Source organism: Mercenaria mercenaria, chromosome 8 (assembly GCF_021730395.1).
Source record: "Mercenaria mercenaria strain notata chromosome 8, MADL_Memer_1, whole genome shotgun sequence".
Taxonomy (NCBI): Eukaryota; Metazoa; Mollusca; class Bivalvia; order Venerida; family Veneridae; genus Mercenaria; species Mercenaria mercenaria.
The window spans coordinates 13,645,038-13,717,126 of NC_069368.1; the positions used below are offsets into that span (position 1 = coordinate 13,645,038).

Here is a 72,089-nt window from a genome sequence, read left to right on the forward strand (position 1 = left end):
TTATGCCACCATAAAGACCAGATCAGTTTCGCGAAAATTGACCAAATTTCATGAAAAATGTCATTTTCGCGAAAACATTTTATTTGCGCGAAAACTTTACCATTTTACATGAAAGTTTGGTCCATTTTCACGAAACTTATCTGGTTTTCTTATGCAGAAGTGGGCACTAACACAAATTTTTCAACTTAATATTTGCAGTTCTTTTCTTGAAAAGTTTCTATATTTACGCGAAATTTTTTCTGTTTTTCGTGAAAACTCGACACATTTTTCGCAAAACTTATCTGGTTATCGTATGCAGAGATATGCCACCATAATTTTGCTATTTTGTTTGAATGCTTTTTCTTATAACAGTAGTTTTGTGAAACTTTATATGCCTAGACACATGATAAAAAGTAATAAACTAAACAGTATGGTTTCTGACATAGATGTTTGCAATTAAACTTTATAAAACACGAGTAGTTAACCAAAATTAATTTAACACGTATTTTAGTAAAAAACACACTGACTGATTAGCAATTTTAACTGGACTTTAATCCTTTCTATTGCCTGATAACTGTAAATTGCAAGGTTGTTTTCTATAAAAATCAATGTTTCTTCATAGAGTAAAGAAGAAAAATTCTAATAAATGAATGTCATAAACCTTTAGAAAATATCATTGACTAATAAAAATAGTTCTGAGTCATTCTGTCTACTTGTTTAAATAATGTGAAAGTTTGACAAAAAAGCAGAAATTGTATGAACGAACAAAACCTTGAAAGAATGTAAGTTGTACTAAGGTCTAGACAATCACGGAAAGCATGCAGCTAAAATATAAATTCTATTGCTTGTCCGTTATTTTTCACAGCTTTGTACAGCTGTGGAGTTTATGTCATATCATGTATCTAAATAAATGTCACATTCCCCTCCCCAACTCAACGATCTTCACTGTTCGCCGAAATTTCAAATAAGGCACATGCACCTTTTTCCAAGTTACTCAACTGTATTTATTATCTTAATCAAACATTTCCAGTTTCAAAGAATTCTATAAGCTGATGACTAAGCTTGCAAACATATCTCGAACATTCTTACTGAAAACAATTTACTTTTACCTATTTCCTAGAGGATAACAACATAAATCTATATGATATGTTCTGGTATTGAGAAATCAATGCATTTTTATTAAAAGGATATTTTGACATTTTTGAACATGTCAATCGTAGTTAATGAAATAATTAGCAAATACTCGAAAAACTGTATTTGGCTATGCATTGCTCAATTTAAGATATGAAAACAATGACTGATATAGAATACTACACACACACGCACGCGCATGCACACGCGCACGCGCACGCATACAGAGAAGAGAATCTACTGTTCAACATTGGTTTTAACGGCTATGATAGAAAAGCTCTTTTCTGTTCTTTGATCTTCTGTTGACACTCAAGACATACTTTGCGTTCCTGTGCACAGACCCCGCAGCAAACTAGGTGTCTGCATGGTAGAAATACTATCTGTACCTCTCTTTCAAAGCATATTTTGCATATGATCTTCTGTGCATTTTCCCTACCGTTTCTAGACTCTTGGATTGAAAGCGAGCCTGTTGGAGCAGATATCTTTGGCCTTGCGCCTGTATTGTAAGGATTGTTGGTATACAACACTGAAAGAAGAAAATGAAAAAGTTCCGCCTGTTTTGTAAAGTATTAGTAATACTATCTCAGGTGCGTGTCAGTACTTTTGTACACGTAATACTGTAAATATGTGCAGTAAAGACCCGTTAGCTGATATGAGGAGTGTTACGGATTTCGTTACATAAAATGAACATACTCATTGAAATCGAGCCCGATTTGTCTTGCTTTTTCGCGTTTTTTTATGCTATCAAATGATCTTTTGACACCCTTCTGGCGAAATTACAGCTAACATTTAAAGTAAGGAATAAAATTCCAAAGTTTCTTCTGTTTTGATGACGTTTAAAACATTAAATGTAAAGTATATTATCCCGAGTATTGTCTATTGGAATCTCTAGAAGCACAAATATTTTTTTCTTCCACTGAAGAACATAGTTTTGCATTGAAAATGTGCATTTGAAGCAATCATCCTACCATCTTTTATCATACTGATATGAGCTTTATATATATTTAAGTCAAATCAGCATTGTATTCTTTCTTATTTTACTAATACGCTAGATTTGGTAAATGTATGGAACAGAGATATCTACCATATTATGCACGCTTACCACAATATTCGGGTATGGAAGTACCAAACCTACTACTCAAGTATCGAAATAACTCAGTAAAGGCAGATAATCCAAACCAGTTGTTCGGGCCTTTCTATCTATCACATGTTTATTTGTTTACTTCGGTGATGAACTTTATTCTGATGGCATTTAAAATATTCCGCTTGTAATTTTCATAATTCGTTTAACATTACACAAACCTAAACGATAACGTTTTAAAACTACTATACATAAGATGAAGGTGATGCAATAACATTGTAGTTCGCTCTATGGACTGTATCTGTATCTGTATCGGATCCATTGTAAACACAAAAACTACAAAAAAAAAATATAACTCAATGATTTCTATTGTTTTTGCTTACTGGTTACATACAAGTTTACGTATGTGAATTCTGAATAATCAATTAAATGTTTGAGCTCACCTGATGATTGTTGATTTGTTTCAGATTTATCATTTGTATTATCTATCATAGGCGTTTGTTCCTCGTCGTCCTGGCAGAAACAGGGCATCTGAAGGGAATTGTAAATTTGCATTTATAGGTACATTTGTTACTAATAACACACCAAGAAGCAATGTGTGAAATGACAATACACACATTAATTCTGTTAAAAAGGGGATGGCTCTAACCATATAGAACTAATTTGATAATTTTTAAACATAATTTGAAATGAACTTTGTAAGAAAGAATCCTAACGATCTTTCGACTTCCTCCTTTCTTTGTAAGCTTCGAAATTATGAATAAGGTAACTTAGCTAACGAGCACTTCGTGAAAATATCAAGTGACCTTCAAAATACTAAATGAGCAAAGATATATGTTTAGCTGTAACAAAATAGTATTCTATGCATTATGATAACATCGCATATTCACTTTTTATTGCATTGTAATAAAAAACATATGACATAATTACAACGAAATGTTTAAACTACTTGTTCAGAATAATTACCCCTGTGTTATCATGATATCTTTCCGATCGATTTATCATTTGACCCTTTGAATGCCTTTCCTGGTTCTCTTTTATAAAAGCAAGGCCTCTCTGTTCTTCCAGATATCGGCAGTTACCATATAAAGCAGCATGTTGCTCGAAAGGGTCCAGCTCAGGACGGTATCTCAAGTCAAATCCACAATAATGACACCTTGCAGAATGTTTAAAACCTATTCGATACAGATGATGCAAAAGATATTACTATATATTGTTGTCTTAAGGCCAGTAAATCCCCGGGCGGGACCTATGTTCACCATGACGATTTGATAAAAAACATAATGTTTGAAATCATTCGTTCTTCACCGCTAATTCATGTGGTGAAGTTGGTTGTTACTTGCAGAGAGCAGGTTTGTACTGGTACAGATTCTATCCCCTAGTTACGATAACTGTCAACTTTTACATAACTGAATCAACTGCTGAAAAACGGTGCTAAACCAAAATCAAACAAACGAACAAATAAATAAGCCTGTAAAGAAACGAAATTTTAGGTAGTCAGTGAATCTTTAAACAAAAACGAAGCCATCAATAATAATTCAGATTCAATACCTGCTTATGATTCTATCTCGAAAAGTGAAGTTGTTTAGGTGCATTCGAAGGAGAAATTATGTTAGGAAATTAGAGCAATACATATAACTGCATAATTCAAACTGGTAATATACTAGTCTTTTGAGGCGAGTCCAATTTCTGTTTAGACCGGGTTCCTCGATGTAGTTTTAGGATGAGTATTTGTATGAAAAACAAAACTGTGACTAAATTTAAGGATTAAAATATGTATTAACTGATGAAAAAATGATGTCGCTGGATTATCAATAAACCCCCCCCAATAAACAGGACTTCACATGTAGACAAGTACGTGAATATTGAATTGCCTATAAAAGAGTGATTAAAAAAAGCTTTATCTTGTATTTTGCTTCTGACTTCTGACATATTATATGGTTATTTGATATAATTTATCACATTGTGTCTGTAATTTAGCTGTTCTTTACATTTTGATATAAAACCTGTTCAGTAGGCCAAAGGTCAAGCTCACATTGACCCAGAACAGTAGACCTTTTTTGTTGCCAAATAACAACAGAATGCTTTGGTCTAAGATCACATTTGATACATAGTTTACTTATGACTGGTAAATGACTCATACTTACTGATTTTAGGGCGGAATGTAAAAACATACAGTGCACAGTGACCACATAATTTCTTTTCCTTCGATAATTTAGGAATATTTTTTCAGCATTTGACTTTGCTCACCTGCATTTTGTTTTGCATTTCACTCTGCAGGACCAGAGTTATGACCCTTGACTTAGTAAAAAGTATACATTGCATTGTATAAAAGTTTGTGTCACATGTATCTAAAAAGTATTTGACCTAGACTCATAAAACGTTAGAAGAATGTTGTACATTTGGTGTTCTGTTTTGGATTTCACTCAGCCAGACCAGAGTCATGTTACTTGACTTAGTAAAAAATACACATGAAGTGCTTGAAAGTTTATATTTTAGTTATCTGAGAATATTTCACCTACAGTCATGAAACCATTTACAGTGACAGGAAAGAGGAATGAGAGAGCACCTCAATAGGGACAACGCAGGTCTACGAAACGCGGGGGTCATGAGTTCGATCCCTGTGCTGGCTGTATGTTCTCCGTGACGATTTGATAAAAGACATTGTGTCAAAAATCATTCGTCCTCCACATTCGATTCATGCGGGGAAGTTTTGACAGTTACTTGCGGAGAACAGGTTTGTACTGGTACAGAAATCAGGAACACAGGTAAGGTTAACTGTGCGCCATTACATAATTGAAACACTGATGCAAAACGCCGATACACCGCCCCCCCCCCCCCCCGTCACACACACATCCTAAAACAACAACAATAAAATATTTAAGCGGTGGTCGAATAAACTTGTTGATATCCTGACAGTAGAGGTTTATTCAGTCTCTGTTGATGTATTTCTACAGGACTTAGTGCCGAAGTTAGTGTGTGTGTGTGTGGTGGGGGGGGGGGGGGGGGGGGGGGGGGGTGTAGAAAAAGGATGAAGCGAATACATGCTTCCTGTCGAGATTGATAAACTTTATCCGGTTTGGCAAGCTTCATTGGATAAGCCATCCGTCTCGGCAGGAACCACATATTCTCAATAGAAAATAGTTTCTTCTGGAATACAATAGATCTGTTGTAAATAATATAATTGATATAAATAAATGAATAAATAAATATAACACCATTAATAATAATAATAATACCACAATTAAAAAATCCGGCTGCTGCAAGTAGTTTGTTGTAACTTCCATCTCCTCCTGTGAACATTTCAAAAGAAGTTACTCGCGACTCATAATTTGCAAAGGCTGGATGTTTTGGACCATCCAGTAAGGAGGCGGCACGGTTGGCGCCCTCATCTCTTTCCATGGCACTGATTATTTCTGGTGGGCCGTTCTGCATTTCTGTTGACTCCTGTGTCGAGTTAATCTCTCGAGCTATTGGTATATTGTTACAACTGGCACCTGTTAAAAGCGGACAGGGCATATTTTCATGTAATGAAGCTGCATTATTGCCATTTTCCCAAGAGCTGTATTTGAAGTTACAAAAGAAGCAGCTCACTTCGTTAGAACGGCCTTTGCAATATATTCCATTCTTTGCTAGTGGTATAGTCCATATAGGAATCTCTTCTGGAAAGTCTTTAAATGTTGATAAACGTTTCCATTCATATTTTAAACACTCAAATTCACAGTTTGTATCATGCAGATACCTTTTAAGAGAAGAAATTTCCGTTACATCACTCATTGTAATGTGAAATTTTCAAATAAAAAGTTTGAAATGTTTCACTCTTTAATTTCAACTGAGTAGTGGGAACCCAGTTAATTGAGAGGTTTCCCAAACCACTAAACATATGTAAAATTGTTTCCGTTATACTAGTCTCCCTTAGATTAGCATATTTTTCAAGTCACCAAAGCCTTCGAGTGGTTTTCTGTCCGATTAATCACCGTTGATATTTGATGATAATTGAAATATTTAATAAAAAAATATAGGACATCATTTTTACAGGTAGTAGTGATTCGGACGACAATTTGACTTCATTATTGACGTCATAATGATCTCTTTCAGGTCTGCGAGTCAAACGTTATTTATCGCATACATATACATATAAATATATATAATATACATAGCTAGACGTTTTTCTTTGTTTAGGGGATCGTTCATTTGCACTTCTGAGGTAATTGGAATTAATCTATAATTTTTGTGCTTCGTATGAAAACCAGAATTTGAAGGCAAGATTGTTTTTTCACAGTATGGTCAGTCGGCCTATATCAAAAAAATTAAAAGAAATTAGGCACAGGTTGATCTTCAACCCGATGGTTTACTTTTTTCAGGAAACTCTCAGTCTGGGCAACATGTTAGTAATTTAAAGATATTAGTATCGAATGAACTCCATTTAGCCTTATATTGGCACACTGTTTAGTAAGATGGTTAAAATGAAAGTTATGTCACATTTCTTATTACAAATCTTTTATAGAATGAAATAAATAATACTTTTTGCTTCGGTTTTGTAAAGTGCTACTTTGTTTATTTCATATCGAATAAAATGTAAAACGGCGTGGTTGATGTACCTCACCGACCACATTAGTACATATATATTTTCGGAAAATTTTGAAATATTATAATCATTTATTATTATTATTATCATTAATATTATTCATATAGCGCCCTTTTCATGATAAACACGTTCAAAGGCGCTTTACATATAGCAAACGTAGCCTTCCAAGGGGCGAAATTCATCCTCTACTTTTACTGACACAGAGCGATCTGACCAGAGGGACAGAGAGAGATAAAGGCCCCAGAACAGACAGAGAGAACAGAGATAGATAAGGCCTGTCCGGCTAACTTAGCCTAGCTCTTTGCGAATAGACAGTCTGGTTCTTTAACGTGCCCGTTGTATAAAACCGATACACGCTAAGCCGTTTTTTACCTGGGAAGAACCAGTACAGGCATCTTAGTCAGGTGGGAGACACTCAAGAGCATCTCGGAAATTTCCAGTTCCTGGACACGGATTCGAACCCCGGACCACTGGATTGGCAGTCAAGCGTGTTTTTACCACTAGACCACTGGCTCCCCCGGTAAAGAATAAAGAAACATTATCCTAGTGTTAGCAATAAAGAAAACAAGATTTTTTTTTTGATTTTTTTTGATTCTCTTCATGTACATCATACAGACAATAATAATAACGTTTACATAATACATATACAATATTACTCACAATGTTTATATATCAAGTATGTGTCTATTGCTATTATTTCACTTTTATAATTTGATGTTCATATACTATCATTTGTTTAATGTACATCAAGAAAACCTCTTTTGAAATTTCGTATCAATCTCACACCAACCTCTCAAATCTACATACGCATACACAATCATACACACACTCACATATATCCGTGTATACCTATGTGATATAAGCAGATATAGTGTTTTATATTTACTATTTGTATCCATCTGCCATAGTCTAATCTACAAGTTTTTAGGAGGAGTTTTATATTATGTAGTTGTATTATTTGTAGAGGGAATCCATTCCATTTGTTGTAATATTCATTTAATTTGTCATGTTGTAACGCTATTAACTTTTCCGTTTCCAATCTTACCTTTAAGTAAAAACAAGATTAATTTATTATTGACTTCTTGGATTACTTCAATTACTGGGTTTTGAGATATTGTAAATACTGACGGTGAGTTTTTTGAGCGAAGCTAGTAGAATTTATATTGAAAATAATATGAGTTTGTAGCGTGAGCGCTGTATAAATTCCAGTCAACACCATGTCCCTTTTATCTTTATTTCTCAATTTTTTCTTTATAGCTCTTCAATTTTCTATAAGATACATTTTCATCTTGTTTTCATTATACATAGTTCGACTTACGGCTTCTGTAACCGGCGTAACGTTCGATCGGAAACCCCTTTGAATTTGTAAAGCTAAGTAACTGGTAGTATTAAAATCTAATTAACATAAGATTGGTTAGAGTAATAATTCTGTCAAATAGATACTATTACATGTACTAGATATTATTTTATATTACTACATTTTGTGATCATAAAAGACACCTGCACTTTCATAAATTATTAGTGAACCAGTATTTCAATCATCCTTCTGAAGATTTTGATTAGTTTCTTTATTACTTTCCTTCATTTTGCGTCTTTTATGGTCTTTTAATAAGTAAACATACAGTTGACAAACTTTTGTCCTAATGAACTTATAAAATTCAGTTTGATTTTGCGTTTTCCATATTATAACTCTCTCTCTCTCTCTCTCTCTCTCTCTCTCTCTCTCTCTCTCTCTATATATATATATATATATATATCGCTTCTCTGGTCCCAATCAGTTAAAAGGACTTAATGTCACAGCTGATTTGTAAGACATGAAAACAGAGATTTGAGTACATAAAAATCTGCCCACAGAATATCATTTGGCGGTTCCTCAATTACAATAAAATAGAGCCATGTTGGAATGAAAAGTAAAAAGGGCCATTAGATTCATTAATTATGTAAGTGGGGATGCTATATACCAAACGTTCATCGCAGCGACATACTAGGGGCGTTCAATAAATAATGTTACTCCGTGTGTACTTCCGTAACCGGTGGTTATTTTTGAATTCGGTTTTGCAGCCCATTATAGAGCAATTTATGGGGAACAAAACGCCATAGGAATGACAAAAATCGGTAGATTGAAAGTAAAAATATAATCATTTGAGTGAGATGTACTCAGGTATACTGGACTATAGCAAACTTAATTATAACTGTGGTTTGTCCTGGGCATCCAGGGTCTCGGAATAATAGAATAACTTGTAAATTCACAAAATTCTATCACTTTTCAACGAGGTGCATTAATTTGTGATGAGTCTGAGTTTGTTTTTGACTACTAATTGTGTTTTTCATTTTACAATACAACTAAAACATTTACACTCGAGGTTGATTCCATCTGGAATGAATCTCGAGAGCGTGTAATCTTAGTTGTAAGAACCTGTATCGCAATCGAGAATTAAGTATTAGCTTAAAATACAAGAATTGTTTTGACGATGAACATCACACCTGACAAATTTGCAGAGGCTTATTGTACTCAACTTATCATTATTTGATTAAAATGTACACACTCAATTTAATACTGTTATCATTTTTCTATTTTAGTTTTCAAATGTTTATGTAAAGATGATGATTTGTTTTAACTGTTTAAACAGAAAATTGAACTACAGTTCTAGCAGTGGAATAGTAGAATCAAGGAATTGCATATTACAATCTCAATATTTTGGACATAAAATGGCACAGTATTCCCGAATACCGGTTATGGAGCTACACACGGAGAAACATTATTTATTGAACGCCCTCGTATTGATAAATTGGAAATAAATACAAATATAATCATACTAAGAACGCATAGAGACTGTGGTTTCTTAAAGATAAAGATTTCACGTCATAGCCACTATCCGACAGGTGTAATTTACCATTGAGTATACACCCTTTGATACAATATTTTAATTATCTGATTTTTTCATAGAGAAATAGTCAAGACATCTGAAGCATTTAAACAACTTGAAAGGTACATTTCTTTGTATAGGTGTATGGAAATTCTAAATGTCCACACAGAACAACCACAACGCATCCATCCAAGGACAAAAAGTGTTTTCTTAACACAAAACGTTTTCTTAATTACAACAAAGTTGAGTTCTTTCACACACAAAAAGGAACTAAAAAGTTGTCTAAGTTGGTTGATCAGATTTTTATAAACTAATGGATTTGTTCGAAAGTGAAACAAATGATCATTTACACTGAGTGCATAATGCATGTCACATTTCGATTTTCGCCAGAAGTATTCTTAAGATTTGATTTTCCTATCCAGTTTGCCAACCGAGATTTCAGTTTAAAATAATTTAAATGTAAATGTGAAAAATAAACTTTGTCCTAGGAATGATATGAACATAAGAACTATTGTATTACATTTGTCAAAGGTTTACAACAAAACATATTTATTTAGCCGAAATAATTAAAACTGCAAGTTTGTAAACTTCTATTACCCACTTTACCTATTTTGGATGTATAATCAGGAGCGATTAAAAATCAATGAAACTGGAAGTTACATACTATTTTATAAATTTTTCTTTTTGTTCAGCTTGTTGCAATGTCTAAGTATCTATCAGAAGCAGAATTTATATGGAAATCAAATAAGATATAATCTATATTGTCTACAGCGGTCGACTGAAGGACTGAATGAAAGTGACCACTATAGACAGGTGAACACTATATCCAGGTTTTCATTTCAGACATTATATATAAGCTAATCGAAAATCAGAACAGAACTGACTTTTATTTTTCTTGTTTGTATCAGGTACACTTTAAAAGTTTCAAAACATTCATAAGTATATTTATACAATTCTAAAAACATTAAATAAACATTTATTAAAAGACAAAAACATAATAAAAGTTTATGTATTATTCACACACATAATTAATATATTTACATAATTCACAAGGCGTGGTATTTGCTGTCCGGCAGTGACCGCTGTATCGCAATTATGGGCCATCTCTGCCTGCGGTTAACACCTTTGGACACGGTCACGCTATACAATAGGGTTATTATCACAGTAGCTTGATCTGGTATGCAGTATTCGGCTCGAGTGGATTTTGCCAGATCGGATCTCACGAGGCGCGCAAGCGCCGAGTGTGATCCGACCTTGCAAACTCCACGAGAGCCGAATACAAAGTCCCAGAACTAGCTACTGTTATAATGACCCTTTTATTATATACCTTTGCCATTTTGATTCTTGTTGTGTTCTTGAACGGAATCTTCAATGTTTATCGATATTCAATGGAACTTAGTGAAGTTTTTATGTCCGCAATTTATAGAAATGTGCCGGGTCATGCATATTAATGGAAATAGTCCGGCAGCATACTATACGGAAGGTACAATACGGAATTAAAAAAGGTACAATACTGATTTTTTGTCTGTCTGTTCATATTTAATTGTGAAATAAAAGCCGATTTTTTACAGAATTTATATAGGTATATAATAAAAAGGTTTATTATACATGGATAATCATCCGTCGGATTTTAGACAGGCAATTACAGACAGGGTCACGCTATATAAAGGTGTCAACTTATACAGGTTAGACTGTAGTCCACTTTAAATTTCTAAATAATTCCGTATAAAAGAAGAGCGGTGGTCTAATGGTCAAGGTGTCGGCCGCTTAGCCCAACTAGGGTCAAGACCACCCATTCTCATTATGACATCCGTATTGGGTTTTCCAGAAAGCGGGCTAGAGAGTGGTTTATATAAGCTTGAAACCTTTATCACAATCGAGCTTAAATGAATTAGACGTACAAACTAAAGGGTGGCAATTACAAAATGTCATATCTTAAATAAGGATCTAGCTCCATATAATAAGTCTTTTTGTTAATTAAATAGATATCAACAAAATGCCGACTAAGTAAATTATCTGAATGTTACAACATTGTAACGTTGAATGTCCAATAGAGCATAGTTATATCATCGTGACGTTGAATGATCCCTCTATCGATGACCGACACACAACACAACAGTGTAACCTGTCTGCACAACTTTCACATGTGGCCAAATGACAGCACGGTAGAAACATAACACACATTTCTTCATCCAAGCAAACTTTGCACAGTGTACGCTTGGCATCCGCCGCTGAAAGCGTTAAAGACAATAACAATAAATATTACATGTATCATAGCTGTTCCAGAAACTTGTGTTATGGCAGTGTCACACAGAGCAAGGCTAATTTAATGAAAGATATCAATCTTGTATGCTTTAATGACCTTTAAACAACAACAGTAACAACAACAACAACACCAGCAGCAGCAGTAACAACAACAACAGCAGCAAACCCCCAGGAAAAATAGACGTCATGTATTTCCTAAGATATATAGGCTACTACCGAACCTCTTCCAAACTGACAGCTAATCATGTGTAATTAGTTTTTATTTACATAAGAAGAAATGCAAAAGACCAAAATGTCAAGTATAGATCAAAAATGAAATGGCTTACATAAATATATGCATGACATTTTAACTGGGAAAAAATGAAAATGTTTTTTTTGCCATCAGACAAGCCCGACCGTTCTGTTTATTTACTACAATATTTTGTTATCTGAGCCTACTACCTATTTTATATCTGGAATGTCTACCAGGAATATATCTTATCAAACTCAGTGTGATGTGCTCATGATTTCAGTTTAACCGAATGTTCAAAGTGATATTTTATTTTGTGCCTTTAGCCTTAGCTTCCAAAGGTTCTGGAGTCTCTCATTTCAATGTTAGAAGATCTCCAGCAAGGTTGCACAAAGTGTATTTCAACTCATTTATAAAGAGTTCGAAGAAGAAATAAGCATACTTACTTGGGGCAACATCTGTAGCGGCAGTCGAGTGTTTTTCTGTACTGCCGTGCTGATTTCGTTTTGCATTGATTCGTGTATCTTTGTGCAACATCAACAATAAAGACTTAAAACGTCGTCTTCCGTTATCTGCGAAATAAAAATATCCGTTTGAAAAGGTCAATTATTACAAAAGCAATGAAAGCATTTACCTGTGAATGACAATATGAGTTAATGTTTTCGACTATATCTTAACAAAAAACTCAAATAGCATGCTTTGACAGAAGTCCATAAATCATGTATGATTTATTCTACAAAATGATTCAGTACACAATGTTTTCTCGTCTATATGCTTCACAAACAAAACAGTCTCCTTTTGGTCAGGAAGCATAGAAAGTCATTCAATCAATAAAATTTACAAAAGTGCTTACTGTTTAGAATTCTCAGCAATCCTTTTGTCACCACACGACACGCCGATATAAATCTCATTATTCGACCTTTTTCACTGCGGCATATCATTGCGATAAACATTGTGAAATCAATGCACACAATACACAACAACATAACAGTTAAACCTGAAATATATTGAAAATTAAAATTATGCTTAGAAAGTCAACATCATCATGTTGATTGTTTGTGCTTTGAAAATGATAACATTTAAATACACAGTACAGCTCATAATTTCTTTCATAAGCTTTGAGAAACATTTGCTATACAAATCTAGAATCAAAAGTTGCAAATGTTCCAATATTTACTAACTCGCAGAGCATGAGAATTTTCTAATTTCTCTGAACGAAATAAAATGACATCAAGGCCACGGAAATAAAATTGATGCATTTAAATACATATAAAATAATATCATGTTCTGATTAAGAAGGCTATTGCAGAATGTAACCCTGGAAGTATGGTTTTGATGTCAAAAAAACGTTATCGTGTGAGTGGATTAAACATGGAAAAAGAATATCCGTATTAACTTTTTTCAAACATTGAGTAAACATTTCTAAACCAATTTTGCCTTTAAAATATAATAGGGTAATTATAACAGTAGTTTCAGCTGTATTCGGCTCAAGTGGATTTTTACCAGATCGGATATCACGATGCGTGCAAGGGCCGAGTGTGATCCGACCTTGCAAAATCCACGAGAGCCGAATACAAAATTCCAGATTAAGGTACTGCTATAATGACACATTTATTACATATTCCTACGTTTTTTATCTGTTGTTTTGTTATTGAACGAAGTATTGAATCTTTATCGATATTAAAATGGAACTAAGTGAAGTTTTTATGTGCACGATTTATAGACCTGTGTCAGATCATGCATTTTAAAAAATGGAGTCCGGCAGCATACAATACGGAATTTAAAAGATACAATACGTTTTTTGTTACCTGTTAATATTTAATCATTAGATAAAAGTTGATTACTTTTACAGAAATTATATAGGCATATAATAAATATAGCAGATAGACAGGTAGTTAAATTTGATTGCCAACTATTCTAACAGTCTGAGAAACTCTTTGAGGAGCAGCAAATATTTTATACAAGTGGCCTCTTTAATTCCAAGAGGAAAATAAGCATATTAAGCCCTAGAGATACTGGTACATGTATGAACAAGATAATGTACTAGTTATTCAATGATAAAGGTCGCTGTCTTCTTCACTTGCCCTTCATCGCTGTGCGTTCGAAACCTCACAAGGGATGTAGAATTCCTTCATTTGAGGAGACCGTCCAGCTGGCCTACATACTGCCTGGATGGAAACTTAGGAGTCGCCATGTGACCGAAACTATATCCGTGTCACGGTACGGACTTGGTCACGTTAGGGAGGAAGATGTATCAGGCAGCTGGTTAGCTCAGTCGGTAGAGCACACGCCCTGTAAGTGAGGGGTCCCGGGTTCGAGCTCCAGCTGACATTTGGTGGTGCCAACATGGAACCGTGGCATGCTTGCTTGGTCAGTAGTACGACGCTTGCAATATATATACCTCCGAAATTCAAGAAGAATTTCCAATTTGTTGGGTTGTATGTCCACGATAGGGGGAAGATGTGCCAGGCAGCCGGTTAGCTCAGTCGGTAGAGCACTCACCCTGTAAGCGAGGCGTCCCGGGTTCGAGCCCCGAACTGACTGCACATTTCTCACCCTGTGACATCCGTAAAAAGTCACAATGGAAGTAGGTCATTGAATGGATACTGTAAGTTTGTGCATATATGACTTTGTCAAGAACAATTACTCTGAAGAAAGATATTAATAGTTTTCAAACTTTTCCCGGATGCTATTGTGAAATATCGTTTAACTTAAAAAAATAATGGTAAAGTAATAATTGTATTGGTATAGCCAACTTGTTCAATTCGATTCATTCAAGAGTCATAACGCAGGAGATACTTTTGCCGACCTGGCTTGTATTTAGAATTAACCAGGGTTTTATAGAGTTGGTTTAGTTCTGAAAAAAATATGATATAGTTGTTCAGCGAACGCAAAAACCTTCGCCTACCAAATTGCCCACACGTTTTGGATAAAAAAATAATACGCATTGACCTCCTTTTTATAAAACAAGCGTATTATAAGTGGCTAAAGAAAATATTAATCTAATAAAATTCAGTAATCATCATATACCGATATCATTTCATTTCGGTACATTATTGTTATTTTTGAAGTATTTATATTGGAACTTACCTGCATCTGCCATACCATATCCAAAGACGTTTTCATGTAGTAATTCCAGTGGCAACAAATTTGTGATATTTTTCCTGGTCAAACTTATCTCAGAATCTAAAAACAAATGATATCTACATGAAATAATAATTTATAATCTATAATTATACTCGATGATGTTTATTAGACTGAACTGTGTTTGGTTTTCGAGTATTAAAATATCTAAAGAAATATTATGTTTCTGTACAGATTCAAAGAACATGGAGTTAAAGAGCATAAAGATTTTATAACTTCAGCCGGCAATTAACGTTGCATTCTGTATTCGAATTTGGTAATGATCGAAGCTTATATAAGGAAGTTAAATACAAGTATGTACTCAAACAGCAAAATCAGTGTAAGGCATTTGAATGGCATCCTAAAACAACAATGCAATTAGATATATTAACATGTAGTTATATATATTCAGGATATTGTATATTTTAATCAGTGCATTTATAGTAATTAAGATCAATGATAGGCAAACCTGATCATATTAGAATCTACTCATGTTTTAAAATACACCTTATCATTTCTATAAAAAATATATTATACGTTTGCCTATGTTAAATTTAAAAATAATACTGATGATAATATACCCACCATATGTTTTTATACGATTCGTTATAATTTAAACATAAAATGTATCTGATATTTTCACTTAAGACAGCCCGAAGTGTGTTAACTTAAGTAGAAATTTGTGTTTGTTTTATCTTAAATATCTTTCACCCTTAAACATTATTTATATACTAAAAATTTTAAACTAGTTTAAAAAGTTATTTCAAATCAAAGATGAATATATTAACAATTTTGTTCGGTATGTTACATATTCACTCGTGACTACGCTTCTGGTGTTCTTTCGTTGAAAGCTATTTAATCTTAAATTAAAACAAAAACATATACTCATTTATTAGTCTATATCGTACGGAGTGGTTATTTATTATGCTCCCTGTCAAAGAAGGAGGGTTGTTTTGCAGATGTCTGTCCGTCGGTCAGCTGGTATGTAGACCAATTGTTTTCTGAATGATAACTCAAGAAGGCTTAAGCCTAGGATCATGAAAGTTAAAAGGGAGGTTAGTCATAACCAGCAGATAACCTATCATTGATTTTGGGATCAGTAGGTCAAAGATCAAAATCACACTGACCCAGAACAGTTAAACGGTTTCCGGATAATAACTAAAGAACGCTTGGGCCTATGATCACAAAATTTGATATGGATATTGAATATGACCAGAATATGATTCCGATCGATTTTGAGGTTAGTAGGTCAAAGAATGAGGTCACATTGGCCCAAAACACGGTTGCCAGATGATAACTCAAGAACGCTTTGGCCTAGGATCATGAACTATAATAGGTAGGCCAAAGGTCAAGGTAAAAGTGAACCGAAACATTTCAACAATTACCGGAAAATAACTTGAGAACGCCCGGCCCTAGGATTACGAAATCTAATAGGGAGGTTTATGATGACCAGTAGATGAACTCTATTGATTTTTATGTCAGTAGTTCTAAGGTCAAGGTCACATTGTTAAATCATTTCCGGACGATAACTTGAGTGCTCTTTTGCTTAGGATCACGATTTTTATAAGTTGATCATGGCCATCAGATGACCCCTATTGATTTTGAGATCAGTAGGACAAAGTTCAGGGTCAAATTGACCAAGAACAGTAGAAAGTTTTTGCCAAATAACTAGAAAATGCTTTGGTCTAAGATCGCATTTTAAACGGAGGTCACTTATGACTGGTAAATGACCCATAGTTATTGATTTGAAGTCAGTACATCAAAATTTAGTGCACATGACAAAATAATTTCTGTCCTTTGCGCAGTTACTAAAGGCAAGGAGGTGGGAAGGGGATGGGCGGGGGCTGGGGGGCGGCATTTCGTGTTTTACGAGCACTTGTTCACATCTAAGGATAACAAAAACTGTAAAATAATGATCATCGAGACCTTAACGAACTGACATATTTCATCTATGAAAAAGAGGATATCAATCGTAAAATAATCTTCTCATTATTATTGATAAACGAACAACATCTTTATAAACAATCTACTTGTGTAATATGATGTAAATGGTTTAATGTATTGCCCCGTACTGTTGCAAAGGTCTTGATATTAAAACTAACTATTTGTAAAGAAACAAAATTAGTGGTTTAGAAATATTGGTTCTTAATTTGACAAAACTGTATCCATAAAAAATCAACAAAATATACTGTAAAAACACTTATTTTTGCTGGGTTTAGATTTGCGAATTTAAAATATTTATTATGCTTGCGAGGTCTTATATTTGCGAAATTGTAAACAAATTCATCTGCTTGTTTCGGCTCTGTTATAAGTCGGGTGTCCATAAAAGTGACATATCGTACAGCGTAACATTTAGGTTGACTACCGTAAAGATCAATAGCTATTTATTGTATGGGCGTTTTAACGTGTCTTTTTACCTATAAATCCTCATGACGTAGCCGTTCCTGTACGAAACAGAACTTTACATCTAATCTGAATCCTGGGGCAGGGATATCAATGTTTGTTTAATTAAACACACTGCAGACGCTCGAAAGACAACGCACGACACACAACGGACATCAAGCGATACGAAAAGCATTGCTCTATTTCATGAGATGACAATTTGAAATAAATTCGTAAAAGATTATACCGTAAGAGGAACGTCCTAATACGTCAAAGATAGGTGGTTTGAAGTCAAGCGAGACCAAGCCTACTGAACTCACATTCCCTGAAATCAACAAAATATACCGTTAAAACATACGTTCGCTGAGTGAAAATTGCGCGAATTTGAAATATTTAGTATGCTTGCGAGGTCTTATATTTGCGAAAATGTAAACAAGATTATCTGCTTGTTTCGGCTCTGTTATAAGTCGGGTGTCCATAAAAGTGACATATTGTAGAGCGTAATATTTAGACTGACTACCGTAAAGATCAATAGCTATTTATTGTGTGGGCGTTTTAACATGTCTTTTTACCTATAAATCTTCATGACTTACATTTTCTTCTAACAAACAAAGCTTACATCTTATCTAAATCCAGAGACTGGGATATCAAAATAAAATACGTAAAAATAAAATAATGAGGGTAGATTTGGTAAGGATAGCCTTTATTCATAAGTCTTCTGTTTTTATAATAAGTAAATAAGAACTGTGAAAGGAGACAGTACTAGGCTATATCAGAGCTCTATAGTAAATTAGTGAACATTTCAGGAAATAAGCTACTACAGGAGTAATCAATACACTAAATTAAGATGATGATTTTGAACAACAGTTTGAATCTATCAATTCAAAATAACATAATGGAAGTGTATCAATTAAATTTCTGCTAAATAGATATGCTTTGTGTCCTATGATGTCATATAATTTGTATGGGATATGGGATATGGCTGGTTCAAGACAGGAAACAAGATCTTATGGTAATACAAGTTGTGTGCATTTTTTTGGTTAAAATCAAATCATAAATGAAACGACAATTGTGCAGATAAGAAATTTTTCACAAACGAACAAAAGACCACGCACATCAGACCACGGACATCAAGCTGTAAGAAAAGCTCAAATTGAGCTTTAAGCGCAGCTAAGCTATAAATTGAAGCATTGTCCTATTTCATGAGATGACAATTTGAAGTAAATTCAATGATTCTAAGAGTGAAAAAGTAGACCGTCAGAGAAACTATCTAAATTAGAAACGGATTTGGCTCTGAAGAATCGATCCACATGCTCTGAAATCAACAAAATATAACGTTAAAACACATACTGTTGCTGGTTTAAAATTTCGCGAATTTGAAATATTCAGTATGCTTGCTGGGTATTATATTTGCGAAATTGTAAACAAGTTTATCTGATTCCTTCGGCTCTGTTATAAGTTCGGTGTCCATAAAAGTTACATATCGTAGAGCTTAACATTTAGACTGACTACCGTAAAGATCAATAGCTATTTATTGTATGGGCGTTTTAACGTGTCTTTTCACCTATAAATCCTCATGACTTAGCCGTTCCTGTACGAAACAGAACTTTACATCTAATCTAAATCCTGGGGCCAGGATATCAATGTTTGTTTAATTAAACACACTGCAGACGCTCGAAAGACAACGCACGACAGAAAACGGACATCAAGCGGTAAGAAAATCTCAAATCGAGATTTTCGCTCAGATTAGCTAATAAAAATAAGCATCGCCCTATTTCATAAGATGACATTTTGAAATAAATTCATGAAAGATTATACGTAAGAGGAACATCCTATTACATCAAATAATCCATGGACATCAAGCGGTTAGAACAGCTCAAATCGAGCTTTTCGCTCAGAAGTGCTTATAAAAATAACCATTGCCTTATTTCATGAAATGACAATTTGAAATAAATTAAATAAATGTAAGAGTGAAGATTATACCGTAAGGTGAACGTCCGTATACATCAATGTCAGGTGGTTCTAATGCAGACGGGTGCCAGATTACTGAAGTCACATTCACTATATAAATCAACAAAATATACCGTTTAAAACATTTATTTGCTGAGTGAAAATTTCGCAAATCTGAAATATTTAGTATGCTTGCGAGGTCTTATATTTGCGAAAATGTAAAAAAATGTAAAAAAGTTTATCTGCTTGTTTCCGCTCTGTTATAAGTCGGGTGTACATAAAAGTTACATATCGTAGAGCGTAACCTTTAGACTGTCTACCGTAAAGATCAATAGCTATTTATTGTATGGATGTTAATCTCTTCTTATCTGTAAACTTTATTGAATGACATATTCCTGTAAAAACACAGCTTTACATGTAATCTAAATCCAGGGGCAGAGATGTCAATGTTTTTTTTCTAAATTAAAATTCCGTAGGCAAGAACACACGCTGACTTTAATAAATGCGTTTCACATATTTACAAAACTAATATGCCTCCCTTCGGGGGCATAAAAAGAGGCGATTTCAGATTTGTAATTACACATTTTCCTTAACTAATAATAGTACATTTTTATGTAATAACTTCATTTATATAAAAATAGAATACGACTCGTTCAAGAAAGGAACCGAGATCGAATGATAATACAATTTTTGTGCGAGCTTTGTTAAAATCCAATCATAAATCAAATTGCTATTAAGCATACAAGTCCAAAGTAGCCATTTGGTGACCTTTACTTTAGACATCATGGTGGAATATGAATGGGATGGAAGAATGGAATCGAGATCCTAAGGTGATTCAAGTTGTGTGTACGTTTGGCTAAAATCAAATCACAAGTGAAGCCATTATCGGGCAGACTATACCAAAATAGCCAGGTAAGGAACCTAGATCTTGTGGTAAATCAAGATTCTTTGAAGTTTGGTTAAAATCAAATCACAAACTGTTATCGAACAGACAAGACCAAAATATTTAATGTCTTGTCCTTTAATGGGCCCTTACTCTAGAAGCCATGGTGGAATATGTTTAGTTAAATTAAGCGGTCATGTGGTTTCTTCGTCTTAAAATTATACTATCCTAAAAACTAAACATGACCAGTATTTGTATATATAGCTATTTTTCATTTGAAATGTTGGAGTAGGTTTGTGCAATGACTAGATTTCCTTGATTGGCATTGTACTTACGGTTAATATTTACCTGAGAATTAATTTTCGCGAGTTGAGGGACCTTGTGAATATAGCAGAAATTGTATCCTCACGAAAATTTCTTTTACAGTAGACATAAGCAGTCAAACATCTGATCTGACAGTCAAAACAAAGTAAAATAATAATAATAAAAGAAATAAGTGTAGATAAGGTAAGGATAGCCTTATTTTATAAATCTGCAGCTTTTATAGTCAATAATTAGACTCCATGCAGAAAGGGTAATACACTATTTTAATGACTGATAGTAAATAACGAAACATTTCAAAAAGGAGCTACCAGAGGATTTATCAATACCATCAATTAAAATGATGATTTTGGACACCAGTTTGAGTCAAATACATTTTATGATAACAAAGTGGAAGTACATCCATTGAATAGTATAAAAGGGACTCTATTTAAATAACTCAGACTGAGCATTGATAATTTACAAGTATGGACATGCATTTTGTGTGTTGCTTAGAAATTTTCATTCTATAGAAAGCTATGTTGTCTTTGAATATGGAGATCACCAAAATATTTTTGATCCTTTCAGGGACAATTAACTCTTGAACATATGGTGAAATATTGCTTGTTCAGGAATTCAGGAAAGGAATCGAGATCTTATGTTGATACAGGTTTAGTGAAAGTTTGGTTAAAATCAAGAAATAAGTGCAAGTTTGATTAAAATCAAATTACAAATGAAACTTATAGCATAGGTTTAGATAAATTTAAATCATAAATAAAACCACTCTTCTGCGGACAGGATATTGTCGACAGACGCACGATAAACGACGCATGACTGACATCAAGTACTCAAAATGCTCACTTTGATGTTTTGGCTCAGGTGAGCTTATAGTAAATTCAAGCATTGTCCAATCTCATGAGATGACAATTTGCAGTAGATAATATTGTGATAATTGTCATCAGTAGCAAGGAATTAGATCATATGGCAAAAACGAGCAAAATTTTTGAAATCTTTGAACATGATTAAAATGACGCATTTGGACAATTGGTTTAACTTTTTATTGTATTTTCTTCAATTCTTAAAATTACTGCCTGTTACAGTCGCATGGTCTGTATTTCATAGTGGTTTCTTATTTTCTCTTTAAATACTTCAGACTGAGTTCTGCTAATTGACAAGTATGGACAAGCATTTTGTGTGATGCTTTAAAAATTTCGATTCTATAGAAAACTATGTTGTCTTTTACTACAGAGATCACAAAAATGCCAGTTTTTAACCCTTTCAAGGGCCAATGCTTTTTGGATACCATGATAGGATATGGATTGTTTAAGCAAGGAACCGAGATCTTATGGTGATACAAGTTGAGGGTAAGAAAGTTTGGTTATAATTCAATCATAAATAAATCTGCCATTGTGCAGACAAGACTTTCTGGCCTTTCCAGGGGCTCTAATTCTGAAACCCATCGTAGAATATGGCTGGTTAAAGAAAGGAATCGCGATCATATGTTGATGGAAATTATTTGTAAGAATTAAATCAAAAATAAAACTGCTATTGTGCAGACAAGGCCAGAATAGCTTCTTTCTCGTCACATGGTGAAATATGGCAGATTCAAGAAAGAAACCGTGATATTATTGAAATACAAGATGTGTGGAAGTTTGTTTTATATCAAATTAAAAACGAAACTACTATCGTGCAGGCAAGACCGAAATAGGCAATTTTCTACTTCAGGGGCTGTAACTCTGGAACCCATGGTAGGATATGGCAGGTTCAAGAAAAGAACCAATATCTTATGGTGAAACAAGTTTTATGCAAGTTGTGTTAAAATCAATTCATAAATGAAACCACTGTTTTGCGGATAAGAAATTGCTGACAGACTCGCGACTGACGACAGACGACAGACAATACATGGCTGACATCAAATGGTAAGAAAAGTTCACATTGAGCTTTCGGCTCAGGTGAGCTAATGAAATCAAGAATTGCCCTATTTCATGACATGAACATTTGAAGTAAATTCAATAAATCTAAGTCTTAAAGATTATACCGTAAGATGAAATAATTAAGGCATAATCACCATGAATAATAAACGAAAAATCTGTATCCATCACCTCTAAGACATAATCATGTTCATCATTCTCTGAAATCAACAAAATATACTGCTAAAGCATATATTTTCGCTGGTTTACAAATTAAGATTTTGAAATATTAGATATGCTTGCGATGTCTTATATTTGCAAAATAGTAAAAAAATGTTTTTGTGCTTGTTGCGGCTCTGTAATAAGTCGGTTGTACATAACAGTTACATATCGTAGATCGTAACCTATAGACCGTCTATCCTAAAGATTACCAGCTATTTTTGTATGGATGTTAACAATTTCTTATTACTTGTAAACCTTCATGAGTTTCTTATTCCTTTAACAAACATAGCTTAACATGTAATCAAAATCCAGGGGTGGAGATGCCAATGTTTGTTTAATTAAACACACTGCACACACAAAACGAATTAAGCGGTCATGTGATTTCTTCTGTTTGTTTTTTTAATTATTTTTTTAAATGTACTATCCTAAACACTAAACATAGCCAATATTTGTAAATTTAGTCATTTTCAATTTAATCTGTTGGACCTTTGTGTAATGACGTGACTTTCTAAATTGGTATTATAGGTATGGTTAATATTAATGTGAGGAGTATCTTCATTTAAGTATTTAGTTTTATCTTGTCATGTTTCATGTAGAAACTATGTAGAACATCACTAACAGGGACCACAATGGAAATAAGGGTTTTCTTCTTTTTTGTGTAATCCCTGATATTGATTTACTGAGATGGTTCATTACATAATTTATTATGTATATTTCATGAAATTTATTATTTTTACCTTGCTGATAGATTTAAATATCATATCATTAATGTTGTTACAATGCTGTCAATATCGAAATAAACAATCAAATGATTAATGTTCGCGAGGTAAGGGACCTCGCGAATATAGCAAAAATGAAACTCTCGCAAAAATGTCTGCTCTTTCAGTAAATATAAGCAGTCAAATATCTGATATAACAGTGAAAATAACAACTTTAGGAAAAATAAAAACTAGATTTAGTAAGGACAGCCTTTTTTTGATAAATCTTCTGTTTTTATAATAAGTAAATAAAAACAGTCAAAGGAGACATTAGCCTTTTAAGAACTTGATAGTAAAGAAGGGAACATTTCAGAATAAGAGCTACCGAAGAGGTTATTAATATCCTCAATTAAAATGATGGTTTTGGACAACAGTTTGAGTCAAATCCATATTATGATAACAGAGTGGAAGTACATTCATTGAAAAGTATGTTTAATGGGTCGATTCCAGAAATCCACAGTTTCATTAATATTTTTAAGATTTACCCCCTAAAATAGACATTTTGTATCCTGATACTTTCCTATAATTTTATATGTTATTACTTTATACATAATTTATTTTAGGTCGATTGCGAAGGAAGTTCTATAACTAATTTTATAAATAATCGCTCTCACACGAGGTTGTTACATACATCTTGTATAATACTTACAGAAAAGGTCAATTATTTGCGATCTGTTTGACTTTATTTGGTATTTTGGCCATAAATGGCCTTTACTGTGCGCAGACAATATAAATCTGAAAAGTAGATCCCTCAGAAGCACCGAGAACAAGGCAAACAGTGAAAATTGCAGACTCGGTTTTATTGAGTCTTTCTGTTCATGAGTAGGAAAATGCAACACTAGCTGTTTCAGGGGCCTTAACTCTAGCACCTATGATAGAATATTGCTGTTTTAATAAAGGATCCGGGAATTTATGGTGATACAAATAGTGTGCAAGTTTAGTTAAAATCAAATCATAAATGAAACCACTATTGTGCAGACTAGAAATGTTGACAGAGGCACGACAGACGTCAGACGACAAAAAAACGGACATCAAGTGGTAAGAAAAGGCTCACCTAGACCTTTTGGCTCAGGTGAGCTAATAAAATTTAGCATTATCTTATTTCATGAGAAGACAATTTGAAGTTTATTCACTTATCCTAAGATTGAAAGATTATACCATAAGATGAACTACCTGATACACGTAATGCTTCACTTTCAGGTCATAACCAGTTTCATCATATTTGAAATAAACAAGCAACTGTTAAAGCGCATATTTTCGCTGTGTTAAAATTTCGCGAATTTGAAATATCTAGTACGCTTGCGAGGTCTTATATTTGCAAAATTGTAAACTAATTCAACTGCTAGTTTCGACTCTGTAATAAGGGGGATGTACATTAAAGCTACATATCGTTACGTAGTTTTAGACTGTCTACCGTAAAGATCAATAGCTATTTATTGTATGGCGTTTCAACATGTCATTTTACCTATAAATCTCCATGACTTACCTGTTCCTGTCGAATGATGGTACAACGTTTGTGCAAGTTTGGTTAAAATCCAATCATAAATCAAATTGCTGTTAAGCAAACAAGTCCAAAGTAGCCATTTGGTGGCCTTTACTTTAGACATCATGGTGGAATATGTCAGATTCAAGAAGTAATCAATACACTCAATTAAAATGATGATTTTGGACAACAGTTTGAGTCAGATCCACATTATGATAACAGAGTGGAAGTACATTCATTGAAAAGTATACAAGGGACATAATTATATCATATTTCTGCTAAATTGATGCACCTTGTGTCATATGATGTCATGAAGTTTATATACTCAAGCTAACTAGTAAATATATTTTTTAGCTAATTATTATGAAACCAGGATCTTTTATGAATAAAAATTAAAAATATATGCACCTACGAAAGTCTTTCAAAGGTAAGTGTATGTGTAATTTTTAGTCTCAATCATGCCTTGCCCTAAAAATTTTCGACTAATGCTGTCAACACTGTACAACACACAACTCTGGAAAATGCTGACAGAACAAAATGTAAAGTAAAAAATGGATGTTTGGTGCACTACAATGCTAAACAACTGTTTTTATTCCTATGATTTTTTTCCGAGTCTGAAATTTCAAATATTATCCTAAACGATATGTCATTTAGAAAAATGTGTTATTGGCTGAAGTAGAAACGGGTGTAATAGTATCAACATATCTTTAAAAAATAAACAAGTTATGTTTTGAAAATAGTGTCGTGAAGTGGAGCTATTTATCACGATGATCAAATGTTATTTAAATTCCATGCTTCTTTAGCAACCACATTTTGAAATCGTTAGTAACAGCAGTCTCAGTAGCAGCAGTGACAGTAGTATCAGTAGCAGTAGCAACAGTAAAGTAGAAGCAGTAGTAGTTGTAGCAGTTGCAGTAGCAGCAGTATCAGCAGTATCAGCAAAAGAAGCAGCAGCAGCGGTAGCAGTATTGGTAATAGCAGTAGTAGCAGAAGCAATAGCATACATTTTATTACTACTGCTGCTTTTGCTACTGCCGATTTCACATATTTGATACTGCTGCTACTTCTACTGCAACTGCTGTTTCTGATACTGCTGGTACTAATACAGCTACACTGCTGCATCTGATACTGCCGGTACTGCTACTGTTACACTGCTACTACGGCTACTGCTGCTGCTACTTCTACTATTGCTGCTACTGCTACTGCTGCTATTGCTACCCTGCTACTGCTTTGCTTCTATTGCTACTGCTGCTACTGATAATACAGATACTTCTGCTACTGCATTACATTTTACTACTACTGCTGTTACTGTTACTGTTGTTACTGCTACTGCTGCTACTACTACTGCTAATCCTACTTTTGCTTCTGCTAATACTGTTAATTTTACTGCTGCTTCTGCTACTATTACTACTGCTGCTACTGGTACTACTGCTACCGCTGCTACTGCTGCTGCTGCTGCTGTTATTTCTGCTACTACTGCTACCGCTACGGCTGCTACTACTGCATCTACTTCTGTTGCTACTGCTTCTGCTGCTGCTACTACTACTACTGCTACTGCTGCTAGAGCTTCTACAGCTACAACTAGCTTCACATCAATTTTAATGTAAAAAGGGCAGGTGTATTCAAATCACTCCGTCTGCATAAAATGTAGCGGTAATAAAATTCGCTATTATTCGCCGCGACATTTTATGAGACCGTTGTTGAGGAACAAAAAGTCTTGGATTAATTTTTTACCCTCGACTTTTTGTAGAATTTCTACCAGAATTGCAAAACTGTCGCGGATATTTTTCTGTTCCTCGACTTTTTATAGATTAACGAGTGATAAAATCTAGAGTCTAACCATGGACGCTACCGGCCACCGGAGTCAAGATGACTTCCTTGCTGTTTCCAACAACTATTATAAAATATCGCAGTTTATATGTTCCTCGCGACATTTTGTACGATCTCGACAGAAAATCTCGCGGATTTGTAAGTTGCCCGCGACATTTAATGCACAAACAATAAAATTTCTCGCGGGTTTAAAATGGCCGCAACCGGCCACCACAGATAGTAGTTTATAACATGTAGTTTATAGCATGTATTTCGTTATCCTCAAAAGGTATGAATGCACACTGGAACGGTGGTAAAACGGACTCTCTTGTTATTTGCTCAAGGTAAAATGTCAGTACAATACCATTTTTATCTATTCACACGAATCTACACCGTCGTTCCAGATATAACTATGATGCATTTTGGCTACGAAACAATATTAGCGTTCTTAGAACACGGTTCAATGTTAGGAATTATCAAATAAAGGAAATAGCTGTTATGCATCAAATAAAGAATGCCTTAAATGTATAGTTTAAGACCGCTGTTAAGTAATACTATGATAAATGTCCAATTACTCAATTTATGGAACGGATACTTGACAATATCGCAATTTCTGTACTAACTTAAGGACTATAATTGCACGGCTACTAAGCCCTAGCGCCACCGCCAAAAAGTGGGGATAAGGAAAAGAGCTGTCGACTTTTCCGTGGTAGAGCTGCCATCAGTTTTAAAATGTAAATGTTTAGATTTTGCCCTTCATTTCAATTTATCTTAAAAAATTGGAGATTATAGTTCCTTCCGTGTTAGAACACTTTTTCTACAGGATGACTGTAATTTTATCTAATTATTATAAAAAACTGAGGTGACAAGAGCTCTACTCTACTTTTTACTTCTGTTTGTATCCGAGCTGTAATTTGATGCAAAAACACACTTTAAGAACATTATCGCGCATGCAAGTTGTCTAAATATATACGATACTTACACAGAAAAATATTAGCAGTTATGAACTCTCTCTAAAAATTGTGGTGGCGCTATCGCATCAATGATGGCGCTATACAGTTGTAGTGGCGCTGTGACTATAATATGCGTTTTCAGTACAATAAAGGCTTCCAACTATTTTTTTCAGATCTGAACAAACTGATAAGTTTTATTTCTCATATAACCAGAACATTTCTAATCATTAAAATAATACGCATACAGAGAAGACAATAGTTCAAAGCTAAGCATTTTTGAAATTAAAGTAGCCAGCACATAATATTTCCTATGGCCATTATGCCTCTAGAAATGTAACATTATTTATATGTAATCAGCTGGAATCCATCTGCAGTAAATCATTTTATTACATTAGAAACGACATACTTTAACATCAGCATTTGGAATTTTCCTGGCCGCGACACTAAAATGACAGAAACACAATTTTTTATAATTTCTTTTTCAAACGTTTCCAGAACATCTATGTATACTTCTGAAATGGTTCTCTTTTTCTCAAAAAAGAAAGGAATCAATCGACTTATTTGCCTAATTTATGACAGAGTTTTTTCGCTTGAGACTTCCCATCTGCAACGGACAAACATTGTCTGCATGATACTTGAATATATAAAAGCATTATAACGTGATTAAAAATGAGTCGTTCAAATGTTCACACACATACTTTAAATTCTTTTACTTCGAAAATAACTTAAGACATTAAATTCAAAAAGGTAAATTACAGTCACTGAAACCATACTTTATTTCTCATGAATAAAACTATTTATTTTTAGTCAGATGTTCTAACGCTAACCGTCAGCCTCAGCGCCACCACTAATGTATAGTTCCACCAATAGTGCGAAAGCTCCGCCACTTTTAAAAATTCCGGTGTATTTCTTTTATGGGAGATTTTTATATAATGTATATCTGTGTGAGTATTATACACATTTAGATCATTTGCATGCGCGATAATGTTTATATAGTGAATATATGTATCGAAATTTAGTTGGAATGCATACAAATGTCAAAATTTACAAACGTCGGAATCAGGAGAAAAGCTCTTAACACTACGATTTACATAATATCTTAACGAAATTACTGTTAGTACAATTTTTTTTTCACGCGACATTACATTCTCCGTTATATTGAAATATATCTACACCTCCTTGTGGTGGGACTAGGGCTAAGTAGCCGCGATGTACGCCGTACTAGTTCAAACTGACTGGTTATGAAATGTGACCTGGATGTTTTAGTAATACAACTTCTGCTTAACTTTGGGTTAGTTCCAAGACTAGTCTGATCTGGTTTGTTATGAGACCTGAGGCAGACTTTAAGTTTGTAGTTTAATCTTTTTGTATAAGTTTTGTTCTGTGAGAAAAACACATTACTGAGCGGACACTGTAAATTGTCACAATTTTTACGAACTCATGGTATCTCTAGCTATACAGTGAAAATAAACGGACTGGTTAAAAAAAACCTTGGCCTCGATTTGAATGTAATAGTTTGATTTCTGGGAAAATACTCTAGTTATTCAGCGGACACTGGTTTTATACATTCAACCACCTGCAAATCATCCCATCCGTACAATGTGAAACAAAATATGTCCCCTTTACAAAACCAGCATGTAAAAACATAAAGCTGTTGACTATTTATTGCGGTCACTTCAGACAATCCTGAAGAGACCACAATAAACAGGTTGCATTATTTATAGTTATGCAAGACATTTGTTCCTTGTGAAATTTTATTAACTGCATTATTTTCTCTTCAAGAAAGAAATCTGTCTGGAGCAGTTAAAATTTACCGTTAGGTAAGGAAATGACACACGGAAAGGGTGCATTTGCTTCTGAGTTATCATGAACGGTAGTCTCTACTTAATAAGATATATATATCATTTAGTGATTTGTCGCCGAATAAATTATTGTTTATATTTCAGATGCGAAGGATTGAAATCACGAGGGAACACCCCAAGAAATGTAATACTACGCATCTGAACGACAATGATTTTATTCAAAAGCAGATCACTAAATAAGGTATATTACTTCGTTTCTAACACGTTACAAAAGATTTTAAAGTTCATCCTTGACGGCATTCATTAAATATTTACCCTTCTTTAATCGGTTTCTTTCCAGCGTGCCGCTAGACCAATTGACGCTATGACGTAATAATTGTGACGTCAGGAAGTGAATTGTTGTATAATAATTCACTGTTTTCAGCCTTCTTTGTAACAGTTGATCTTACAGAAAAATGATTCGGATCGTGTTAGAATTCTGTATAATAGTCATCATAATAGGTTGCGTCTGTCAGTACTTCTATAATGAGACCATAATAATATATTGCCTCTTCTTCGGTATTGAACTTAGAGGCCAAAAAGAAAATCGTTTTTTTTTTTCAAATATTTATTTTGTTCAATGCAAAGCGAGCTGAAGACACCTTGGAAAATATGACCTGTACGAGAAAGTTAGTGTTAGAAAGATATTCTGACCGCTATTGACATTGATCATGTAGTTGCAAACTTAAGGTATTGTCAAGAAGAAAACAAGTAAAAAACTATTTTTAAACAGGTCTGAGTTAGATCTATTTTGTCTGTGCACTGCACTTCCTATATTTTAATATCTTTATTTCAAATTTTATTGAAATGTCCTCAGAACATATGGAGTTTAGTTACGAGAGTGAAAGACAAAGTTAAAAGGGAGTTAATTTGAAAAATTGTCAAAGCTGAGTAAAGTGTTTTGTGCACTGAACTCCCTCTCACTAATGTCCGTTTATATTTCAAATTTAAAAGAAATGTCTTTAAATCTTTCTGAGTTATTCACACGAAAAAGAAGCATCTACCGCAAAAATGAGGAAAATATGTCTATTTTTCAATACATACATTGTAGTTATGATTCTTTAGAATTGCATTCCCTGTCACTTGTATCCGTATGTAATTCAAGTTTATTTAAATACTTACTACTTTTGAAGTCATGCTCCAGACAAGGAACTATCAATATAATATTTAACATAATTTGAAATCGATCAAAACTGAGACATGTTTCGTGTGCACTTTAATGTCTGTTTATAGTATATATATCGTTTTCAGAAGTTTTTAACTTATAATCTGAATAAAAATCAAAAGTCCAAGCTAGGGTCCCGCCGTGTACAGCATGATACGCCCAAAGCACGGTACCGTCCGGCACCATCCCGTTATATGTACATTTGCTCATTTTCTGATGTCTTAAAATGAAGAAGTGTCCATTGTGAATTTTTTAACTAACGGGCTCTGTTAATGTATCTCTACACACATTAACTTTAAATAACTAGGAGGCTTTCAATGCACATGAACAATGTACCTGCCAAGTTTGAGAGTCGTAGGGAAGACAATATTTGAAATTATTGAATGGAAAATAAAGCTGTTCTTACAGCTGCAGTAACCTTGACGATTGACCTTAAAACCGTTACCACCCGGATTCAGTGTTTTTGCAAAGTTAAAGGGTCGGAGGTCAAAATATTTTCAAACTATTTAAAAGCGGCTTTTATTCTAACAGTTCGTAACTTGAGCTCGAGTCACTTATTAAAAATCAATAGGGGTAATCCAATACCACATTGGCAATGTTCCTGACAATCAATAGGATTCTATGTCAAACTATTCTCAATATATCTAGAGTCACTTTGCTCTTGTCGTTCATTCTTCTTACCTCAATTCAATAATATACATGCACTGTCTTGCGAAACATCGGCCAAGTAGAGATTCTTACGACGCTGAGCAGATTTGTATTTGTGCTAATACTTACTTTGATATCTTACTTCAAACGCATCAATCACATCACCTTCACGCCACGAGGGTACGTCCCAGGATACACAGGAATTGCTATCATTATTGCGGTCCGCACAATATACCGCAGCACGCCCTACAAAATATTAAAATAATAAACTGATTTAAAAGAGATTTATTACTATCTACGAAAGGTAGAAAAAGGATTTCTAGAAGTCAACTCATAGAACTTACTGTTACCTTTTTAGGATCACACAAAGTGTTAGGAATACACGTAAGATATGTATATGTTATACCATAAATAAAACACATACATTTTTCTGCAAAATCAAAATGTTTATTCGCTTGAACAGAAAATTCAATTTTTTATTTCAACTGTTTAAATAATCTTATAATTCTTAAGAGGTATACAGAAAATGGAATGTAAGAACATAGATACTTATTATCCTACCCTCATACATGATATAGCATAAAATCGGCTTGCCTAATAAACTTTGCTTTATCTAGTCAGTGTCAAGATATCACTTTTGCGGGAATTTTTGAAATCACATATTTTATCAAAATTGAAACCGTCACCATTGTATTGGAAATGCTTGAACTTAGAAAATGAGTGGTCAAATTATAGGTTTTTATCCAGAAACAAAAATGTTATTGCTATTTTTCACTTTTACAGCGCTTCAGCCGGAAATTTTGAAAACACCTTTTTTCCGAATTTTTCATAGAAACCGTTATCATTGTATTGGTAATGTTCTAACTAAGAAATAAGTGGTATATCAAGGTTTTTATCCAGAAACAAAAAGTTATTGCAATTTTTCAATTTATCACAATAGATTGCACTTGCTACGTCGTATATGACGTCAAGTTGCACGTGTTGCTCTTCAACGACTTCCCTATTTGAACAGTGGATAATAGAATATTAGATTCTGTTGAAATTTAATTTATTAGGCTCGTCTACGAAAATATAAGGCTCGGCACAGCCGCCTAATATATTTTCTCACTCGCTATAAATTTAATTTATCAGACAGTAACCTAATATTCTCTATATAGCTAGAAACGGTAAATAAACAATGCATTCTATATTCCCTTATACAGATATCAGCACCCGCTTAGCTAAGTAGGTAGAGCGTTGGTCTACGGATCGAGGGGTCGTGGGTTCGATCCTCAGGCGGGGCGTATGTTCTTCGTAACTAACTGATAAACGACATTGTGTCTGAAATCATTAGTCCTCCACCTCTGATTCATGTTGGGAAGTTGGCAGTTACTTGCGGAGAACAGGTTTGTACTGGTACAGAATCCAGGAACACTGGTTAGGTTAACTGCCCACCGCTACATGACTGAAATACTGTTGAAAAACGGTGTTAAACCCCAAAACAAACAAACAAACAGATATCAGCAAACTGAATATGTAGTCAGATAGCAATATCAGTGTAAGGCGTTTGAAAGGCGTCCCAAAACAACAATACATTGAGAATCATAAACAGTTAGTTATACATGCTTTAGCATATCATACATTCTGAACAGCGCATTTATCAGTTAATTAAGATCACATTATAAGGCATATTTGAAAGCATACGTGTCATAGGATAATACGGATTTCAGTGCTACGTATTTCAATTATGTTTTTCAGCGAATCGTTATAGATAACTTCACTGTGATTTACATGTATAAAACTCTGCATCGTTTTAATTTTAGTAGAAATAAGTTTATTTTTGAAATTGCAAAGTAACTGATTAACGATATAAAATCTGTAAAGGAATATAATGCAACCAAACAAAATAATAGCAGACGTATTTTATTGAGTCTGGTCACGAGACGTTAAAGAAAGTGCAACACCTTCGGCTTTAGTCGAATTTTAGGACAAAGAATGGACTCTATGATACGAGGGACAAGAATATATAACAAAGCGGAATCCAAAACTATGTATGTAAAACTTCAGCATTTGGGCATTATTGCAAATGCATTTAAACTACGACAGGTCTTTGAAAATGGTCGGTTTTATAGACGATGAACTGCGTGGACTTTAGGCCTCTTCATGTAGTTCCTTTTCTTGATTCCAAGGGATCTGTCCGTTTTGTATAATAATTTACATGTTTAATAGCCAGTTCAACTGTTATGTAAAACATGAGTTCTTTCAACAATTTGTTCTAATTTTAAAATTCCTCAAATTCCTTTAAACATTACCTCGTTTAAACAACTGTGTTATTGTCTGAAGTAGGGACGGGAACAACAATATTCACACATCTTTCTAAAATATGTATCAGTTATGTTTGAAATTATTTGGAATTTTGGAACAGACACACATAATCGCAAAGTTTGGACCTTTCCTGCAATGGTTATTTACCTGTTAGTAAAAAGCGTCTATTATTAAAGCTGAGGGGTGCGGAATATTTCTTGATATGTATCAATATTATCGCTAATCCAGTTATCATAGGCGGTATTGTTCAGTTTAACTATGACAAATAAAAATGTGTACAACCGAAAAAAGAAACCCTTACTGCACAAAATAGAGAAAATGTGTCAATCCTGCAACATATAGTTAGTGTTTAAATCTTTAAATATTTAACATGTTTGGAGTCATACTATAAAGTACTTTACTTAAAATAATTTGAAATCTAACCAGACACAGTTATGGTTCTTGGGCACTATTATCAATAGTACCTTTTATATATAACGTTTCATTGTAATATCTTCAGTAATTCTGGAATTATAATTTGGATAAAATCTTAATAAAGATCTGAGTTCAAGCACGAGCATAGCCGTGCAGAGCATAATACGCCTAAACATTTCGCCTAGCCATCACAGTCGTATTAAATAACTATTATATCTTATGCTAGTAACTCTGAACTTTAACTAATATAACTCAAATTCAAGAGGGCTCATGATGAAAGTAAACTTTTATCTTACGACCTCTATGTTTGTAACACTAAACTAATCGACTTCAAAATAAATAAGAGTTCATCAGTGCATATGAGCAATGTACCTGCAAAATTTGAGGTTCAAAGGCAAGACATTTTTAAGTTATTAAGCGGAAAACATCTCTGATCTGACAGTCAAAACAAAGTAAAATGATAATAATAAAAAAAAATAAGTGTAGATAAGGTAAGGATAGCCTTGTTTAATAAATCTACAGCTTTTATAGTCAGTAATTAGACTCCAAGCAGAAAGGGTAATACACTATTTTAATGACTGATAGTAAATAACGAAACATTTCAAAAGAGAGCTACCACAGGATTTATCAATACCATCAATTAAAAGGATGATTTTGGACACCAGTTTGAGTCAAATCCATTTTATGATAACAAAGTGGAAATACATCCATTGAATAGTATAAAAGGGACTCTATTTAAATAACTCAGACTGAGCATTGATAATTTACAAGTATGGACATGCATTTTGTGTGATGCTTAGAAATTTTCATTCTATGGAAAGCTATGTTGTCTTTGAATATGGAGATCACCAAAATATTTTTGATCCTTTCAGGGGCAATTAACTCTTGAACATATGGTGAAATATTGCTTGTTCAGGAATTCAGGAAAGGAATCGAGATCTTATGTTGATACAAGTTGAGTGAAAGTTTGGTTAAAATCAAATTACAAATGAAACTTATAGCATACGTTTAGATAAATTTAAATCATGATTCATAAATAAAACCATTCTTCTGCGGACAGGATATTGTCGACAGACGCACGATAAACGACGCATGACTGACATCAAGTACTCAAAATGCTCACTTTGATGTTTTGGCTCAGGTGAGCTAATTGTAAATTCAAGCATTGTCCAATATCATGAGATGACAATTTGAAGTAGATTATACTTCGATAATTGTCATCAGTAGCAAGGAATTAGATCATATGGCAAAAACGAGCAAAATGTTTGAAATCCTTAAACATGATTCACATGACGCATTGGACAGGTGGTTTAATTTTTACTGTATTTTCTTCATTTATAAAAAGTACTGCCTGTTACAGTCGCATGGTCTGTATTTCATAGTGGTTTCTTATTTTCTCTTGAAATACTTCAGACTGATCTCTGCTAATTGACAAGTATGAACAAGCATTTTGTATGATGTTCAAAAATTTCCATTCCATAGAAAACTATGCTGACTTTGACTACAGAGATCATAATTGGTTATAATTCAATCATAAATAAATCTGCCATTGTGCAGACAAGACCAAAAAAGCCAATTTCTGGCCTTTCCAGGGGCTCTAATTCAGAAACCCATCGTAGAATATGGCTGGTTAAGGAAAGGAATTGCGATCATATGTTGATGCAAATTATATGCAAGATTTGTAAGAATTAAATCAAAAATGAAACTGCTATTGTGCAGACAAGGCCAAAATAGCTTATTTCTCGTCACATGGTGAAATATGGCAGATTCAAGAAAGAAACCGTGATATTATTGAAAAACAAGATATGTGGAAGTTTGTTTCATATCAAATTAAAAACGAAACCACTATCGTGCAGGCAAGACCGAAAAAGGCATTTTTCTACTTAAGGGGCTGTAACTCTGGAACCCATGGTAGGATATGGCACGTTCAAGAAAAGAACCAAGATCTTATGGTGAAACAAGTTTTATGCAAGTTGTGTTAAAATCAATTCATAAATGAAACCACTATTTTGCGGATAAGAAATTGCTGACAGACTCACGGCAGACGACAGACAATACATGGCGGACATCAAATGGTAAGAAAAGTTCACATTGAGCTTTCGGCTCAGGTGAGCTAATGAAATTAAGAATTGCCCTATTTCATGACATGAACATTTGAAGTAAATTCAATAATTCTAAGACTTAAAGATTATACCGTTAGATGAACTACCTGAGATATAATCGGGATAAACACCAGGAATAGAAAACGAAGAATATGGATCCATCACCTCTAAGTCGTCATAATCATCTTCATCATTCTCTGAAATCAACAAAATATACTGCTAAAGCATATATTTTCGCTGGTTTACAAATTAAGATTTTGAAATATTAGATATGCTTGCGATGCGTTATATTTGCAAAATAGTAAAAAAAAATGTTTTTGTGCTTGTTGCGGCTCTGTAATAAGTCGGGTGTACATAACAATTACATATCGTAGATCGTAACCTATAGACTGTCTATCCTAAAGATTAACAGCTATTTTTGTATGGATGTTGAAACATCTCTTACTTGTAAACCTTCATGAATTTCCTATTCCTTTAACAAACATAGCTTAACATGTAATCAAAATCCAGCTATAGAGATGCCAATGTTTAATTAAACACACTGCACACACAAATCTAATTAAGCGGTCATGTGATTTCTTCTGTTTGTCTATTTTATTATTTTTAAATGTACTATCCTAAACACTAAACATAGCCAATATTTGTACATTTAGTCATTTTAATTTAATATGTTGGACCTTTGTGTAACGACGTGACTTGCTAACTGGCATTATAGGTATGGTTAGTATCTATGTGAGGAGTATCTTCGTTTAAGTATTTAGTTTTATCATATCATGTTACATACCTCTCTATGTGGAACATCACTAAAAGGGACCAGAATGGAAATAAGGGATTTCTTCTTTTTTGTGTTATCCCTGATACTGATTTACTGAGATGGTTCATTACATAACTTATTATGTATATTTCATGAAATTTATTATTTTTTTCCTTGCTGATAGATTTAAATATATCATGAATGTTGTTACAATGCTGCCAATATCGAAATAAACAATCAAAGGATTAATGTTTGCGAGGTTAGGGACCTTGCGAATAAAGCGAAAATGAAATCCTCGCAAAAATGTCTGCTCTTTCAGTAAATTTAAGCAGTGAGATATCTGATATAACAGTGAAAATAACAACTTTAGGAAAAATAAAAAAAATAGATTTAGTAAGGACAGCCTTTTTTGATAAATCTTCTGTTTTTATAATAAGTAAATAAAAACAGTCAAAGGAGACATTGGCCTTTTAAGAACTTGATAGTAAATAAGGGAACATTTCAGAATACGAGCAACCGAAGAGGTAATCAATACTCTCAATTAAGATAATGATTTTGGACAAGAGTTTGAGTCGCGGAATACGCCTGTCGCGAAATACGCTAAAACTTAATAGCTTAAGCACAAAACAAACGGTCGAAGGTAAAATTACAGGAAAGGCTGCACATAAATTGGGCAAATACTAGTAATTGGTCACTTATCCCTAACAAATTTGAAATCTACCATACTTTGAGATCGTGAGTGAAATCCACGTTACACAATATACCGTTTGTAATCACAAATCACTGTATAGTAGTACAAGAAGCAATATGTCTATACGGATGTTTTTTAATTAATTTTGATCAAACAAACATAAGCATTATTCCCTGTGATAACTAAAATCTAGTATAATAATAATAATAATAATAACTGGACAATGGCTGAGCAGATGACAGTGTTTTAACAATAAAAATATTGTTTGATACGGAAACTTAGCCAAGGGATTAAAATTACAGGCTCAACTTTACTATTGTCAGTGTTTCACATAATTACTTATTTCCACTCAAATAAAATGTTTGCATATTGTCCCATATACGATGTATTTGTTTATAACACATTTTTGCCCGTGATATAAGTATTAAAGTATATAATATAGATATACTATAATAAAAGATTTCTACATCATAAAAACATCCCAATTAATAAAACTATCATGTCAAACTTTTCAGGTTTCTATTATCGGCTTAGAATTATTATAAACGGCTAATCATAGCATTGTTGTCATGTATAATGAAAACTACAAACTTTCGCGTTTTCATAGTAGCTGGCTGGTTTGCGGCTACAAAACTTCACGGATACACATCAACCGCGAAAGTCGCTAACTTAAATTTCTAGGTTTACAGTAGTTCTTTTCCATAATTTTACATGTAGTTTTTTTGTATTGGTGTAAAATGGAACGCCTTAAGTGGGCGCTTAAAAATAAAGGTAAAGTTTCTTGTTTAACGTGGGTAGTCGACGAAATTTCACACCTATTATGGATGGAACAATTTGTTTTCAGCGGAGCCCACGGCAGACGTCATATTTACCTAATCAGCATCCAGTGTAGACCGATACTGCTGGAAACAGTTCCAGTTAAAGCAAATCACCCAGCACTGAACACTACCCGGGATATTAGCCGCGACCGGGAATCGACGCTGATCGCTGGCATTGTAGTCCAACTTGATAACCACTGCGCAACTAGTTCCCTGATTAAACGGGGGATAGGAATGTCAATAAGTGGTCTTGTCTTTGTGTATAATCCTGGAGTTCCACACACTGATTACCAATATTTAAAATAGACATTGCAACCAAAATTGTACAAGATTTATGTAGATGTGCCCTAGAAGGAAGTTTTGCTATGCTTAAACCTGTCATACTTGTTATATTTACTTGGCCTAATATAAATGAGCTCTACCAAAACTGGTGCCAGGTAGCCGGAGGAATGTTGCACATTATATTGCCTCGCATGCTACTCTTGTGCTTGGCGGTCTATGGTTCAAATTGCCTTTTCGAATAATGTATTGATACGTTGTTTTTACATTTTGAAGATAGATTTTCCAGGACATGGTACGTCAGTGCTATGGACCATTTCTATAGGTTACAAAAGTTGTGCGCATTGTTAGTCATCATAATATAGATTGCTTTGAATGATCACGATGCACCTATTCTGTGTAAATTATCATAACATACATACCTTACCCTTATTTGCAACAACATCATTTAGCGTCAGTGTTCTCTCATTTCACAGACCTGTGACGTAATCATTCCAGTAGTCAACTGTTTAAGTTGACAATACTTGATAGTCATCATTTCCCCTTCATCAATTGATTTTGCATGGTTACATGTTTCTCTCGTAATTTCCTTTGACCTTTGGAGCTATTTTAATATGTAAAATATAAAGTCAATGTAAAAAGGCTATTCCCCCAAGATCTCTGGTTCATCATTCAGTAAGGTCTAGGTCTGGTAGCGCAAATCAATCAAAAAGTGTTTTTAGAACAATGCTAAGAATCTCTTTCTTCATACAAATACATGCATTCATGGTATTGGGAGATTCGTTTCTAATATTCAAGTTACCATTTTACAAATTTGAAGTTATCTAAAAGGTTACATTATGAAATCAATGAATGCTTTATATTAGTTCAGTTGGCTATTGACAATGTAATGTTACTCTAATACCGGTATATGTATCTTAATTATTTGTCTTTCTTTTAATTTCTATGTTGACATTGAGAAATATTCTCTCTCTAAGGAATAAATACCGACCATGGAAGTGTTTACTTAATAATAAACACATAATCCGCGAATTACGTTTAATAGAAATATATATGACTTCCTTCCTGTACTTTGAATCAGTGTTGTTATATTTTCTGGTCCTTTGGGTTAATGGAGTCTATTCAACATATGTGTTCTATGAGTTTCGCTTAAGCTGTTGCCGGGGGGGGGGGGGGGGGGGGGGGGTCTGAGAGGTGTTGCACATTTCATTACCTCTCATGAACAGACTCAAAAAACCGAGTCTGCTATTATTCTTCTTGGTTGCATTCTTTGCTTCCAAGGCATCTTTTACATATTTTTTTTTTCTAATTAATAGGGGATCTCCATTACTTTGGGGTTTAAAGTTACCGACTTCGAATCACTTGCCCCTATTTTATGTGAGTAAGAGTCATGTGACGAAACCAAATCTGCTGAAATATCCACTGGAAGTAGAAAACAGAATCAAGCAAATAAAAGTGATTTGGTTGGATTTAGTCTTTAGATGAGACGTAATAATACATCCATCTGTCAACACGCTCATTAAACAAAACTCCTTTAATATACACAATTACTGAATTGACTACATGACTCTGGTCTGCGGAAGATCGATGGTTCTGCCCGGGTACAATTGCGTGCCTGAAATAATGTATAAAGAGGAACCTATGGCATTCTCCTTCAACAATGTATTGGCAGTCGCAAGACGACCTGCAATGTAACAATATGTAGCATAAGGCTAACGCAAAAAGATTCTGTGACATTACCAAAAATGTATTTGCTAACCTTTGATAACATTTATAGTACGTGTGCATGTATTACAGAATTGCGGTTTACCATAAGTGCGTGATGCTTGCAACGTACATAACACATTATCATGCCTATCCCGAATGTCCAGTAACTATGAAATATATGTCGATTTCTGATTGACTGTTGGGGGAATATATAACTTCGTTTTTTTTTTCAAATCTTTAAACATGTTTACATATCTTGCGGTATGAAATATCGATCCGTTACCAGATGAATATTAATCAAATGCTGTCAGAGTAATACATAACATTGTATATGATCTGGCCCGTGGTAACTGTTTCAGCTTCTGTTGATTCTGCTTTCTAACCGAAAACTATATACGTACAGATCATTTACTGCTTCAGCTAAATTATAAATGGAGTGTTTTCTGGTATATTAAATATTTTGGAAGTATTCAAATAATAGTACAGCTTGAAACTGAACTGCAAAGAACAAAATTACTGTATTTTTTGTTGACTGTCTTTTCAATTTCCAGTTTGATGTTAATTTACAGGAGATAAAGAATCTGTATGCATATTTTACAGCTCCTTAAAAGAAATGAAAAGCTTGTAATACTCATACAAATCTGCTGTTGTATGTAACCCCGCCGTACTGGTGACTGCGTTATTTCAACATTTCTTATATATCTACGAATATGTTCGCAACACCGGTTGGGAAAAATAAATCGTCCCATAAAATGTCTAGGCCATTAACATATCAGTCTGTGATCAGAATGGAAAAATATCATGTTTTGTACATAGTTACAAGCATATGTTTAGACACTTTATAGAGAGACAAATCACATCCAATGTTTCTTCTGTCTAGACCGAATGACCAGTTAAACACAATACCAGTCTTTATCTTCGTCTTGAGACGTTTTAATATTGGAGGTAGGTTCCCGAATTTCGCATGCATTCAGAGGTCTGACACGTAAATCGTATCTGTGATCAATATGATTTGAATATCTTTGCAGTAATACGTAACACGTAATCAAATAAGACCTTTCTTCTGGATGTCTGTTGTCTGGAGCTATTGACCTACTAATCGAAATAACAGTACACACATTTACAGATCCATTCCTTAATGACACACTGCTCCACCAAACGAAATGTCTTCAGATATATTAATTACTTTGATGCCTCAGAATTGTAGTAAACCCTTTCATTGAATTGAAAACAACACGATTACATTGTCACTTGGTTTTGACTTTCATTGTGAGTACACATTTCAAGTTTTTCATTTATAAGAGATCACGAATTTATCAAAGTATAGATAACTCTCTTTGAAAACACTTTAACGCTGTTGATACAAAACTGTATAATAATATACTAGTATTATGCTGTTGTATTGTTCGTTGTTATATTTCATCATTTCTAATATATCTACTGATGTGTTTGCAACAAAGGACGGAGTAAACAAATCGTCAAATAAGAATTCTAGGTAATCAGTAAAATAGAATGTTATGAATTTTTTTAAATATCAAGTTCCTCACCTTGTTACAAACATTGGTACATTATCTACAGCCAGAGGAAGACAATTTGCCATTCGCTTTTAGCAGAAATACATCAGTAATTATAACAAGAACGATGAAAAAACAGGAATTCCTCACAAAGATTAAACTCTACCATACATCAGATTTTGTATTTGATTATTATTTATATAATAATGATGTTTAAATACATTTTGATTCCGATGCATTAACCGTTATTAGTTACTCTGATTACTGAAACGGACCAATAAAATGAAATCTTGAAAGATGATTATATTTTCTCTACTTTTCCTGAATGTTCGTTTTGACGAGTTTAGAGTTACACCGACAAAGACCCAAGGTGCCCTTTTGGATATTTTTGTAATCACCGACAGGCACCTGGGAAGAACCATCGACATTCCGTAGGCTGGATGGCTTACTCACTTGAAGAATTCTATTCGCTGAGTTAGATTTCAAACCCACATCAGTAAAGGACAAGGCATTCAAAGTTAGCGACCTTAACCACTCAGCCATGGTGACCACTGTAAGTTGTAGTCACATAGAGGCTTGACTTACGTAAAGATTTCTACCTTAATCTTATATGTTGAGAAAACTACAAAATACCACCATTGTGATAACTGCGTTTATTATTAATGTCGACTGACATCTCCAGTTTACTGCCGGACATGAAACATGCATAATTCTTAATGATCTCAATTAACCATTTAAAACAGTATTTGTATTTTGTTGCTTGTTCTGCTGCGAGTTTCAGGATGGTTGATATTTTTGTACAAGTTCGTTCACAGAATCAAATATACCCGTAAGTGTTTACTTCCCGCTTTTTTAAAAAATGTTAGCATAAACGCTGTCTATTTTACGAAAGATGTACAGATTTGAAATGGTGTCATTTTCCTTTGCTCAATTTTGTGACATATTAGATTCCTAACAGCTTTGCAAACTTTACCATTTAAATGTTCCTGAGACAGTTTATTGCTTCGCACATCTGTTGTTTGAGTCGCACCCAGGCGTTCTGATTAGAACTTCTTTTATGTCAGGAAACTATGAAGGTCTGAAGTTTCGCCCATCAGCATACTTCTTCAAACAAATAAATTTCAACCCGTTAAATGAGTTTGATTTGCTTGAAGAATTTGATTTTGACATGACATAAGACACTTACTGTTTTTTTTTTGTTTATGAAATTTCAGATAAATAGTGTTGTTTGATATGCGTCTTTGTGTGAACAACAAGCATGATCACTATCCAGTTAGCAATGCCACGTTCTAAGAGCTTCCAAATTCGCGAACACGTAGCTTATGTATTTGACTACAAGCATGATTTACATTACTATTAAATACATAAAAAACAAACAAACAAAAAATAAGAGAACAAAAATCAAGACAAAAAAAAATCAACATAAAAAAACAAAAAACAACAACAACAACAAAACAACAACAAAAAATAAATAAAAGCATAAAAAAGAACATTATTTCATTACAAATTTGCTCTTTGTGTACCATTTTTTTATAGTGTTTAGAACGTATCCGTAAATTGTACATTATTACTTAACTATTATACGCGATACTGTTCGACTTTATATTAAATACAAAAGCCTTTTTTTGCATACGTATTTATTGTATGAGAAATCTAAAATAAATAAGTAATATTTAGTTCCCTGTTACTATTAATATTATTTTCTGTCAACACAATTTAATGTTTAGGATATTTGATTATTTGTCTTAAACTGAGAGATAAATTAGTTTTCAAATTTTCCATCACAGCAGAGCCATATGTTTAATAGGCAAACTTGAAAAGTTAACACAATTTGTTAAGATATCTATGCATGTTTGACCCCAAAGAAAGCGCGAGAAAACGAAATAGCCCAATATAAATGGTTTGGACACTAATAAGTAAATCTGTGTGTTTGGAATCAGAATGGAAGATGTACGTAGTTGCAAACAGTTTAAGATTACTGCTAGAAATTCTACAGAGAAAAGTCCATACTCGTACTTAGTATATTTATATTGTCTGGTCCTTAGGTATCATGGAATCCTTTAAAGTTTCCGCCTAAATCGGTACTATGTAGCCCGAGGAGTTGTGTACATTGTACTTGCTCTCATACTACTGTTTTGCTTGACGGGAATGGTCTTGACAAAGATTGCATAGGACGGTTGCTTTTAACATCAGAAACATATTTTCCAGAAACTTATTTGTCAGTTTTTTGGGCTATTTCCACATATTACAATAACAAAACAATCGGGAAGTCATAATATTCACAAACATATTTAAAATATTAAAATACTTAAATTAAAAGATGAAAGAAAAAATACTATCTTGCCGTTAGTTTCTCCTGTATTCATTCAGTAAATTGGCAATACGTTATTTTTTATTTACGAATTTAACATTGTATTTCACATATTTATTTGTAATGGAATCTGTAAGATGCTATTCCTTTTTTGTAGTTTCAAATGTGTGTAATTACATGATACTATGATATCAAGGTAAAATATTGAAGACAACAAGGAAACAATTTAAGGTGGTTTGTATTAAACATATTAAATAACTATTATATAGACTGCTTTGAATGATCACAATAAAACATAATGACGGCATTACTTCTTGGTAGATAATCATCAAAGATATATATTGACCCGTTTTTGCTATTAACTAATTTAGCCGGAGTGTTCCCCCGATCTGTTTGATCAGTATGACTCTTCCAATTAATTTCTTAATTAAAAATGTCTGTATTATTAAATCAATTGCCTTTTCCCTAATAGCATGCATCTCAGTCTTTTGTAAACAACGTTTATTTACAGATATTTTCAGATAAGATCGTAGCTTTGTTTCTTTCGTTTCACAGACCTGTGGCAAAATCCATCCAGTAGTAGGTTGCATATTTCTACAAGTCTTGATAATCAGCGTTTCTCCCGTCATGAATTTATTCTGCATGGTTATATTATTCTATTGTAATTTTCTTTGACGGGCTGCCGGATTGGAGATATTTTAATATGTCAAATATAAATTCGTTGTAAAAGGACCATTTCCCTAAGATTTCTGGTTAATTATTCGGTATGGTCTAGGTTTGGTAGGGCTTATCAATCAAAGCATGGATTTATGTTATTCACAGATTCATTCAAACCATTAAAGTTACCATTTTACATGTTTTGACGTTATAACATGAATACTGAATGAAACCCACTTATACTTTTAACTGGCATAGCAATAACTCATTTCCTCCTTTAAATAAACTTTAGACAGCAGTGATTTCATTTTCCTGCAATGTAATTTCACTTAAACAGCAGTTCCATTTGCATGTATATGTAATAAAACACGACTTTGGAAAATGTTTCATTACATTACTATGTTTCAAGTACATAAATATATTTCAAAGTACACTAATATGTTAAACATTGATACCAGAATTTTGTCGTCATAATCTGAACATGCACAATAATTACAATGTGCAGAAATATTTACACGTGTGCTGTTAATTTGTGGAAATACATTACATTCTATATTTAAATAATCATGCATGAATCCAAGTCCATCTTCAAGTATTGGTGGCTGGAACAACATACTACCTGACAGGCTGTTATTGAGGGTATAAAGATATTATATGTTTTACACTAATAAATTTTTATGCATTTAGTACACATATTGTTCACGTTTAAAAGTGTAGATTATATTCTGAATATAAACATATTTTCTCTCAAGATTTGTTATGAGCAGCTGGAAGTAAGATAACTAATTTTATCAAATATAGGTACATCAATTCAATAGAATAAACATAGAGAAATTAACCAAATAATGTGTAAATCAATTTTGCACAATTGCTATGCACAATCAGTTATTTCGTCAGAAAAATGTGAAATCGCTTTTGAAACATTTGTCCAAGAATGTGCATTAATTTCGTTTTGTTAGCTATTATCAAGTATCGGTATGGTGGCCTCTGATCAGATGTAAGCGGATAGAAGATTAGAAATGTGTTTGTTTTCTGCAGAGGATGACGCTTTAACAGAATAGTATTGTGATTTAGCTCGCTGTTAATATTTCTGCAGGAACACCTGTCATGTGTTTTCAGATTTGACAGGGTACTTGGGGGTACGAATCCGTGTAGCAGTTAGACCTATCATTTGTAGGAAATTTTTTGAGCGATTTGAAAATTGGCAAATTTAGCTGTCTCAGAGTTTGCGACCCGAACGGAAGAGCACATAGTTCCAGGATTGTAAACTGAAAACAAGATGTTAGACATGTATGAGACACATACAGTCCAGTACAAAATTTTCATTACAGACGTTAGTGTAAGGTTCTGGACGGGAAGCTCTGAAACTGTTCATTGCCTCCTACCGTTTACTTTTAACACACACACACACACACACACACACACACACACACACACAGATGCTTAATTGAGCCGGCTTTTGACGATGAAATAAATACCTCCGTGGCCGAGTAGTTAAGGTCGTTGACTTCAAACTACTTGCCTCTCACCGACGTGGGTTCGATCCTCACTCGGAGCATTGAAATCTTCATGTGAGGAAGCCATCCAGCTGGTTACGGAAGGTCGATGGTTCTACCCAGGCGCCCGCTTGTGATGAAATAATGCACTGAGAGGCACCTTGGGTCTTCCTCCACCATCAAAGCTAGAAAGTCGCCATACGACCTATAATTGTGTCGCTGCGACGTTAAACCGAACAAAAACAAAAACATAATTATCGTTCGTTTATCTCTGACTTATGCAAATAATGGTAATCTAAAAAAATAACAAGCAAAATAGGTAGAGCAATATAATTGTTTAATTCCGTAACCAACGACTAAGATTCAATGCAACATTGGTTACAGTGTACGGTAGATGGCCACTGAATTAGAATTCAGGTTGACGAATAGACTACATATCCTGCACAATAATACAGTGGACCGTCGCGGAACCCCGCCCCGCCAGGTCGAAAAACGCAAAATAACACTATAATCCGCCAGAGAATTGCGTTTAAAAGAAATATACTGTGAAATCATTAATATTCTTGGGGGCCAATTTTCGTGGATTTCGTGGTTAAGTCAACCCACGAAATTTAATCCCAACGAACAAGTAAAATTCCCATTCAGTTTATGTTCAAAAGTTGAAATCCACGAATTCATATCCCCACGAACTTGCCGTGTTGACCAAAATCACGAAATTTCGTGCCTATAAAATTAAATGATTTTACAGTATATGACTTTCTAATTATTAGGGGATATATTTGGCTATTGGGTTTAAAATTACTGACTACGAATCATTTCCCCTTTATTCTGTGAGTTTTGTGAGTCCTGAGAGGAAAACAAAATCTACTAGAAAATCCACTGGACGTAGAAAACACATTAAAGCAAATAATAGAAAATCAACTTGATTTAGTCTTTAATGAGAGGTTATAATATAGCCTTCTATTAGAGATTTTCAGCTTACTTCGACGCTTACTGCGGACCCCGGACTGCGAACTTACTGTAGGGGTTTTCTCAAACTGAATGTAAGTTGTTTTTTTTTTGCAAAACTGAACAGTGGCATATTTAGCATCCGGTTCTAATGCCGTAATACTGTTTCTATTTAAAATATCCAAGAAAAGACAGTTATAAGATTTAATATCCGTTGTATTGCATATATGAATTACCGATATACATGTATTTTGACTTACAAGCATTCATAACAGCGTGGGCGCATTTTTTTTTTTAATATCCTTTTACCTTTTATACCTTTTTTATTAACGTATCTATTATACTCAAATCTTTCGACTACCGTATTTATAAACAAGACATCGCAAACTAATTCTTTTTTATCTGAAATGTAGCAACTTATTTAAATGCTTCTTGTCAATTTCGTGAGGTTCTAGCCAGTTTTTGCTAGCAGCGAAAAGCGGCTGTTAATTCAACGATCAACATGTTGTGCGGTATACAAAATGCCAGCATGTCCGTGTCAGTAATCAGGGCGTGTCCGTGTCCGTGTTTATACTAGCATCAGTTTGTCCGTTTAAGTGTAAGCTTGTCCGTGTAAGTAATAATGTATACAAATGTCAGTTGGTATGTGTAACTTGTGCGGTATACATAGCTAGTATGTCCGTGTCAGAAATCAGGGCGTGTCCGTGCCTGTGTATATACTAGCATCAGTTTGTCCATTTAAATGCAAACTTGTCCGTGTAAGTAATAATGTATTCAAGAAAGTTACTGTTCTGGGCGTGTCCATGTATATATCCTCGGCGTGTCAGGGCATATGTCAGTTGTGTATGAAGTTTTGTATACCCGTGTGTTGGTTTACGCGGTAAGGTTTTTGTAAACGCGTGTGTAGGAAAACTAGGTTTACGGTGTAATGTTATGTTAACCCGTGTGTTGGTTTTCGGTGTAAAGTTGTGTAAAGTTATGTAAACCCGTGTTGTGGTATATGATGTGAAGTTGTGCTAAGTTGTGTAAACTCGTGTGTTGGTTTACTTGTGTTTCTACCGGTCAGTTTAAGTACGTGAACAAGGTTTTGCCTATGGAAGTGTTCCTAATTCCTAGTTTGACGGTTATGCTGGGCAATGTTATTACTCTAAACATTCAATTCGAAACCGTCAGGTTACACATGCTCCTACAGCAAGCCTCCTTGGTACCACAATGGTCCTCTCCTTGTGTACCGTTTCACGTGTCCATTAATGAACTTCGCCTTATAAATAGAACAGGGCATAAAGAAATAGTTCAGAACAGTCGTAACAGGATTCTCAAAATTGACATTTCTTGTAAAGCGATAGAATTATTTCGCGCAGATGAATCCATTCGTCTAACTCCGGCCTTGATTTTTTCACTTGATAAACTTTGCGTCGCACTTCGAGAGAACTTAGGCTAGAGAACTTAGGCTAGAATTTGGCGGAAATTTTCTCGAGAAAATTTTGTGGCGGAAATTCTAGCTTTAGAGTTGCATGTATTTTCCAGCTATTCGAAATTTATTAAAACTGATAATCTTAGTAAATCTTTTACCATTAAACGTGTTAAAGTGAACGTATTTTAAGCCTCCCCTGTTACTGCGTGCATATTTTGGTGTCTCTCGAGTATTCCTTGTTGTTTGGCTAATGTTTTGGGGGGCCCTGCAGCCGGTTGGTGCATACTAGTGTAGCACGTTGTGCACGTGTAGCACGTTAGTGCGTGGTGTAGCACGTTAGTGCGTGGTGTAGCACGTAAGTGCATGGTGTAGCACGTCAGTGCATGTGTAGCACGTTAGTGAATGGTGTAGCATGTCAGTGCATATGTAGGACGTTAGTGCATGGTGTAGCACTTTAGCGCATGGTGTAGTGCGTCCGTACATGGTGTAACTCGTCCGCACATGGTGTAGCACGGTAGTGCATGCTGTAACAAATCTTGCGTGTTGTGTCACACTTTAATAACTTGCCATATTAGTCCACTGGGTCAAGCAAATCAGGGGATGGCTTAAAATAGTCTTTATTCTTCGTTTGTCACATAACACCTTAAGCTTGAGTTTCCAATACGAGCCAGTCGGTTGTGCTTTGTTGTGTTACTATCGCGATTTCAGAATTACTTAGCAGCCACATATCTCTACAACGACAGCAGGACAAATTATAGGAAGCTTTACGCAATACAGGGACAGACGTTTAATGTGAAAAAAGTGTTCTAAGGCCTTGATCTATCTGTCGCCAATATGGTACCGCGGAGGACCTGATCTATCTGTCGCCTATATGGTACCGCGGAGGATCTGATCTATCTGTCACCTATTTGGTACCGCAGCAGATCTATCTATTGAAATAAGCATATTGACACTGACTGTTTAAATAAGTGACAATTCATAGTGCTAGTTGTAATAAATTTATCACTATGTGGGCATTTGTCCGATATGAATAATAATAATAATAATAATAATAATAATAATAACATGATGTCTTTAATTGAAGTAAAGTTGTTGTGTTTTTAATTATTGTTGGGAGACCTAGTCTTCCGTTTGAGTATGAGATTCCCCCAAATGTACATGAATGGCCACCATAATCACCTATTACGCAAAGCAGACCAAGCTGTTCGGGAATCGAACAAGGTGTGTTGGATTATGGGAACCGGAGTCTTAAAATAATTGAAGAACATGCTTAACGCAAGTAAAATTTGACAGAGTATTTATATGACATCAGAATATTGCGATTACGTGTTTTAGATGTAGCCTGTTCACTATCTATATATTTTCAAACGTATGTATTGTATAACAACAGATAATCTCACAATACACTAATTTGTACAATGAAGGCAAAAGTTAAAACACATATAGGTAAAAGAAACATATATACCCTAAGTATGTTTTTCCATACCTCATGTTTTTATTTCGATGTAAATGAGATGTGAAACCAAAATTTGTAGTCCTGTTTGGCGCCATATAACCTATACTGTGTTGGTGCGCCGTAAAACCCAAATAAATAAAACTAAGTATGTTTTCTGTTTTGCGAACCTTTAAATATTTTGAGAAAACCCCTGCTGTAAGTACGCAGTCCGGTGTCCGCAGTCCGTGTCGAAGTAAATTGAAAATCTCTATTACGACGATCTGTAAGCGGAACGTTTTTAATATACATAAACCCTGAATTGACTACATTGCCTCTAGAAATAATTACAAAGCTTAGTTCAAGTACAGAGCAACTAAACAGCAATCTGGTTTGCGGACGAACTGTGTGGTTCTGCCCAGGTAAAATCCTATGCCTGAAATAATGTATAAAGTTAAAGGTTAAAAGGTAAAGTTAAATTTTATTTACCATCGCTATGTATAACACACAATAAAAGCTTTGTAGAGCCTTTGATCGACCCTATTTTAAGAACAGTTAAAACCAATTAAACCTTACTCCCAGCAAAATGCTGGTATCCATTTACAGCTGATGCAATGGAGATAAAGTGGCGTGCTCAAGGACACATCGCAATGGGCGTAGACAGGAATCAAACCAGGAAATCATCTGAGCCCTCTCGGCCAATGCGTCCACTGCAAAGGACAACTGAGTGTGTCATTTCTCTTCCATCAACAGATTGACAGTCTCAAGACGGGCCCGTATTGTAACACCATTTAGCATTAAGGCTAACTAAAAATTATACTTTGACAAGACCAAAAACGTCATTGCTAATCTTTGATATACATTACTAGCGTGCATGTATTACAGAATTGCATTCACCAATAATGTGAGATGATGCATCCAACGTACATTGGGCCCGTATTAATTGTTTCTGCTCTTGTTGATTCTGCTTTCTAACCGAAATCTATACATGTACAGATCATTCCTTGCTTTCACTCAATAGAGTGTCTTCTGGTACATTTAATATGTTGGGTGCCTTTAAATCATGGGCAAATATGAAACTGAACTAAAACAGCAAAATAACTGTGTTACTTTTGTAGACTGACTGCCTTTATAGTTTCAAGTTATTTATGGATAGGAGATAAAGAATGTATGTATGTATATTTTAAAGCTCCTTGAGAGAACTTTAAAGCTTGCGAGCAATACTCGTACAAAAGCAACTGCTGTGGTATGTAGCCTGTCGTATTGTTGACTGCTTTTTTCAACATTTGTTATATAACTTTGAATGTGTTTGCAACAACGGTCAAAGACATTGAATAGTCCCATAAAAAGTCTAGGACACTACACCATCAGTATATGATCACAATGGAAAAATATTATCGTGTTTTGTACATAGTTATAAGCATAGTTACATTATTTGAAGACTATTTATACAGAGAAAAATCACCTCCATCGTTCTGCTGTCTACGCAATACCAATCTAAATGAATCGCGATGATATATAAATATATTCCAAACAGTTTTATATTAATAATTTGGAGGTAGTCTCTTGAAGTTTGCGTTTATTCACAATTCATCAATCATTTCTGTGATCAATGTTATGTCGATGTTTTCGCAGTAATACATAACACATTATCAAATTAGACCCATGGTAATTGTTTCTGCTTTTCTTAAGCCTGCTGTCTGTTGTCTGGATTGACTGACCTACTAACCGAAATATATATACGTGTGCAGATTCTTCATGATACTGCTCCAACAAATGATTTTTCCTGGTTTATTATTTTTGATGCCTCCAAGTAATAGTCAACCCTGTCACTGAATTAAAAAAACAACACAATTACTCGTACATTGTTCCATATTGTTTACATTCATTGTAAAGATACATTTCATGTTATTCAATTATAAGAGATCACGAATTTATTAAGGTATGTATAGTTCTCTTTGAAAACACTTTAAGCGTTTGATACAAAACTGCTTCCAGATACGTAGCGCTGTCGGATTGTTGGTTGTGTTTTTCATCAGTTTGATATCCCTACTAATGTGTTTGCAACAACAGACGGATAAAATAAATCGTTCAATAAAAAGTCTAGGTAACCAATCTATCAGTCTGTGATCAAATGAGTTTTTACATAGTACATTAACTACAGAGAATACCAATTTGTCATTCACTTATTATATAAATTACGAAAAAGTAATGAACTCCGCTTATGACTAAAACTCAACCATGCATCAGGTTTTGTTTTTTTTATTATTATTTTGTATATAATTTATTTTTTAAGTTGATTTTTGATTCCGATGCATTAAACTTTTACATTTCTTCAGATTATAGAAATGGAATTACAAGATGAAAAGCAAGAAAACGAATTAATGTTTGTACTTTCTGACTTTACTTTCCCTGACTGATTTTTGACAGGTTTTTGATTTTTTTTTTAAATTTGTTATTTCAGTGTTATAACTAATATGTAAATGTTGAAAGAAAGACTGTAAAAGACACTCTGCCAAATGAAATTATACTTTATATGGTAGACTGCAAAAACACCATTTAAACCACACATTTACAGTCATCTCTTCACTTTAAACGACCTAGATTCTAGTTTATTGATGAACACCGCTCATGGCATTTTCAAATGACCAAGATTCGGGTAAATTGATTTCAGTCAATCACGTCATTTTCAAATGAATAACCTAGATTTTGGTTATTTGGTTTGCGTTACTCAAGTCATTTTCGAATGACCTAGATTCCAATAAATTGATTCTAGCTACTTACATCACTATCAAATGATCTAGGGATTTGCTAATTGATCCTTGAAATAGATGAGGCAGGAAAAGCAACGCCAAGAATATATTTTTATCTTAAACTGGAAATCTTAAGGAAAAATGTTTACGCAAAAGAAAAGTTCACATACAACCCGCATAATCAAACGCACGCCATACTGACTATATCGTTATAAACTATAAAATATATGCATAGCAATAAGTCAAGTGCCATGCATAGTAAATACTCCATCCCTGATTAAAGCAGAATTCAGGACCGTTTTGTATTTATGTTGACATACCGTATAGTTGTCGTCGTTGTTGTAGAGTCACACCGACAAATGCCCGAGGTGCAGCTTAGAACATTATGTAATAACGGACAGGCACCTGGGTAGAACCACCGGCCTTCCGAAAGCTGGATGGCTGCCTCGCATGAAGAAAATCTATTTTGTAGGTTTCAAACGCACATCAATGGGGGCAAGTTCTTCGGTGTAGCCATCTCAACGACTCTGCCAGTGTGGCCATTATAAATGAGTCTTATAGAGGGTTATATCTCTCATGGCGTTATTTATGTTGGATACCATTGTGCTTACTGTGCCTTTATTGTTAATATCGACTGGCATTTCTAGGTTTCTCTCGGATTTGAAACATGCATAATTCTTAATGCTTTATTGTTTATTATCTTTAAACTATCTTTAACCTACACATACCAATATTTCTATTTGCATACTTCAGTACACACTCAAATCAAATATCAATATTAGAAAAAATACAATGAGAACCATGAACCAATACTCTGACTCAATATACCTTATCAAAGTAAGATTTTTTGTGTGGCTTTTTATGCCTTCAGTTGGAGGGTGGACAATGCTGATGTAAAAGTTCTTTCGCAGTCCATTTTTACAAAATGGAAAATTGTTATTGCTTTGTAAATAAGTAAGACATGTACACTGCGTATTTCTGCGAATCATGTTCTTTTAACGTTTTAGAGACAGTGTATTGACTCACACATTTGCTGTTTGGGTTTGAATTATTTTTATTTCAATGAACTGTGAAGGTCATGAGGTTTCGCCGAGCAGCATTATTCTTTAAACAAACAAATTCGAACGGATTTTAAAGATTGCCAATGGTTGTTCAACACATAACCGGTTAAATGTATGATTTGCAGGCAAAAATGTACAATTTGTATTTGATATTGCAAATGCATAATTAGTTGTTTTTTTTTTCTTAAATTATGGAATTTCATTTGAAAATAGTGTGATTTGATACGCGATTTGTATATAAACATACATAAACATGATACATATACTCATGAAATATATAAACATGTTGAAACATACAGTGAACAATGATGACGAAAACAAAAAATAATTGAAATTAGAGTAATGACCCGAGCCATGAGAAAACCAACATAATGGCTTTGCGACCAGCATAGATCCAGACCAGCCTGTACATCCGCGCAGTCTGGTCAGGATCCATGCTGTTCGCTAACAGTTTCTCTAATTTCAGTAGACTTTGAAAGCGAACAACACGGATTCTGACCAGACTGCGCGGATGCGCAGGCTGGTCTGGATCCATGCTGGTCGCAAAGCCACTATGTTGGTTTTCTCATGGCGCGGCTCATATTTATTTTTTAAATTTATTCTTAACAGACCATTTTCTCCAATCAGATGTATAAAACGTACCCGTAATTTATTTACTATTACTTAACTCTTATAGTCGATTATTTTCGACTTTTATTTCAATACTAAATCCCCAATTTAAGCATGCGTGCATCTGAGATATATTACTTGTATTTCGTTCCATGTCACTATTACTATTATTCTCTTTCAATATGATTTAATGCTCAGGATCTCTGAATATTTCCTGAACTGAGATCAATCAATGTTTAAATTCCCCGGTACAGCAGAGCGTGTCGTTTAAAATGAGTAAACTTGGAAAATGAACTGAGTGTGTTTAGATATCTATGCATGTATGTCTCCAACAAAACCCCGAGAAAACTAAATTACCCCATATTAATGTCTTTGACACTAATCAGCGAATCTAACTTTTTGGGAGCTGAATGGAAAAAAGTATTTTCGAGACTTGTAAACAGTATTATACAGAGAAAGGCCCATTCTCATACTTGTTATATTTATTATTACCTGGTTGTTTTTGATCATGGAATATTTTCAATATACGGTAGGTCGGTGGTTCTACCCGCCCGTAATGAAATAATGCACAGAGGGACACCTGGGGTCTTCCTTCACCCTTAAAGCTGGAGAGTCGCCATATGACCTATTATTGTGTCGCTGCGACGTTAACCCCAACAAAACAAAACAAAACAAACAAACAAAAAGACATTTAGCCCGAGTCTCTTCCGCAATCATTTTTTCAGAATTGTTTCTTTTCATGTCTAAATTAATAAAGAAATGTCTGTATTACTTAATCAACAGTCTTTTCTCTACTCAAATACAAGAGTCTTCCTTCTGAAATATTTGTCTACACAACGTTTTTGTTGCTACAGAATTCTCCCGTTTCACAGACCTGTGGCATAATCAGATAAGTAGTCAACTGTATATATGGACAAGGCTTGATAATCGTCATTGTCATTTTCATTACTTTTTTCTGCATGGTGGAGATTTTTCTCCTGTTACTTCCAGATTGGAGTTATTTTAATATGTCAAATATAAGGTACAGAAAGGTCATTCCCCTGAGATATCTGGTTAATTACATGTACTCAGTGAGGTCTGCGTCTGCACCAAGAAGTGTTTTCGAGCAATGCTGACAGCGTCTTTTTTCATAAAGTTGCATGTGCATGCATTTAAGATATTCTGAGAATCATTTTAACGATTCTAGTTACCATTTGACTCATTTGACATTATAACACCAACATAAAATTAAACCCAATAGTACTTTTAACTGGCCTAGGTATAAGTTATATCCTGATTTCATTTGCTGCAACGTATTTTTCCACTTAAATATTTTGCGGTTACATTAATTGAAACACGACCAGCACGGTAATAGATACAACGATTTGCAGAAAATTTAAACAAGTATACAGCTCTTTTGCAGTATATTCCATAGTAAATTAATCATACACGCATCGAGGGTACATGTGTCTCACACTTTTAAAATTTAAAACATTTGATAAACATATTCTAAACGTTTTCCTGTCTTGTAAAGTATACTTTTCATTCGGAATAGTTATATATATTTTTCAAGCAAACAGGCAGGTTTGTGTGAGTCGTGCTCAGTCGTTGAAGGTTGAATTACTTTACGTAGGGGAATTATGAAGGTGTGAGGTTTTGACCTGCAATGCCATCATTCAAGAAAATAAATGTCAACGGATTTAAATGATTTTCAACACTTGTTTAACACATGACCTGTAAAATGATTTTGACTTTCTTGGGAAAACAAACAATTTGTATTTGATATTGCGGAAAGCATGAACTTAGGAAATGTAAGTTAAAGTAGTGTAGCACCTTTCCGCGACCGTGTGTATTTGTGGCAGGTCTATTTTGCGATGTTTGGTCTTGTTGTGTTTGTTGTGCTCTGTGGTTTCGGGAAATGTACACTTACCTTTAATCTTTTTTAAATATGCGTCTTTGATCAGTATCCAATTAACAATGCATTGTTCCTAACACACATCTTTCCCAATCTGCAACGGCGTGGCACATGTATAGGATATAAACATGATTAACATATCCATAAGATACTTAAACCATGTCCACGGTCACATTCTTGACCTAGTAATCACCGAAGTTGCCAATGGCATTGACATACTTTCATGTGAACCGGGTCCTTTCTTGTCCGACCATTGTGCTGTCAAAATCGTAACTAAGGTGAGAAAGGAAAATATTGTCAGCAAATCTGTTGTTTTTCGGAACTTTAAAGACATGGATGAATCTGAGTTTGCTAAGGATCTCGCAGATATGTCCATTTGTAGCGAATCCGTCGATCAGTACGTAGAGCAATTTGAAGATGAAATTAATATACTTCTTGATAAACATGCTCCGAAAAAAGAAAAAATGCAAATTTATAGAGCTCCAAAACCCTGGTTCACTGAGGATATTCATTCCATGAAACGACTGGTCCGTAGATCTGAGAAATTGTGGAGAAAATACCGCCAACCCAAAGACTATGAAACTTTCAAAGCAGACCTAAATAACTATCACTATGCTCTAAAACGAGAAAAGGAGTTAACTATAAGCCAGAAAGTACTCGAGTCCAAGGGAGACTCAAAGAAACTCTACCGCTTTGTAAAAGACTTAACTGGAAGCAAGTCTGAGAACCCCATGCCAACTGTGGAGGACGGTAGTAACTTAGCTGATAAGTTTGCTGATTATTTTATGGATAAAATAGAGAAAATACGAGAGTCTTTGAAAGATTTTGAAAACTTGAAGAACTCACAAATGAGGAAGTTAGAAAACTTATCAATCAATTACAAACAAAATCATCAGAACTTGACATTCTCCCTACGAATGTTTTTAAGTCATTCCATAATGAGCTGTTGCCTTCAATCACTAGGCTTGTGAATCTTTCCTTGACACAAGGAGTGTTTCCGATAAAATGGAAACAGGCGACTGTCAGACCACTTTTGAAAAAGTCTGGCCTTGAACTGAAATTTGCCAAATATCGCCCTGTCAGCAACTTGTCATTCTTATCAAAATTAATTGAAAAAGCAGCACTTTATAGACTAAATCATCATGTCAATAAGCATAACCTCCTCCCAAAGAACTAGTCTGCTTATAGACAGTTTCACTCGTGTGAGTCTGCTTTGCTCCGACTTGTGAACGATTTGCTCGATGGGATGGAACATCAGGAGGTAACAGCTTTAATAGCTATAGACCTTAGTGCGGCATTTGATACCGTTGATCATGACATCCTAGTCGACGTACTGAAAAATCAATATGGTGTTTGTGGTTCAGCACTGGAATGGGTGGATTCGTACCTACGACCTCGTAGCTGTAGTGTGAGGGTTGATAAAACATCATCATCTCAGCGTGATCTAACATGTAGTGTTCCGCAAGGAAGTTGTTTGGGCCCCTGGCTCTATTTGACCTATGCCGGGACGCTCTTTGACATTGTACCCCCATCTATTTCCGTGTTTGGATTTGCAGATGACCATACTGCGAACGTTCGTTTTCAGCCAACAATCATCGCAGAAAAGACTGCAATTCAAGACCTTCAAAATTGTGCTTCTGTTATTAATGATTGGATTAACAGTAACAAACTAAAAATGAACACATCTAAAACAGAATTTATAATGTTTGGTAGTCGCCAACAGTTGAATAAGTGTTCCACCACAGACATTGAAATATGCAGTGATAAAATCAAAGTGCAGAGTTGTATTAGATACTTAGGCGCTTTTCTAGATGACACACTTAATTTCAAGGAGCATATAAAAAGGAAATGTAAAACTGCAATGTTGAATTATTTCAAGATCAAAAGTATCCGTAAATACCTAACCAAAGAAGCCACTGAAATATTGGTTTTGTCATTAGTAATTTCTCACTTGGATTACTGTAATGTTATTCTTTATGGTGTTGCTAATTGTGAAGTAGGTAAATTACAACGTATTCAGAATATGTGCGCCAAACTTGTTCTCAACCGTAAGATGCGTGATAGTTCAAAACAGGCATTATATGACTTGCACTGGCTACCTGTGAAGGCAAGAATCAATTTTAAGATCCTTACTTATATGTACAACTGCTTTGTTGGTAATGCTCCTCAATATCTAATAGAACTTTTGTCTAGTAAAATTTCAAAACGTACACTACGTTCGACAGAATCATCAGTAGGATGCTACGTTGTCCCTTATAACAAGAAAAAAACATTCAGTGACAGAAGCTTCAGTACGGTTGGACCAAAACTTTGGAACGAACTGCCATTAAATCTCAGACAAAGTGAATCAGTTAAAATCTTCAAAAAGCAGTTGAAAAGTCACTTCTTCAAAGACTACTATTCATTGTTCTAAAATTCATACTACAGCAATTACACTGAAGCAAATCAAGACTTTGTGTTAATACTGATGAATTGTTTTTACTGCTTTTAATGCATGAGTGTACAACGCCATTGAAGATGCTTTGTGTGTTGAAATAGGCGTTTAAGAAAATTCTCAAGTTTCAAGTTTCAAGTTTAAACAAGGTAAAACAGATAGAGAACGAGGCCGAAAAGAACAAATTAGAATTAAAATTAGTATTATATTGTATTTAAAATTTATTTACCAAAGACCATTCACTTTTATAAAATGTTACATCTTATACGTACAGTATATCATTCATTATTTCTTTAGTATTACACGCGTTTTTCGGATTCCATATTAAATACTAAATCCATACCTATTTTGCATACGTTTTAAATGTATGAGACATGGAAGATGTATAAGCAATAGTTTGTTCCCTGTCACAATTTACACATCTGATTTTACTGCCTATTCATGGGCTATGATTTAGAGACCGTACCATAGCTCTTTGCATACTTTGATTTTTCAAACTAAAGTGATTTTTACAAGTGCACCGGTTACGATAAAAAATGTAAACAACGGACTCTGTCTATGAAACTTTGAAATGAATGAATGACAGTCGATCTTAGTCATAATACTGATTGACAGTGAATGCTAATGACTCCATGTGTTGCAGAAAGGTATTTAGTTTGTAACTGTAATTTCCAATCAATTGAAATCCTCTCAAAACTGGTAAAATAATTACTTATATTTGGCCAAAACTCACCGTCTTTGCCGTTCGACAGCTGCAAAAAGGGCAAATATAAAAGATTCAGTGTAAGTAATATTTCACTGGTACTACCAGTTAGTAAGTTCATACTCTGAACAACACGTCAGAGAAATTTGGGCAGATTTGACCGATTATGACGTTGGCAGCATTAGATTATATTTTTTCTTTACACAAAAATTGCCGTTAGGTAACAAAGCGAATACGCCGATAATCCGGAGTTCACCGATTATTGTTCCAGTTCACGCAATGTAAACCAGCAATTAAACTGCATAGCTATTAGCTACTGCTGTTATAGGGAAGTGGTAGAGTGTCTGCCTTAGGTGTGAGAGGTCCTGGGTTCGAGTCCCAGTTAGAGCTTAACTATTTAGATTCTGCTAAAGCATTGTTTTGCTGTTAATAGACTGTTCCAGATGTTCTAAATTTTTAGCACACAGTATCATGGATCATTATTTAGCAATCCAGATCAAAGTTGAATGTTAAATCAAATGCACCCAATTAGAAAATATTGACTATATTATGTCCCTTTGATGTTTATGCTCTCCATGTTCAAGAAGAGTTACATTTCCTTGATCACAAAATTTTCGTTAACATGAAAATATTAAATGCTCATAACTCCACACTTCTGGTTAAAATATTGTCTATATTTCTGTTTTTGAGAAATATATGGACCTTTGTCCTCCTTTCAAAGCTTTTTAACTTCAAACCTGTGATTTGAAAAACTTAGGTACTATCTCTATATGATTGTTTCTTGAATTGACATCAATCAGTGTTTAAATTCTCCGTTACAGAAGAGCGCGTTTGACATTCTAACGAAAAGCGTAATATATACCTTGTACATAAGTACAAACAGTGTAAGATTGCTTTTAGACAGTTTCATGATTGTACTTGTTATTATTATATTGTATGGTCCTTTGGGATCATGGAATCCTTTTAATATTTGTGTAATAGAGCACCAAGATAGCCCTGGGAGTGTTGCACATTATGGTATCTCTCATGCTACCGTGGTCTATGTTTTAATGGTATTTTCGAAGATGATATTAATATTTAAAGAGATGTTTTCAAGAAACTCATACTTCAGTGATATGGACCATTTCCACAGATTACAAATTATAATACCACCGAGAAGACATCATATTCACAGAAAATATTTCAAAACATTAATACTTTAAAAGGTGTAAGAAAAAACAATAGTATCTTGCCATTGGTTCCCGTAAATTGGCAATGCGTTACCTTGCAAATTGTTTGTTTGTTAGTTTGGGTTTAACGCCGTTTTTCAACAGTATTTCAGTCATGTAACGGGCAGTTAACCTAACCAGTATTCCTGGATTCTGTACCAGTACAAACCAGTTCTTCGCAAATAACTGCCAACTTCCCCACATGAATCAGAGGTGGAGGACGAATGATTTCAGACACAATGTCTTTTATCAAATTGTCACGGAGAACATACGTCCCGCCCGAGGATCGAACTCACGACCCTGCGATCCGTAGACCGACGCTCTCCCTATTGGGCTAAGCGGGCGGATTAGCTACAAATTGAACATTGTATTTGGCATATCTTGTAACTGAATCTGTAAAATGCAATTCCTTTTTGTGCTCCTTATATGCGTAATCATATGATAATTATAATGATATCAATGTAAGATACTGACGACAGAAGGAAGCAATTCGTATAGATCGTTTTTATTGATCCAAATTAAAAGTGTGAGTATATGTGTATTAAACATTGATACAGATTGCTTTGAATGACCAAGATTAAACATATTGACGGCATTAATTCTGTGTAGATAATCATCCCTTTATTTGTTACCAATTCATTTTGCTTAAGCGTTATCCGATTGCTTCTATAATTAAGTTAAAAGACATATATTTATTACTTAATTGATTGTCTTTTTTCTACTCCCATGCAAACTTAGTCTGCTATAAAAATGTTTACACAACGTTTTCCTACAGAATTAGATAGTAGGCTTTGCTTCCCATCTTTCACAGACCTGTGACTTAATCAGTCCAGCATCGATTGTATGTTTCGACAAGACATAATAGTCATCATTTCCCCCTCCATGAATTTATTCTGCATGATTATATTTTTCTCTTCTAACACTCTTTGACGGGCTGCCAGATTGGAGGTATTTTAATATGTCAAATATAAATTCGGTGTAAAAAGGCCATTCCCTTAAGATCTCTGGTTAATAAGTAAAATCTAGATCTGGCAGGGCAAATCAATCAAACTCTGTTTTCTGAACAATGCCGAAAATGTCTTTCATCATACAAATATAAACATTCATGATAATAGAAGATTCATTTACACGATTTAAGTTATCGTTTTAATAATAATAGTAATAAAACACGATCTTGGGAAAATGTCTCATTACATAAGTGTGTCTCAAGTACAACACTATGTTTCAAAGTATACTAGTATGTTAAATATTGATACCAGAAGTTTTTTGCCTGCACAATATTTACGATTTGCAAAAACATAAAAACATGTGTAAAGCAGTATGTTCTGTATTTAATTAATCATACATGAATCAAATGTCATCTTATTTGTGGCTAGACTAACAGGCTATCTGACTGACTATCTTTCAAATTGAAGGTACATTTTTTTACAAAGTTTAATGCATTCAGTATACATATTGTGCAATATTCATCTATCTTGTATAGTGTACGTTTTTTTATTCTGAACATATTTTCCTCTAGAGTTGTTACGGGCAGCTGGAATTAAGATATCTAATTTTGTCAAATGTTATTGTTTAGAGATCTCAAGTCACTAACATAACCCTAGAGAAATTAATCAAAGAATGTGTAAATCAAATTTGTACAAATTACAATGCACAATCAGTATTTCATTAGCAAAATTTGAAAATATGAAATTTGTTAATTGCAGGCAGAACGAGTCAAAACCGCCTGCTTTTTGAACATTTGACTAAAAATGTGCATATATTTTGATATTTATGACGTTATTCTTTTTACAGGGCGTAATGATTCAGCGATTTCTATAATGCATGGCTGTTTAATAACTAAAATGCATAAAAACTAACTTATCAGTATCTAGCAATACTAGGTACATGTAAGTAGGAGAGTTTTAGAAAAGTTAAGGAAGTAAAAAGTTTTCAGCTGTTAGTATCAAATTTACAAAAATTAACGAGAAGTAGTTTACAGATTAAAGCGCATATTTGTACACTTTTGTACTTTTAAATGATAATATATGCTAGAATTCAAGTTTTAGAGTGGCAAGCATTGAGGTTTAGATTCTGAGGAAAAAGATTTAAATAGCCTTGACCTTGCACCTATGACGTTTCGATTTGCAGATGGAACACATGCCTTTGGAGTGGAGCTGTCATTTTGGCAAGGACCTGAGGAAAAGTAAAAAAGTGAAAGAATTGTCTTGGTGGCATATTTTCCAATTTTACAGTATTATATGTAGCTGTTGGTAGTATAACTTGTAGGGACTTTTCTGCGCAGTCTGAAAATTGGCAAATTCAGCTTTCTCCAGCCTCGGGTTTCGCGACCTAAAGAGTACAAAATTCAGGGTGGCTTATTAAGTGAAAACAAGATATTAGACATGTATGAGACACATACAGTCATGTTAATATAGAAATATTTTAATTTTAGGCGGGTGGTTACACACATTAGTATGAGACTCTGAAAGCAAAAGAACCGTCTGTCGTCCGAGACGCTTTCAAAACTGTTTTGCCTCCTTTTGTTTGCTTCTTACACTCACATACTTAGTTTAGCCGGCTATTGATGATGCACCCCTCATACATGTATCATTACTATTTGTGTATATTAGAATTACTTTGTTGAGATCGAGAAATAATATTCTTTAGGGAATAAATACTATAGAAAGTATACACATAATTCTGTGAATCACGTTTTATAGAAATGTATATGACTTTCTAATCATTAGGGGATCTCCATTGCTTTGGGGTTTTAAGTGAATGACTTCGAATCACCTGCCTGTTAATGTTTTGAGTAAGAGTCCTGTGAGGAAAACCAGATCTTCAGTAGCTAGAAAATCTACTGGAAGTAGAAAACACAAGCAACAACTTACAGAGACTCGGTTTGATTTAGTCTTTTTATGAGAGGTAATTTTATATCAAATTATCAGCACGCCCTTCTAGCGATATCAAACTATCAGCACGCCTTTTTAGCGAAACTCTTGTTAGTATACATAAACACTAAATTAACTACATGAACTTTAGAAATTATAACAAAGTTGAGTTTAAGTAAGGAAAGATTGGACATGACCCTGGTTTGCGGAAGATCGGTGGTTCTGCTAAGGTACAATCAATTGCCAGAAATGATGTATAAAGGGACACCTTTGGCATATCTCTTCCATCAATAAATGACGGCCTAAATATTTTAAAGCCCTTTGAAAGAACTTTCAAGTACAAAACTGCTACGGTATCTAACCCTGTCGCATTGGGGACTGCATTGTTTCAACATCTCTTATATAAATGTATGTACTAGTATGTAAGTTGTCCCTTAAAATATCTAGGACACTAACCTATCAGTCTGTGATCAAAATGGAAAACATTATCGAGTTTTGTACAATGTTACAAGCATAGCTACATTATTTGTAGACATTTTAAAGAGAGAAAATCACCTCCCTTGTTTCTTCAGTCTAGACCGAATGACCAGTTAAACACGATACTAGTCTGAATTTTTAGCGATGAATACATAACTTCGTCTTTCAAACATTTTAATATTGGGATGTAAATCTGCACGTACGCTCCTGAAGTTTGCGTATATGCACAGGTCTGTTATGTCAGTCGTATCTGTGATCAATGTGATTTAAATGCTTTCGCAGTAATACATAATACATTATCAAATTAGACCCATGGTAATTGTTTCTGCTTTTCTTAAAGGTCCATTACTAAGGGAAAGTGAGTTGGCAATTTTTTTCATAGCCAGTGCATAGACTTTTGCAAGACACTAAATAATGAAGATTGGCAGGTCAAAATTTACAGAAGGTCTTTGGAACTCAAAGAAATGTATGTGTATTATGTTGAAATTTCAATGAATCGACAGAATGACCCCCAGGTCTTTTTAACTTTCTTCATACTTCATAGAAAAATAATTGTACATAAACTGCGATTTATTTCGAATTTCTACATACCAACTTTCATTTTCCAATAAAATGAAATAGTTTCTGTGCTTTAAAAAGAAATTAAAATGTTCACTTTCCTTAGTATTGGACCTTTAAGCCTGCTGTCTGTTAGCTAGATTTACTGACCTACTAACCGAAATAAATACATGTACATATCCTTCATGACACTGGTCCGCAAAATGAAATGTCTTCCGGTATATTAATTGTTTTTGATGCCTACAAATAATAGTTTTCCTTTTCACTAAATTGAAAACAACACGATTATATTGTTACATATCTTTTGACATTCATTGTAAATACACATTTCATGTTATACATTTATTGGAGATCATGAATATATTACAGTAAGGATATATCTATTTGAAAACATTTTACAGCTTTTGATACTGTATGTAGTAGAAGTGCTGTCGTAGATACTGTATGTAGTAGAAGTGCTGCTACTAATGTGTTTGCAATAAGGGACGGAGAAAATAAGTCATTCAATAAAAAGTCAAGGTAACCAATATATCAGTCTGTGGTTTAAATGTAAAAAAGATACTGTGTTTGTTTTACTTAGTAACAAACATTGGTATTCTGATTACAGAGAAAACCAATTATGTCACTCGCTTTTAGTAGAAAGACACCTGTAAAAATTATGAAAAAAAAATAACGAAGTCCTCTTAATAATCAAACTCAACCATGTATCAAGTTTTGTCCCTTTGCTAATTATTCTATAAATAAATATGATTTTCAAAGATATTTTGATTATTATTATTTAAACGTTAATATTTCCTCAGATTATGGATTTTGAATGTGGCAGTCCCAGTTTGATATTTATTCTTGTTTTTTTTTCTTCTCTTAACTTTACCTGACTGTTCCTTTTGACAGGTTGGTCATCGTTTATAACTTTGTTATTTCACTGTAAAAAACTAATATGTGAATGTGGAACGTCTGTAAAACAATTCCTGTCAAATGACATTATAATTTGAATGATAGTCTGCAAAAAGAAATAATTAGAAGACGCATTTTAAGACATCTCATCAATTTCAAACAGCCTAGATTCTGGCTAATTGATTTACATAACCATGCCATTTGAAAATGACACAGATTCTGATAAAGTAATTAGTTTACACAACTCATTTCACGTACAAATAATAAAGAGCTTTGCTAATTGATTATTGTAGAACTGGATAGAACAGAGAAAAGCAAATCCCGGAATATATATTTTACCATAAGCATGCACATCTCATGACAAAAGGTTTACGCATAATAGAAAGGATCCAATTTGATCCGAATGGTCTAACATACGTATTTTTTTTCCGACTGACTTTATCATTTAATCTGATATATGTAAGCAATAAATTAAGTGCCTTGGATAGTCAATATTCCAGACGAAACAACAAGAACAACAAAAACCCAATAACATTTACAACGAAACAACAACAAAACAACAATAACAAAAAAAAAAACCAAGTAATTTCCTTTATTATTAAAGCTGATTTTTGGACAGTTTGTTGACATACGTTGAAGGCGTTGGTGGGTTTAGAGTCACACCAACATATCCAACGGGTGCCACTGCGGGCATTATTTCATCACGGGCAGAAACCATGATAGAACCTCTGACCTTCCGTAAGCTAGATGGATTCACCACTCGAAGAATTCTATACATCAAGGCAGGGGCAAGTAATTCGACGTCAGTGACCTTAAAGCTCGGCCATGGATGTCACTATACATTGTAGCGACATGGAGGTTTGACGTTCATGAAAGCGCCTTCTTAGCCACAAGTGGTCAAGGTCGCTGACTTTTAATCACTTGCTCCTCACCGATTTGGATTAGAGCCTCACTCGGGGCATTGAATTCTTCATGTGGAGAAGTCATCCAGCTGACCTACGAGATCGTTGGTTCTTCCCTGAGGCTCGCCCGTGATGAAATAATGCATGGTTGGGCACCTGGGTTATTCCTCCACCTTCAAAGCTGCAAAGTCGCCATATGACCTATAAATGTGTCAGTGCCACGTCAAATCCAACCAGAAAGTTGACGTACAAAAGAGATATCTCATATTGTCGTGTGTGTGTAGAGAAAACTGTAAAATACTACCATTATAACAACTTTGCCTGTATAGTTATATCGTTAATGTCGGCAGTTTGTCAATGTCATTTACTTGTTTATTTCCCGGATTTAAACCGTACACAATTCACTGACTTTAAACGGCAACATTTTTCATTGCTCAGTTTTGTTACGGGCTGCCAGCTTAACAATATGTTCATTTGTCAATTATGAAATTGTGTAAAAATCTATACTTATAAGATATTTAATCAATAACATAACAATTGAAGTCTTTATAATAATAGACAAAGTATTAAGAATATATTAGGTTCCTAAGGGCTACGCAATCTTAATCGTTTAAATGTTTCAAGGACAGTTGTTTATTGCTGTGCACATTAGCTAATTGAGTCGCACGAGGGCGTTCGCGTTTGAATTACTTTCATGTCAGGGAAGTATGTAGGTCTGATGTTTCGCGCAGCAGCATAATTCTTCAGACAAATTTCAACAGGTTTAAAGATTGGTTTGCGAAAAATTAAGGAATTAATATTTGATATTGCAACTTGTAAAAGACATTAACGCTTTTGTTTTCTTCAGTTTATGAAATATCAATATATTATGGTTTGATATCCGTCTTTTAATAAAAACAATTATCAGTATCCAATTAGCAATGCCACGCTGTTAGCACGCATCCTTTCCAATCCTCAAACCAGTGGCATATGGCTATAAACTTAATAAACATACAAATAAAATACATAAACATAATAAAACATATAGAGAACGAGTACGAAAACAACAAATTGAAATAAGAATATTTTATTTCAAATTTATACATAAAGACCATTTAATGTACCCGTAAATTATTCATTATAAATAAAATTACTTATCTATATTTCGTTCCCTTTCCATCGTTCTCTTTCAGTATAATTTAATGTTCAGGATCTCTGATGTTTTCTTGAACAGAGACCAATCAGTATTCAACTTCCCCGTTACAGTAGAGCGTGTCTGATATAGTGTTTTAAATGGGCATACCGGAAAAATGAACTAAGTTTGTTTATATATCTATGCATGTGTGTCTCCAACAAAACCGCGATGAAACTAATGTAAATGTCTTCGACACTAATCAGCAAATCTGTCTGTTTGGAATCTGAATGGATATACATATTATCGAGATTTGTAAACAGTATAAGATTACTTCTAGACAATTATACAGAGAAAGGTCCATTCCCGTACATATTATATTTATATCGTCTGATCCTTTAGCTTCATGAAATCCTTTAAAAATGTTTATACAATAGAGCTCTGCGTAAATCGGTGCTAGATAGCCTGAGGAGTGTTGCACATTATTTTTAGATTATCTCTCATACTACTGTTTTGCTTCACGGCGGTCTTTGTTTCATGTGGTCTTTATGAAGATTGTATTAATACGTTGCTTTGAAACTTTAAAGATATATATTACAGAAACTCATACGTGGGTTATATGGACCATTTCCACAGATTACAATTTATAATACCATTGAGAAGACATAATATTCACAAAATCATAATATTCACACAAATATTTAATTTATTTATTTATTTTGTTGGGTTTAACGTCGCACCGACACAATTTAGGTCATATGGCGACTTTCCAGCTTTAATGGTGGAGGAAGACCCCAGGTGCCCCTCCGTGCACAATTTCATCACGAGCGGGCACCTGGGTAGAACCACCGACCTTCCGCACAAATATTTAAACAAATATTAAAATGTTTAAAAGATGAAACAAAAGAACAACACTATGTTGCCACTAGAGCCTCCTGTATTCGTCACGTAAACTGACAATGCATTACTTTACAGTTACAAATTAAACACCGTATTTCACATGTCTTCTGATAAAATCTGTAACAGGCAATAGCATTTTTTTAAATTTTAAAATGTGTGTAATAGCATGGTATCATGAGATATACGTAAAGTATTGACACAAGAAAACAAGACAAAACAAAACAACAATAAAAACAAACAAATAGGAAACAATGTTAGTATGTGTCGTGTTGAGCGATCTGTGGAGTTTCCACTTCTTCTATTCTACTATCACAGCAGCGTTGTTTGTGCCATGTGGCGGCCGTAAAACGTCTCCCTGTACATTCAATCGAGCTGATATATTTTGATCTTTTCAGATCGTTCGGCACGACTTTTATGTTGTGTTATTAGTAATGTTTGGTTTTTCAGCTTGAACATTTCGGCTTGGGCGATTCCAATACTCCGCTTTCATAGCTTTGGGCATTGTATAATCACCCCTTGGATATGGTGCCTCCTTTTTCTTTTTTTCTTTTGGCAGTTTCTTTGATATGTAAGCTCCATCATCTCAGATCCCCTTTCTAAATTCCAGTTTGTTTAGTTCTGCCTATTGTTTTCTCGTTCAGAGCAAGCCCACTATAATTTTAACTGGGGACCATACGCTGATTTTAATGGAATTACACACTTGTGTATCATTGAAGGTTCTATGTGTACTTGTATCATGTGTTAATGCTGAGTTCTGCTCAGCTCGGGGCTAGAGGGCGAGGACGTTAGCATGCATTTCCACTACCGTTCATGAACAAGCTCACTTAAACAGAACCTGCAACATTTTCATTTTTGTTGTGTTGAGCGACCTGTGGAGTTTGCAATTTTCAATTTTAAACGTCGATGATAATTATAATACAGACTGCTTTGAATGACCACGATGAAACATATTGACGGCGTTATTTCTGGGTAGATAATCATATATGTTATTTACCTAAACAAACGTTAAAACCGACCTGTGTTGATTGTTTTTTCCACTTTTCCCACTTTTATAGTATGTTATTTACTTTTTTAACCCGAGTGTTCTTCGATCCTTTTTTTCACAATAATTTCTATTCATGTCTGAATTAATAAAGATTTGTCTTTATTAATAAAATTAATTGTATTGTCTCTACATGCAAGCGTCAGCCTTCTTAAAAAATGTTCACACAGCGTTTTTTACAGAATTAGATCGTACCTTTTGCTTCTCTCGTTTTACAGACCTATGACGTCATTGGTTCAATAGTAAATTACGTATTTCGACAAAACATTCTATTCATCATTTCCTCCTTGATGATTTTTTCTTGCATGGTTACACTTTCCTCTTGTTACTTTCGTTGACGGCCTGTCAGATTGGAACTATTTCAATATGTCAAATATAAGTTTAGTACGTCTGCATCAAGAAAAATGGTGACAATGCCTTTTTTTCATAAAAGTGTATATCTATGCATTTAAGATATACTGAGATTCATTATGATTCAAGTAACCAGTTCACACAGTTGCCGTTATAGTACCAACATTAATTGAAACCCATTTATACTTTGGACTGGCGTAGAAATAAGTTATCGCCTCATTTTCAGACAAAAAGTGATTTGATTTCCTGCAATTCTTTTTCATTTTAATATTTTGCGTTTACATTTGCGTATTACCGAATTAAAACACCACTCTAGGACCGTTATGATAATAGGTACTGATACCAAAATTTTGTTGGTTTGATATTAACATGCGCAATACCTACGCTTTGCAAAAATATTAAGAAGTATGCACCTGATTTACAGTATGTTCGGTAATAAATTAATCATACATGTATCAGCCAAGCTACCTGACAGGCTGTCATTGAGGATATCTGTGTTTTACACTTACAAAGTCTCATCCATTTGATACACATATTGATAATGTTAATCTGTCTTGTAGCGTATACTTTTCATTCTGAATCATATAGATTTTTCTCAAGCAAACGGGCAGCTGTATACGAGATGTGTCATTTTGTCAAATGTTATTGTTCAGGGACCAGAAGTCAATAACATAACCCGTAGAGAAATTAATCAAAGAATGTGTTAATCAAATGTGCACAGTTACTATGCAAGATGAGTACTTTCATCAAACATTGCCAGCAAAAGAATTCAAAACTGCTTTTTTTATGATTCATTTTATCTTTTCACCTATTAGAAGTATCGATATGACGACCTTTGATCAGATCTGCAGATATCAGATCAGAAGAGTGTTTGTGTTCTGTAAGGAAAAACACAATTGTGATTTAGTGTGGTGACAATGTTAGATTTTCTAATACCGTGTGATTAAGTAACATGCAGAACTGCATTTGATATTGCCGTTTATTTTCAATTTGTTTCAGCTCCTAAATTTACACACGCGGTATTTCTCCTCTGTGACCAAGTAAAAGGCTAATTCAAAAGGATACTTTCACATGACCAAAAATGGCATTGCCAGCCTTTGACCACATTATTTTTTATAGTTCCCGTGCATGTATTTTAGAATTGCATTGACCACATTTATTACGCATGCATGTATAACAGAATTGTGCTCACTATTACTGCGAGAAGGTGCTTTCCGCGTACATCATTCTAAATAGTTTCTGAGTATTCTGAATCATTCCTTCCGCCGCTGTTGTTTCTTTTGCCGAGTCTCATGTCCAGTTAATATAAAAATTGCGCTGTTTGTATGTGATCATTCTCGGGGGATATTTAAACTTCGATTTGGTATATTCTGCACATGTGTATATTGTGAAGGAAATCTGGAAGGATGTAATACATATGCACCAGTCCGCTTCATGACTCATTCGATTGGAATACTTTCAGAGTAATACGTAACACATTACAAATTAGACCGATAGTAATTGTATCTGTTTTTTTATCCTGCTTTTTGCTATCTTGATCTATTGACAAACTTACCTGAACGAATAATTTCATATGCGACTGCTTCACCTTATGAAAACGTATTCTAGTATATAAAATATTTTCGATGTCTTCAAATAAAAATCAGTCCTGACATTGAACTTAGGGCCGGTGGTCTAGTGGTAACAGGTTTGTCAATTCAGAGGTCCAGGGTTCGAATCCCGGTCCAGGCTCTAGGAATTTTTGAGATGCTCTTGAATGTCTCCCGCCTAACCAATCTGTTCTATCTAGGGGTGTAACGATACATCGAACTATCGATGCATTGCGATACTAAGTGTCCCGATAGCATGCATCGATAGAAAAGTCACGATCCAATAACAATCGCCGATAGTTCCTTCAACAATCGATAGGTT

At 34.3% G+C, this 72,089-nt stretch overlaps 2 protein-coding genes across 2 annotated transcripts; both read right to left on the bottom strand.

Moving 5' to 3' along the window:
- Positions 1-1,308: 1,308 nt before the first annotated feature.
- LOC123565926 (baculoviral IAP repeat-containing protein 2-like) lies at positions 1,309-6,036 on the bottom strand. Its single transcript, XM_053549408.1, has 4 exons — positions 5,431-6,036; positions 3,158-3,366; positions 2,635-2,722; positions 1,309-1,636 (listed from the first exon to the last, which is right to left on the bottom strand). The coding sequence occupies exons 1-4, from the start codon at positions 5,966-5,968 to the stop codon at positions 1,374-1,376; spliced, it is 1,098 nt and encodes a 365-aa protein (XP_053405383.1). The 5' UTR covers positions 5,969-6,036; the 3' UTR covers positions 1,309-1,373.
- A 4,478-nt stretch (positions 6,037-10,514) lies between these two features.
- Positions 10,515-57,101, bottom strand: LOC123565576 (uncharacterized). The gene is made up of 10 exons (XM_053550345.1): positions 56,945-57,101; positions 36,495-36,584; positions 31,697-31,813; positions 22,847-22,909; positions 19,629-19,706; positions 17,893-17,970; positions 15,231-15,326; positions 12,994-13,137; positions 12,587-12,712; positions 10,515-11,877 (listed from the first exon to the last, which is right to left on the bottom strand). The coding sequence occupies exons 1-10, from the start codon at positions 57,099-57,101 to the stop codon at positions 11,708-11,710; spliced, it is 1,119 nt and encodes a 372-aa protein (XP_053406320.1). The 3' UTR covers positions 10,515-11,707.
- Positions 57,102-72,089: the final 14,988 nt, after the last annotated feature.

What these genes read in the sequence shown, in the direction of transcription:
- LOC123565576 (XM_053550345.1), bottom strand. Translation starts at nt 57,101, where the DNA reads ATGGACATATCTGCGAGATCCTTAGCAAACTCAGATTCATCCATGTCT. An exon ending in ATACGGACGTTCACCTTACG is followed by an intron (nt 17,971 to 19,628) that starts GTATAATCTTCA and finishes TGTTGATTTCAG; the next exon opens with GGAATGTGAGTTCAGTAGGC. An exon ending in CGCTACAGATGTTGCCCCAA is followed by an intron (nt 11,878 to 12,586) that starts GTAAGTATGCTT and finishes TAACGCTTTCAG; the next exon opens with CGGCGGATGCCAAGCGTACA.
- LOC123565926 (XM_053549408.1), bottom strand. Translation starts at nt 5,968, where the DNA reads ATGAGTGATGTAACGGAAATTTCTTCTCTTAAAAGGTATCTGCATGAT. An exon ending in AGCCGGATTTTTTAATTGTG is followed by an intron (nt 3,367 to 5,430) that starts GTATTATTATTA and finishes TGTATCGAATAG; the next exon opens with GTTTTAAACATTCTGCAAGG. An exon ending in AACAAATCAACAATCATCAG is followed by an intron (nt 1,637 to 2,634) that starts GTGAGCTCAAAC and finishes TTCTTCTTTCAG; the next exon opens with TGTTGTATACCAACAATCCT.